This window comes from Diadema setosum, chromosome 2 (assembly GCF_964275005.1).
Source record: "Diadema setosum chromosome 2, eeDiaSeto1, whole genome shotgun sequence".
Lineage (NCBI taxonomy): Eukaryota > Metazoa > Echinodermata > Echinoidea > Diadematoida > Diadematidae > Diadema > Diadema setosum.
Window position 1 is genome coordinate 2,991,436 of NC_092686.1, and position 72,089 is coordinate 3,063,524.

Below are 72,089 nucleotides of genomic sequence, written 5' to 3' on the forward strand. Positions count from 1 at the left end.
GATATCTTGAAATGTGAGCGCGGTAAGGTTATGTTTTTCCGCTGAAGACCTTTTTTTTTTTTTTTTTTTTTTTTTCTTGTCAGCAACAGAAACCCGGAAATGGAAGGGGAGAGATGAGCTGAGGACTTTTTTTTTTTTGCTTGTTAGCTCATGAAATCCGGAAGAGGAACGGGAAGGATGAGCTGAGGACCCCCCCCCCCTTTTTTTGCTTGTTAGCTCATGTAACCCGGAAGTGCCCGCCCCCCCCCCCCCCACACACACACACACACTTTTGAAATCGCTCCGCCGGCCCTGTGATATAACAGCCAGCTTTCATCTAATAAATCACTCATCAAATATGAAAGAGCGTACACTTGTGAGAAGACTTCAAAGTTCATTTGAGGAAATTCGCTTTTGAAATGGCTAAGATATACAAAAACAAAACAAGTCCTAATCAAAAGGTAGGACCACGTTGTTTTTGTATATCATAGCCATTTCAAAACCAAATTTTCATCAAATAAACTTACAAATAAACTTTGAATTCCTCCTAGAGTTGTGCTTTTTAGTATTTCATAAATAGTTTCTCATTATCTTACAAAAAAGTTACAAACCTGAAGTTCCATCTAAACCAAGACTATACCATCTCTTTAAACTTTAAAGGTTCCGCAAATACTGACTACAGAAACTCTACAGACTTAATGTTCCAGTAGTGGCAAACTTTCTACAAACAGTTTTTTTTTTTTTGATATCACGGTAATGTTTCGAGATCAATTCTGTGTTCATCTGAATGCCAAACGTAAACGTGACCAGTGATAGATTCAAAAAAAGAAAGAAAGAAAAAGGAAAAAAAAAGCACACCAACAATTAGCCATATAATTATCTATGAATATTTCCGTTCAAAAGAGTTTGAAGTTTCTTACTATCAATGTAATGATAATTCTTATATCGCATTCAACGAGTTTAATACTTTCTCGTTGAGTTGATCAGCTGCTTCTGAGCATCCATAACATTAAGATTTAACGAATTTTAAAGCACTGTTCCATTTAGAAACCCCGTTTCTGTTTCCATACCGATGGTATACCATTGCAATTCTTTCATTTCACGAATCAAATCCTTTGTTTTGGTAGGGCGCCCTCGGCACTCTTTCTGGGGGAGTCCTCTCCACGCTTTCGGGGAGGAATCCCTGCGAACTCAAATTGTTACTTTGATTTGCTTTTCTCTTTCTACCTGACGGAAGGAACCTTCCAGAACTATTCTTGACAGTTGAACTGTTAGAAGTAAATCTGAAGCTAGAAGCCCGCATAAACTCGGGCAAACAGCACTGGAACTGGCTCCGCCAAATTCTACGCACTTGCGGTTGTCGCACGCAGTATAGCATGAATATGAAATATCCCTGTAGTGAGTTAAGCACGGTGAACACGGCGAGAACAGCCTCGCTCGCCGGTCTGATGATGCTCAGGTACCCGAGGGCCCAGGTGAGGCCCATCAACAGCAGAATGCAGATGGCGTTTTGGAAGCGACGGAGGCGCCGTCGCTTTTCTGTCTCGTCAATCATTCGACCTTTGACCGTTTTGTTGAGTCGTCTAATCACGCGGGCAAAGACTGCGATGTTGAAAATCATGATTAGGCCCACAGGAACGAGCACGCCGCCAACCAACGGCCAAAGGGTCAAGAAACAACTGCAGGTCCAAAATGGAGGAAAATAAAACATACCCATTTTAATCTTTCAAATTGTTGTTGTTGTTTAGCTTCGCATATCACCTTATGCAGAGTCAGCATTGTAGCCATATCGGCAACATATTAGGCCAACCTGATTCAAATTAATGACTGTTGCGTTGAATTGTTTTATTGTAACTGATTAACAACATCAGTTGCAATATCCAACCTCAGCAAAGAGTATACCTTGATCGACGGGGACAAATTCAACTTTTGCTGCAAATGTCAATTACTTTATTTCGGTGATTTACAATTGATAGGCGAGAATGAAATGGAACAAAGGCTATATGCTTGGTCGTAAGATATTCATTTTTTCCGTAGAAGCTCCATGAGGATGAGTTTAAGGCTTCGGATGTCCTAGCAGGTCCGAAAGTTACGTTCTTACCCTTCTCCACCCATATTTTCAAATGGGTGTAAAATATGTTCAATTCTGGGGTAATCGTAATGGCAGGGTATCTTGGAAAGAAAATTGTTCACACAATTTAAGAGGCTACCCTCGGTAATGTTAACAAGACTACTCATAGTTGGTAATAATATTAGTATCATTCCCGAATTAGGCAACCAATTTCTACACTGGTACAAAGCGCCAAATACCACCTATAGGCATGAACTTACTAGTCAGTTTCAGCGTACATTTGACGTGTCGCTCCAGCAGTTATGGCCACGATCAGGACAGGACATCCTATATTGAATGATCAAGACATTCTTAGTGTGAGTTATTCTTAATAGATCAGTGTTTTCGCTACCTACGTACACTGTATTTTTAAGTGATCATTTTATCCATTTCTCCAGCGACGTATAAGGGAAGGAATCTTCGAGAAATTGAAATTGAACTTTTTTTATTTTTTTTTCAGAAAATTATGTATGTATGTATATGTATGCATGTATGTTTTTACAAGAGGCTACAGAACCAAAACAAAGTCACCTGCACTAGAAACGCAGATTAGCAAAAAGATTCATTAAAATTCTGCTACAAATCATTACAAATTAAATTCCATCTAGGACAAGCATAGATATGATATCACGACTTGATTTATCATAGGCTCCAGGGGCTGAAGCAACATTTATGTGTATATTGTCTAATATGCATTTTCATTAGTCTGCTGACTGTAGACAGAATTTAAAATTGGTATTACAAGAGTGCAGACGTGTACGTCATAACCTTACCCCATGCAACCAGCGACGCCTTACGTAGGAAGTAAGGCAGGTAAGTGTTGAGCACGCGCACAAACATGACGTACATGTTGTAACCTTCGACCCCCATCCAGAAGAGGGACGCTAACATGAAGTAGTGGAGAAAGCCCGCCAGAATGCAGCATGGGATAGGATCAATCTCTTCCACCCCTCGCTCCGTGTCAAGGGTGATCATCAGCACAAAGGTCAAATACAGACCAAGGAGTGCGCAGCACAACGAAATCAAAATTTGATTTGGTTTGCGATCTCGTAATTTCCTGCAAGAAATTAAGAATCCCCAAGCAAATACCGTTAACTCCTTAGGTACATTTACAATGATAATAATAATAATAACGATGATGATGATAATAATGATAATAACAATAAAAGTAACAACAATGTATTATCGATGACTTGTATAGGCCTGTTGTTTATATTTTTCCGAATAAATGAAATGAACGAATGGGCATTTAAGGAGCTCTCTCTCTCTCTCTCTCTCTCTCTCTATATATATATATATATATGTATATATGATTCAAAATGGTTTCGATTTCATTTCGATGTAATAATTCTGTCAAAGTTAGATGTATTCAACAATCATTTTCTATAATTCTGACTGTTATGTGGCAGGGTATCATTCACACAAAGTACAAGCTCACCAGGTCGTTCTGACGTCATACTGTATGTTTACCAGTATATGACATTAAAACACTCACTTCTTCTAAATCAGTGGCTGATCTGGGGGGGGGGGGGGGGGGGCTGCCAAGTGAAAATGGGATCAAGAGAAATTGGCGATTCTTCTTCTTATCTGCTTAGAAGAGGCATCATAGCACCGAGTCTGCCCTGATTAAAGTCCATAATGATATACATCAAGCATTTGACAAGAGGCAAGCTGTTTTCTTGGTGCTCCTTGATTTGTCAGCAGCTTTCGACACCATTGACAAGGATATTCTTATCATAAGGTTTCGTTCAATAGGTGTGAAAGGATCTGCTCTTGCACGGATATCTTCCTATTTGTGTAACCGTTCGCAGGCAGTCAGGATCAATGAGTGCATGTCATCTTCCGCTGAACTTTTGTATGGTGTCCCCCAAGGATCTGTTTTGGGTCCGTCAGTCTTCAGCATTTATGCAAGTCCTCTCGCAGAGATCGCAAGGACCCATGGCATCCATATACATCTTTACGCTGATGACACCCAGCTGTACACCTCGTTCGATCCATCTGATCCTTTAAGTGAGACCTCTACCAGACATAGACTTGAAGCATGTATTGGTGTTATGAGAGCTTGGATGTTACGGAACAAACTCAAACTGAATGATAACAAAAGTGAATTTATGATAATTGCCTCAAAACATCTGGCAGCTAAGGTCCGTCGTCAATCATTACGAATTGGATGTGTCAATGTACAAGCTGTATCAAATTGTAGGAATCTGGGAGTTTACTTTGACCCTGAAATGTCAATGGCGACACACATTACAAACACATGTCGATCTGTATATTTGCAACTACGCAATATTCACAGTATCAGGAAATCATTATCACACAAAGTTGCAGCCTCTGTTATTCATTCGTATGTTTTGTCTCGTATTGATTATGGAAATGCATTGTTGTTCAAGGCTTCATCTACCATCTTGCCAAACTACAGCGTGCTCAGAACTCTGCTGCTCGGGTCCTCAGTGGAACATCTCGCTTCTCCAGCAGCATTACCCCAGTTATTAAAAATCTTCATTGGCTACCAGTTTGAAAGAGAATAGAGTTTAGAATTCTTCTTCATACAAGGAAAGCAGTACATTCTTCAGTTCCAAAATATTTGCAAAACCTTGTTTCAGAATACGTCCCTGGCAGACAATTAACAGTTAAAAGAACAATCTCGACTCTCGGAGAAAAAGCCTTTGTTTCTGCAGCCCCATCTCTCTGGAACGCTCTTCCACTGAGGATCCGATCAGCAGAAACCATTGAAACATTTAAAAAGCTTCTGAAGTCATATATGTTTGTTTTGTTTTATTTATTTTCCGTATAAAAACAACGACAAAACAGTAATCGTACAGTCAACAGAATGATATTTAAAATACGGCTGGATTGCCCTACTCAGCTGTGCCTACACGACACAGCTGTTCTACCGAGGGGTCCAGGAACAGATTAAATTATAAATGCAATAGAAAACATCAAATGCGAAAAACAAAAAACAAACATTACTATAACTTTTAAACAATATCTTAAAAGAAAGTGAGCAAGAATTAAATAACACCCCACCCACCCATCCTATTTTATAAACTTGATATTTATCTTGATATGAACATTATGAAAAAAAAATACATATAACAAATACAGTTTATTTTATGCCATACAAAAATCAAAAATATTTCGGAATAACATCATTAATCATTTTATTAAAACTGGTTACACTTGAACAGCACTTGGGCTCTGAAGGTAATTCATTATAACTGGACGCTCCTCTGTACAAAAACATTCTTCGACAATATTCGGTCTTGGGTTTTGGCAGTGAAAGGGTACCATTTGAGCGGAGAGAGTAATTTCGGGACATGAAATTAAATAATTCTTTAAGATATGGGGCACTGTAGTCATGGAGACATTTGAAAACCATGGAATTTAAATGCTTTTTGCGCCTTACGTTTTTAAGAATCCCAGTTTAGAATTTGATGAATTTCATGATTTGATACATGCTTATATGGATTTATCCCAAGAATTATCCTACCCGCCCTATTTTGTAACTTTTGTAATTGCGAAGTATATTTCTGCGAGGCCGAGTCATAAATCAAATCGGCATAGTCAAACAGAGGGAGTATAAGAGAATTATATAATAGTTTTAAGCATGTTTCATTAAGAATATGACGAAGTCGACCAAAATATTTTACAAGTTTACCAGCTTTACCAAATAATGCATTGATGTGAACATCCCACTTTAATTGCTGGTCAAGTGTAACTCCAAGGTACTTAACTGTTTCTTTGTGTTTGATCGCCTGCCCACATAACTTTATGCGAAGGGCATTGCGGCGTGATAATAAAGAGCGAGAACCAATCAAAAAACTCTCAGTCTTTTGGAGATTTAGACTAAGTTTGTTAACACACATCCAATCGTACACTCTTTTAAGATCGTTGTTTAGAACGTTTTCAATATGAATAGGGTCATTATGTGAAAAATATAACACTGTATCGTCTGCATACAAGTGAATGTGACATTTCTTTACTTGCCTGACAATGTCATTAACTCTTTATGTGCCACGTTCGCACGTCCGACTCAGTCGACGGCGCGCCAACTTCGCATATTCTGCTCAACAAACAAAGCCGCCAAAACCGATCGATAAATCGCTAATCACTGCTAATCCCGCGGCAAAATGAAAGCGTTTCTCGTGCTTTTGTTCCTCTTATATACGGCTTGCATTCTATGAGGTGATTGACTATCGAGCGGTGTTCCCAACTAGATTTGCTGGTACATCGTAAGTTTCTGTCACGGTTTTATTAGCAAAAGTCATGCCTTTACAGTAATGTACCAACTGGTCATTTAAAAGAAAAATTGAAAATAGATTCGTCATACAATTTATATATCGAAACAAAGCTTCGCGTTCCTCATTAATTTTGCCTGCTTTCATGCCCATCTTGACAGAAATTTGTAGAAGTTATACAAATTGGAAAACATAATTTTTTCTCAAAGCATGACTACCTTCCTGTCTCAGAATAACGTGGCACACAGGGTATTTTCACCATGGCACATAAAGAGTTAATATAAATCACAAACAGAACTGGCCCAAGGATAGAACCCTGTGGGACACCATGATGTATATCTAAAAAATTTGACATAGAAGAATTTAAAAGTGTTCCGACTTTTCGATTTGTTAAATAGCTTCTAAACCAAGCAAGACAAGCGTCAGAAAACCCCATTCGCTTTAGCTTTTGCAACATAATGAAAGGATCCACCGTGTCGAACGCTTTCTTCAAATCAATGAAGATTGCCCCTGTGTAAAGACCTCTGTCGATGGCGAGCAACCAGTCATCCGTAACTTTTAGCAAAGCAGTGGTGGTAGAATGTTTATCTCGAAAGCCTGACTGTGCTGTGGATAGCAAATCGTTTGTTTTTAAATAACTTGTAAGCTGCTTTTGTATTATTTTTTCAAGAACTTTTGAAACACAGGGTAAAATCGCAATGGGACGATAATTTGTAGGACAAGATTTATCACCGGACTTGAATAAAGGAATGAGTTTGGTCATTTTCCACTGAGAGGGAAAAACACCTTCCGCTAAGGATTTAAGGATTTAAGGTTGAAGAGATGTGTAAGTGAAGGAATTATGACAGGGGTGGACATTTTCAATATGTGCATAGAGATACCATCTAGGCCCACAGATTTCTTATTCTTCATGCCCATTAATGTTTTAAGCACTTCATCCTCGGTTACAGGTACAAAGTCAAAAATAAATTCAGTACTTTTACTTTGATTGGCATCACGTGATACTTGGGGCATTTTTGACGCTAACTCTGACCCAACATTTGCGAAATAATCATTAAATTGATTTACATGAGATATAGTATTCAAATTGGAACGGCCAGTTTGTGATAAAGTTTTGTTTGGCATAACATCTTTTAGAATATTCCAAATTTGGTTGGAATTTTCAGCGGCAGATAATTTGTTACTGTAAAAGCTTCGCCTTGCCTTCCTGATTTTGGTTGTTACACTGTTTCTCATTGTTCTGTATTCCTTTCATAAATTATCATAACAAATTTGTTTATCATTTTTTATTGTTGAATTATTTTCATTCACAAAATTCCATTTGGCTTTATGCGCTTTTGCTTTTAATTTATCTCGTTCCTTTATTAATTCTAAAATATCGGAAGTCATCCCAGGGGACGGTTTACTTTTTACACGTTTTTGGCGGCAGGGCATATGCCGATTTACAACCTCTAATAAAAGATTTTGCCAAACTTCAACTGCATCATCTAGGCACGTGCAATCATACACCAATTGCCAATCTTGTGCGGTTAAATCCTCCAAATATGTGTCTATAGAAAGATTATTTAGTTTCCTGTAAGTGACTATACGAGGAGTTTTATGCTCATGGTTAGATTTCCAGATCACATAACACAAATAATGGTCACTAATCCCTGTACAGAGAACACCATGCGACTTGATCATCTCCTTTGAGTTACAAATCATATGATCAATCAGGCTCTTAGAATTTTGACAAACTCTTGTAAACTTAGTTGTATTCAATTGGCTTAAGGAATATGTCTCGTTGATCTGATTAAGACGCTTCGTGTCACTGTTAAGAGAGTGTTTCATTAAATCACAGTTGAGGTCACCCATAACAATAATGTTATGATTAAAGCCATCTAAGAAGGAAATCAGTTCTTCATAATGATCAAGAATATCAGATTTACTATTTGGAGGCCTATACCATGATAAAAATATGAACGGTTTCACACATTTACTTGGATATATTAAAATTGGTAGGGCTTCCAAGTAGTTTAATGAATCGTGATCTAGCAATTCAAATTGTAAGTTGTTTCTGATATATATAGCAGTTCCACCTCCGTTCCTGTTCCTGTCTTTCCGAACTATTTGAAAACCATCTATATCAATTTCATTGGTCAAAATAGAATTATCTAGCCAGGTTTCATTTACAAAAAGTATATGAATATCATTCTCCCTAAGTAGTTGTCTGATTTCGCAAATATTTCGGAGTAAACTTCGTACATTCAGATGTAATAATTTAAGGCCTTTTTGTTTAAATTCATCAAATTCCAAACTTTCTGAAAAAATTGAAATTCCAGTAGTAGTGGACAAATTCGTATGTAATGGTGAGTTATTTCTGATTATTTGTTCCTCTTCTTGTTTTTCAATCACATTTACAGGAAGGAAGGAGAAAATAAATTTTGAGCACATCCAATCAATTAATTTGTGGTTAGGATTATCGTATTCCCTTATGCTAATACCAGCACATGAGGCATGAACCCAATGACTACAAAGCGTACATTGTAGACCTCTTTGGGTACTTTTAACAGGCTTAGTACAACCTACACAAGGATAAGCTATTCCCATTACAAAAGAAAAAAAAAGAAAAGAAAAAGAAAAGAAAAGAAAAAGAAAACTATGAACAGTAAAATCCACGGGAAACTAGTGAAAATTCACATGAAACATGAAACATGTTAATAATCAGTAATGCCACAGGGAAAAATCATGTAAGTGAGCATATTTGGAAACAATTCGTTATAGGAAGTAGCTCGAATGTCACATACAATCTAAGTCACTCTCTCTAGTGATTAAACGTTTCACTGTTCTTCCCCCACTGGCTGGGACTAGAGCAAGGATTCTGCCGTCAGAAGGCCACGCTGCAAGAACCTTCGAACACTCTTTCGTTTTTTTGAGCAGTTCGGCGTTGGTCTTCGTGAGGTCCTCTTCGATCCCCATCTTCGTCCCTTTGAGAACGCGACGCCTAGAGAGGACCAATTTGCGTACGCGATAGGAGACGAACTTAACGATGATGACACGCGGACGTTTCTCACGAGGCTTGTTGTTCCTGGTAACTCTTGCGTTTCCTGACTGGGGCTGATCGAGATCTTTTTTCGAAGACAGTCTGTGCGATCGCTCGATGTCATCTTTCGAGAGGGGTATGTTAAGCTTTTCTTTCGCGATTTGGCAGATCAGCGCATCTGTATCCTCCCCTTCAGATTCCTTGACACCATGGAACCGCAGACAATTGCGCCGGGAGTATTGCTCTTAGGTGTTGATTGCCCGCTGAACCGTGTCCAATGTGTTTTGCTGTTTGTCGATGACTGACTTCAACTTGGCGATCTCCTTGTCCCGTGCATCAACTCGACATTCCAGATCGCATCTTGTTTTGGTTGAATATTCATTGAATTGCTCATCGGGTATATATTTCTATCTCTTTCGTCTTCTCCAACCTTCTTATGTACAACTATGATTATAATGTATGTTATTCTCTTTATAATTATGTCCCTCGGCGGTTCAGAATAGGCCACTAGATCGATGGCGCATCACAAATGCTGTACTTATCATTATTATTATTATTTTGTCGTATGATGCAATACAACGGGATGGGTGAAGGGGTATAGACAAAATAGGTTGATATCTAAGCTGCGGATCCAGTTCAGGGCAGCATCACAAGTTCTTCAAGCCCGCCTGTATGGGAACTTCCGCAGGTAGCAGTCTTCCACAATATGACGCAGGGTTGGTCAGGATTGCCGCAGTCACACGCCGGGCTAGCCGAGAACCCCCATTTGTGTAGACGGTGGCCTGTCCTTGCATGAGGGTTCGGATGCGATTTAGGGTAAGCCACTCTTTCTGAGGGAGGTTGAAGCCCTCTGGCTTTGCTGTCGGGTCAGTGAGGGTGCTGCACGTGACTTGAGTTGTGATGGAGACAGCATTACACCAGCATCTTCGCCATTCACTTTGAAGTCAAAATGTTCCAGTGATCACGATGGAAGCTTGGGGACATCCAGACTGGCCTGCGGGATTTCAGGAGCATTGAAGGTAGGCTGTTCATGTCATCGTGGATTGGAAGGTCAGGGTCTGGATTGATTGCATTGGCTATCCTTGCCATCCTTTCCTTCCTGAGTAGGGAGGAGGGGGGAGGGTTATGTGTACCAGAAGATATAGCCAGTGACGAGGGGTGGACTTGAGTGTGCCTGAGATTACTCGCATTGCCGAGTTCAGGTATTCTGCAGACGAGTAGACGAGGGCCAGTGTTGCAGTACGGAGAATACTGGCTTTTGAACCCCAATTGTTGCTTGCCAGTTTCCTGATGACGTTGACCCGTGATTTCAACTTGTCTACAACTCTCTTCGCAGGTGTTCTCGGTATGTGACAGTGCGGTCTAACGTAACTCCTATACATGTGGGAAACTCCACGCTTGACCTAGGCTCGCCACAGAAGGCAACCTTCGGCTTAGCATTGGCAAGATGATCACTAAGATGGAAGGCAGTAACGGTAGTCTTTGAAGGGTCGGCGCGAAGTCTGCAGAAGGTGAAGTACTTCTCCATTGTATCCAGATCTTGGTTTAGGACTCGGCTAATGTCATCCAAGGACCAACCCTGAGACGTAAGGGCGAGGTCATCTGCATAAGCAAATTTTCTGGATGACGTGGCGGGAATGTCACTCACATGTATGTTGAAAAGGACTGGATGAGCCAACACAGAACCCCAGGGGAGACCATCATTGAGAGTCCTAACAGAGCTGGTCTGGTATACCCAGAGTGACTCTGAATTTTCGATTGCTGAGGACCGAAGAAAAGCAGCGCAGAGTAGTCTGGCAATTCAGGATCTTGGACATGACTTTCAAAAGGAGATCACGTTTCCACACTGTGTCCTATGCCGATGAAAGGTCTATGAGCGGCCAGTTTTCAAGCCTCGTTTGAAGTCAGCCTCGATCTTAGTGGTCAGGGCTAGAACTTGGTCAGCACAGCTCCTGGCTGACCTTTAACCTGCTTGCTCGCTCGGCAGGATAGGCTCCACCAAAGGAGAGAGCCTGTGAGGAGTCGTTCAAACAGCTTGAAAGTTGTACACAACAGCGAGATAGGTCTATATAGCTGGCAGGGTCTGTAGCAGGTTGTGAAGACCTTTTGTTACCTCCGCCAAGGAAGGAGGTTATGTTTTCGTTACTGTTTGTTTGTCCGTGTGCAAAATAACTGAAAAAATAGTCATCGGATTTTGATGAAACTTACAGGAAAGGTTGAGAATGACACAAGTAACAGATGATAAAATTTTGGTAGTGATCCGAGATTTTTTTTTTTTTTCTGGAATTTATGAAGGATTTTTGATATTTTGGCAGGTAGGGTCAATGAACTTGGGAGTTTAAGCGGCGCATTTTTTAGGTTTTCATACGCGCACTAACGTGCGTGCTCTAGTTTCTGCCAAATTAGGGGGGTTCACACGTACACCAATTAGCGGGATACAAATCTCGAGATTTGCATCGCGATCGGTATCTCGAGTTTTTTGCACGTGTGGACAGAAAAAACCCGAAAATTAGCGAGATAAGCATTGCGATGCTTATCCCAAGAAATTTTGCGCTAATTCTTCAATTAGCGGGATAACTGGCCCCGCGCCGGTACGTGTGAACGGTCGGGTTTAGAATCTCGTGTTTTTATATCCCATCATACAATGCGCACATCACAACAGCGAGGCCTCTGCGAAGAGGTCCTTACCCTCTTTCAGCGTGTTTCTACCATGGGCGTAAATCCCGGGGGGATGGGGGGATATATCCCCCCTGAAATGGAGGAGGGGGGATGGCCTGTACAATCATCCCCCCCCCTCCCCCTGAAATTTGAGAAAAAAATGGAGGAAGCAGAAATGTGATTGTATGAATTTTGGCATATTGCATGACGTTCGTACGCCCGCCTTCAGACAGGTTACAGAGCTGAACAGTATTTTATCTTGTAGGATAATGTATACATAATTTTCTCAAGCGCTCGCTCGCTTCGCTCGCTCGCGAAGAAAGTAATATCGACATAAGGTATGGTCCAGACGTTGACAACGTCAAATAGCATAGGCTTACATGTAAACATGCTATGAAGCGAGCAACTCGGGACCATCTGCAAATTATGTACGAAAACAAACAAACAATAACAAAAACTATACCGCCATAATTGACCCCCCCTCCATTTCCTGAATCATTCCTGAAACGATGATGACTCTGATACATCTATGGGCATACCCAGGGATGATGTGGGGCGTCGAATCTATCTCGGGGGGGGGGGGGGGAGGGGCATTTGCCCCGCCCCTACGGAAATGTTGGGGGCAGACAAATCTTTTGTCCCCCAAGCAATTCCCGAGATGAGGACAAATCTCGAACTTTCGTTATGGAAAATTGAACAACTACCGCCAGAATTATGCACCGGATCGCTGAATTGCAATCATAAATATGCAAAAGCTCCGCTACTGGGTCCCTTTCGATAGACTTTGTACACTTTTGAGATTGACGTTTTATTTCCTTATATTTATCAAAGAGTGTGCAGCAGATCTTTCACTTACAAAAGCTCCCTCATATGCAGAGGCGTCGATGGAGGGGGAGGGGGATGGTTCCCCCGTAGAAGTATTGGGGACAAACAGATCATTTTGCTCCTCCTCGTAACTCCCGAGATGTGGAAATGTTCTTACTTTTTTGATAGAAAACTGTCTAAATATTTCACCCAAAGATGGCTGAATTTCAATTCTGAAAATACAAAATCTCCCTCGCGTAAGAGGGGGATAGGCCTAACCCCTCCCATACCCTCCTCGTTCAGTCATTTCTACTTAATACACTTTAGATTGACAGATTTCAAATTGTTTCATCTAAAGTGTGCACCAGGTCTGTTACTTCAGTTTAAAGAAATGCAAATGTTCCTTGGATGGGAGGAGATATACTTTCAATTAACGGAGGGTCCCCCCTCCCTAAAAAAAAAATAGTATACACTTCTGTGATTGAAATTTCCCCAGATTACATCATAAATGTGTTTACGAGATATTTGTTGCTGCCAGTAATTGCCAGCAGTTGCGCCCGGTACGCCCCCATCCCTTAATTTCCGAAGCGAAAAAAGTACAGCTACAAACGGCAGTTTTTGAATTGTAAAATGTCAAAATTTTCAAGCTCGCTCGCATTTAATCGTCATGCCATTCTCCTGATGTCGCTGCCGGGTAATTGCCAGCAGTTGCGCCCGGTGCGCCCCCCCCCCTTATTATTCAAAGCGAAAAAAATATAGCTACAAACGGCAGTTTTTAGACTGTAAAATGCCAAAATTTTCAAGCTCGCTCGCTCCGCTCGTTCGCATTTAATTGTTATGTCATTCTCCTGATGTTGCTGCCAGTAATTGCCAGCAGTTGCGCCCGGTGCGCCCCTACCCCCTTAATTTCCTAAGCAAAAAAATATAGCTACAAACGGCCGTTTGTGGACTGTACAATGTCAAAATTTTCAACCTCGCTTGCTTCGCTCGCTCGCATCTAATCGTCATGCCATTCTCCTGATGTTGCTGCCGGGTAATTGCCAGCAGTTTGCGCCCGGTGCCCCGCCCCCATAATTTTCAAAGCGAAAAAAATATAGCTACAAACGGCAGTTTTTGGACTGTAAAATGTCAAAATTTTCAAGCTCGCTCGCTTCGCTCGCTCGCATTTAATCAATATGTCATTCTCCTGATGTTGCTGCCAGTGATTGCCAGCAGTTGCGCCCGGTGCGCCCCACACCCCCTTAATTTCCAAAGCAAAAAAAAAAACTGGCTACAAACAGCCGTTTTGGGACTGTACAATGTCAAAATTTTCAAGCTCGCTCGCATTTAATCGTCATGTCATTCTCCTGATGCTGCTGCCGGGTAATTGCCAGCAGTTGCGCCCGGTGCGCCCCCCCCCCTTTATTTTACAAAGCGGAAAAAATATACCTACAAACGGCACTTTTTGGACTGTAAAATGTCAAAATTTTCAAGCTCGCTCGCTCCGCTCGCTCGCATTTAATCGTTATGTCATTCTCCTGATGTTGCTGCCAGTAATTGCCAGCAGTTGCGCCCGGTGCGCCCCCACCCCCTTAATTTCCAAAGCAAAAAAATTTGGCTACAAACAGCCGTTTTTGGACTGTACAATGTCAAAATTTTCAAGCTCGCTCGCTTCACTCGCTCGCATTTAATCGTCATGCCATTCTCCTGATGTTGCTGCCGGGTAATTGCCAGCAGTTGCTCCCGGTGCGCTCCCCCCACCCCCCTTAATTTCCAAAGCAAAAAAATTTAGCTACAAACAGCCGTTTTGGGACTGTACAATGTCAAATTTTTTTTTTTTCAGCTCGCTTGCATTTAATCGTCATGTCATTCTCCTGATGTTGCTGCCGGGTAATTGCCAGCAGTTGCGCCCGGTGCGCCCCCCTTAATTTCCCAAGCGAAAAAAATATAGCTACAAACGGCCGTTTTTGGACTGCACAATGTCAAAATTCATGATCGCGTTCATGATCTTCAGTGTGAGAATTAATACAAGAAGTTTCTCTAAATGATACCATTTTATAGGTAAAATTGTTCAATAGTAATCTACATAAAATGTACTGCTAACTTAAACATATTGGACTGTTTCAAGTCGATAAAACAAGCAAAAAAAAAAAATGCATCAAATTGCACCATTTACAACATCAATATGCAAAAAGTTCTCACTGTGGCAGGGGGAACCCCCCCTCCCACTTGACCCCCCCCCCCCCCTCGCTCGCATCACTCCCTCGCATCTAACCGCTCCCCCTAAGATCAAATCCTGGCTACGCCGGTGATAGGCTCCACTATTTAGTAGGCCTTCACAGTGATGTCGCACAGGCGGAGCAAGAGCTGAAATACCACGATGTAGTCATTCAATTATCTATGAATATTTCTTTTTCTTACTTGTTTTTTGATAGGAAAAAAACCCCAAATTTCACCAAAAGTGTGCACCAGATCGCTAAATTTCAGGTCTGAAAATGCCAAATTTTCCTCGTGTGGGAGGGGGATACCCCCCTACCACACCCTCCCCCCGCTAGGCCGCTCCGCTCCCTCGCACAGATATTCAAACTCAACGTCCCTCCCCTACCCCCCGTCATTAAAACGGAGCGATGCCCCTGGGATGATTGCTTTACTGACTTAAATCAAGAAAATTGAAGAATACAATAAATAGCTACAGGAAAATATCTTCTACGTTATTACATACAAAGAAATGGATATCCTTATTAGCATTTTATTGAATTTATTTGGGCATTATTCAGGGCTGCGCTACGTTTTTGAAAGGGGGGGGGGGGGTGTCAAAATCGCCTGTCAGTCAACAAGAAAGAACATCAAAACACAAGAGAAACAACAACAAAAAAGTCTTCATACTTTTAAGGTCTATTTTCCGCCGAAAGTAGGCTGACAAGCAAAAAACAAACAAACAAAAAACAAGAAGAAAAAGTCTTCATATTTTTGCTACCACTTCCCTCCCACTTTGCATGGAAAAGAGTGGGACATTTGATCCCTGTAAAATATGTGTATGTGGGAGGTGGGGGGGGGGGCAAGCTTCTCCACCCCCCCCCCCCCCCCCCCCCAGGGGCTGCGCCGGTCCGGTTATGGGCTTGTAATCGTGGTGATGGTGACTATCACCAATCATCCCCCCCCCCCACTCCACAGTACGGATTTACGCCGTTGGTTTCTACAGAACCCAAAATTCCGGGTCTATCGGATTGTATCCGATAGAGGGGCCTGTAGAAACGCACCAGTAACGGTTTCTTTCCGATGCAGATTCCGATACCGATTCCGATTATATTAACCGTCTAATGATGTAGTTCTTTCCGGGGCAGTTTCCAGTGTCAGCGCTGTAGAAACACGCCAGGTTCAATAATCCGATACTGAAGACAATCACCAGTGACATGTAATACGGCCATGACTTTTCATGTTATGCTGTTGCTGTAATTCTAACGTTTAGGTGTCCCCAACACGTCCGACACCCTAACCTATCAATAGTCACAATTTGCCTGAGATTTGACTCACTTGTAAAGAAAATACTCTGAATAAAAAAAAAAAAAACACGAACAGGGGTGTTATTTTTACACAGTTGCGCTGTCTAATTTTAATACCAAGGCAATACATCCGTTACATGAATTATGAGATGCACATGAATGATGCTTTTACTTAATTCGGAAAATTACAAATAGATTTCTAACAGTTAACGTTAGGTGTCCCCAACACGTTAGAGCTGACGTTAGTCTATTCGCCTTATTAGGCCTAACGGTTAGGTCTAGCACAGCTTAATCACTGACACTGTCATCAGGTCTAACTCGTTAGACCTAAAAAAATGTTAGGCCCTAGTTCTCTAACACTAACGTTAGAATTTCTAACGTTAGCTTACGTTATATGTAACGTTAAGGGAACCTTCCAAATCGTTAACCTTTCTCATTTTATTCTTTAAGATTTTAATTTTAACAAACCTTCGGAAAAACGAACCCTACCGTTAGGCCTAACTAACACTTAACAGTTAGACTCTAGAATCTGTCTGCCTAATTTTTAGACACCTCTTTAGTATTACTCTAGTAACGTTAGACAAGAATAGGTCTAACAGTTAGAATATCTAACACAGTGGACCGTTAACGTAACGTTTACCCTCTAATGTAAACTTAATTCTCAAGGTGTTAGACCGTCTACTGTTACTGACGTTAGAACTTTAACTGTTAGAAGTGTTTACTGTTAGATCTAACGACACGTTAGCCCTACCTGACGTTGACCACGTTGTTAACGTTAACGTCGTTAATTAATGGTAGAAATCACTAGTCTAACATTAGATAGTATCCAGCAGGCCTACAACATAGGCCTTAGATCTAGTTAGGCCTAATAGGCCCTAGGCCTAATCATTTTTAGCTTAACTTCATTTACTTGTTAATTGTTAGACTAACGCGTTAGGCCTAACGTTAACGTGAGATAGAACTTACAGAAGCTGTGTCTCTGTGAACTGATGTTGTCTTGTCACATGTGATAATCCAGTAATAAAAATCCAACCTTTCCTAGTTTAAGATCCGTGAAATATTGACGAACGAAAGAACTGGTAGAAAACTAGTTTCTAACGTTGGAGCTAACGTTAGGGTAGGAGCCCTATTAACGTTAGATGAAAACAAAATCGTCCAACAGCCGGTTGTAACTTGTAGTAAGAGTTGTACCGGCGGTACCACACTAGGCCCAGGCCCTAACGTTACCGGTACTCAATTTCACTAGAACGGTCTAGTTCAATCGGTGATCGCATCACAAAGAGATTTTCCCCACAGTGACTGGTGGGGAGGAGAAAAATCTCTTTGTCGCATCATCAGTAGATGCTCTACCCAGGCCCACAATGCACCAGCCAACTTTCCAGACATCCGGTCACAACTGCATTCAGGTGGAGAATCGGATTCTTTCCGATTATGCGTTTTCTGTAGAAACAACCCGGGTCTGCGTTAGCGCAGTGCTTGCAAATTCTAGGTCTATCGGATTCTCTGTAGAAACCAAAGAGGTTCTATATGAGGAGCTTGTTCGCAAAAACCGATAAGTCCATATTTGCCAAATGGAGATATTTGCGATTAAAGGTCAAGAAAAATAAAGAGAATAATAAGAAATATTTTGCTTCTTTTGACCATAACTTCAGAAATGTACCTATATAATTATGTGGTGACCGATATATCATTTGAAAGGTATTATTCTGTACTTTATGACAGAGACCGTACTTCAAAATCTTCAAAAATGGACTTATCAGTTTTTGCAAACAAACTCTTCATATGTAATAGAGTAAGCGCTCACCATTCAGTGCGTACAAATGAAAACGGGGCCAATTGAACAGTGGCGCGCGCGCACGAAAGAGGTCGACTACCAGAAGCCCGAACCCGGAAGTTGCTATAGTAATACACGTAAAGTACAGTTTCGAAGATAAGGTTGGGTTGGAAAAATCATTCTAATTTTAAGGAAAATCAATATTTGTCCATATGCCTCCGGATTTTATAAGTGAGATACATTCTCAACACAATATACGTGTTTTGATGAAAAAGGACTTGCTCTAAAGTGTCAAATATGTGCCTTAACATGAAGCCAAAATTGCCAAACAGGCATTCATGCATATTTGATTTGATTTGATTTGATTTTATTGGTTCCTGCATTATATCATTGCTCATACAGATACATAAACATATATCATATACATTAATGGTACCATACATATAAATGGATATACATGAACATTAGTTGCTAACAAAATGAGTTTTTTCATTACCTTTAGAATATACAGCAATACATTTCTTCATTGCCTGTACATAAATGTCCAACAGAACAGTGATGCAATGAATAACGCAGAAGGGCTACAGCTTAAGCATTGCTTGATTTGCATGCAGCCCTCGTACATAATACATAACATATAGGAAAATAGGGAAGGGATGACTTGCATAGAGATAGGGATAGGAGAAAGGAGAGAGGAGAGGTCTGTCTGCTTTCACTATTACACAAAGTTAGAACACCTGGATCTCTGAATAGCAAAGCATGGCAAAGTATTTTCTCACCGAAGTACAGGTGAACAGTTACAGGTCATGCATGGTCGGTTACATAACATTACGCAATAAATTCAGAACAACGATAATTCCACGAGGGAATTTCATATACAATACAATTGCAATGACATTATAAGATCACTGATATCCAGAGAGCAGCATTGTCTTTACAGCTTTCTTGAAAGAATACATAGACTTTAAAGTTCGAATTTCTGAAGGAAGAGAGTTCCAAATATCAGGTCCAGTGTGTCTGATAGATTTCAGAGCCATCACCGTTTTAGGATTTTGTAGATGAAATTTATCAGATTGCCTTGTGGGATAAGAATGTATATCCTTGTTTAAATGAAATAATGAGAAAAAAGAAGATGGCAACTGACCGTTATACAAACGAAACATAAAAAGTGAATTTTGCAAAAAATTAATATCATTTACCTTTAGTGTTTTTAATTCTACGAACAAAGGATCTGAATGGTCCCGATAACCTGAATTGGTGCATATACGTATAGCTTTCTTTTGCAGAAGCAATATACTGTCAATGTGACTTTTCGCAGTTGCCCAAACAATGTTACAATATGAGATGTTCGATAATATCAAGGAATTATAAAGCATAAATAAAATATTCTTTGGGACATAATACTTAAGCTTACAGATTATACCAACGTTACGAGACACTTTGTCTGAGATATATTGCACATGAGCATTCCATTTCAAATTTTCATTGATATATATTCCAAGGAATTTGACACTTTCTTTTTGTTCCAATAATATACCATCCACCATAATGTTCAAATGGTGCATTTCATTTTTATGCTTCTTATTGTGAAAATGAATAAAATTTGTCTTTTTTAAGTTGAGTGACAATCTATTGCTCTTAAACCATGTAGATAATTTCGGCAATTCAGTATTAAGAGTTCTTAAAAGCGACTGAAAATCAGAATTGGAACAAAATACATTGGTGTCATCGGCGAAGAGAATATATTGCAGTAACTTAGAAGAATTTGTGATATCATTTATATACACTAGAAATAGTAGTGGTCCCAATATGGATCCTTGTGGGACGCCACAATGTATAGGTAAAACTTCAGAATTTACCGATTCATAGTATACATATTGCTGTCTATTCGATAAGTAATCATCAAACCATTCCAGTGGAATGCCACGAACTCCATAACAATGTAATTTGCGTAAAAGGATAGTGTGGTCAAGAGTGTCGAATGCCTTGCTTAGGTCCATGAACACACCAATAACATGTTTTTGTTCAGCTAAGGCAGTCGACACTCTGTCATACAACTGGGCTAGTGCCATATCAGTAGAATGAAATTTCCTGAAACCATATTGGTCTTGGTTCAGTACATCATTTTGTAACAAAAAATCACACAGTCTGTTATAAACGAGTCTTTCTATGACTTTAGAAAGACTAGGAAGAATAGAGATAGGTCGGTAATTCGAAACAAAAGAAGAGTCATCTTTTTTGTATATTGGAATAACTTTTGCAATTTTACATGCGTTCGGAAATACACCAGTTGACAACGACAAATTACAAATATGTACTAAAGGTGTCAATATACTCCCTACAATTTGTTTTAAAAGAGACGTGCTCATTTCATCATGACCACATGTATGACTTGATTTTAAGGAATGCACAATATCAAGGATCTCACTAAAATCTGTTGGTTTGAAAAATAATGAATTATCGTTTGACGTGCCCAAGTACTGCGAGAAATCTGTCTGTGTATGATCAATCTTAGAAGCTTGACTAGGACCTACATTAACAAAGTACTCATTAAAACAACATGCTACATCTTTAGGATTACAAAACGTTTGTCCATTATTCGTAATTTGAGATGTTGACACCTTCTTTTGCTTACCAATGACGTCATTAATAACCTTCCAGGTGGCTGACATATTTCCAGTAGCATTTACAAAAGCTTCCGTATAATACATTCTGCGGGAGAGCCTAATAATCTATGTAAGTTTATTTCTATATAATTTATATCGATTAACATTATCTTTATGAGGATACCGTAAACTACTTTTATATAAAACATTTCTTTTCTTAATGGAACGAAAAATTCCCTTTGTTATCCACGGATTTTTGATTTTTTTTATTGTTTTTCTTTTCAATTGTGGGGATATGTTTGTCAAAATAAGAAAGGAATATATTCCAGAAGGTGTCATAAGCACTGTTTGGGTCTGCAGAAAGCAATACATCATCCCACGTTTCCGTAATTAAATCATCGTTCAGTAATGATATATTTTCTAGTGTAATTTCCGCTTTTTCTTACGTTGTTTTTGCTTAACATAAGAATTCTGTGTGTCGCCACAAATGAAAAATATAGGTAAATGGTCAGAAATATCACTATACAAAAGACCAGATTTCGAATAATCTGTGTCAATATTCGTAAAAATATTATCGATCAACGTTGATGAGTTGACTGTAATTCTCGAGGGCTTATCAATTGTAATATTACAAAAATTTGCTTGCAAAATATTGCAAAATTTATTTCTAAGAATATGCTCTTCTCTCGAGAGATCAATGTTAAAATCACCCATAATATATACATCTTTGTTTTCTTGATTAATCAGCTCTAATAAGACATCAAAATTATCCAAAAATGAATTACTATCTGTATGAGGGGGCCTGTATATTACACAAAGTATTATGTTTTTTCTATTATACATATTAATTTCAACACATGTGCAATCAAATTCATTTCCATTGTACATCAAATCAGGCCGTTCTTTACACGATAACGTGTGTGATAGGAACAGGGCGACTCCGCCTCCTCGTCCGCATTTTCTATCAGAACGGACAACAGAATATCCATCAATGTTATATAAAGGGGGAGATTTGTCGTTAAGCCATGTTTCTGTGATACCAATAGCGGAAAATTTCATATTTATCATAGACAATAATAATTGCATATTTTCATAATTTCTTAACAGGCTGCGGGCATTGACATGTAGTAAACTGAAAGAATGCTCATTATTGATAAATTCTGAATTGAACTCGTCAGGTAAATAATACCGACATTGGACATTTTTATGTGAATATGAATTAATTTCATCCATATTTAAAACAAGAACAACACATGGACCATGACATGGTCGTGAACATTTGCATAAGAATTGATGAAAGCAGACAAGAAGAGAGGGAAAGAATATAGCAAGTCATATAGAGAATAGATTATTTACAAATTACTCTCGTGAGTAGTAGCCGCATCGGACAATTGAGATCTCACAACATAGATCGTTGCTACATCAACTCTCCCTGCAGACAATATACATCAGAAGTCAGATTGTATCTTTGGAAATATTCTATATACACAATATTCATCATACACAATGTGATATTTGATATAAATTTAACTATAAACTCATAATATTTACATAATCGCGGTATAGACTTAGAGACTGACAGAGAAAGGAAGGCAGAGAGGTGGATAATCGGGGAAAGATAGAAGTAGACATAAAGAACATGATTATGACATAATGAATGAGTTATTGAGAAGGAATACAGAAGTCATACCGAAGTGATCTAACAGGAGGAGAGGAAGTTGTGCGGGACTCCTCTTTGGTTCCTCCATTTCCCAGCAAAGAAGCGAAGCTTCACGCCGTTCTTGTACAGCTCCTGAACGGCTGCGAACCACTTCCTCTTCTCAGTCAGATCGTCAGCAGTGAGGTCATCTGTCATGAAGTACGCTTCCTTTGCGAGCTTCAGGCGCTGATTCTTCATGATGTCGACTTTCTCACGGTACGACAGGGTTTTGAAGAGGATGTGCCTGGGCCGATCCTTGGTTGCTTTTCCATCGCGGTGCGCTCGTTCTACCTTGATGTTAATCCCAAACTTCTCCTTCGCGATTTTCTCGCGATTAGACTGCAGAAAGGTACAGTGTATACTCCATGGTATGAGAGTACTGATTTCACATAATATATGTCACTTAGAAACATCAGACACACTCCGACACACACCCACACACCCACAGCAAACAAACACTCACACACCAACACACATACACACACACATGTACACACCAAACCACATTTTTTTTTCAAATTCCTACACACACACACACACACAAAACACACTGTGTGTTGTGCGTGTGTGTATGTGTGTTGGAATTTGAAAAAAAAAGTGGTTTGGTGTGTACGTGTGTGTGCGTATGTGTGTGTTTGTTGTGAGTGTGTGTGTTTGTTGTGGGTGTGTGTGTGTGTGGGAGTGTGTGCTGTATGCGTGTGGGAGTGTGTGTTGTATGTGTGTCTGATGTTTCTAAGTGACGTATATTATGTGAAATCAGTACTCCCATACCAAAGAGCATACACTGTACCTTTCTGCAATCTTTTATGTAGTATGAATGCATGAATACCTGTTTGGCAATTTGGCTTCATGTTTAAGGCCATATTTGACACATTAGAGCAAGTCCTTTTTTCATCAAAACACGTATAGTGTTGAGAATATATCTCTCTTATAAAATCCGGAGGCATACGGACAAATATTGATTTTCCTTAAAATTAGAATGATTTTTCCAACCCAACCCCATCTTCGAAACTGTACTTCACGTGTATTACCATAGGCACTTCCGGGTTCAGTCTTCTGGTAGTCGACCTCTTTGAAAATGGCGGCGGGTCGTTCAATTGGCCCCGCTTCTGTATGCGAGCGCGCGCTCTATTACATATATAGAACCTCTTTGGTAGAAACAGGCTGTTTGGCGCACCACAACAACAGTGCGCGAACAACACCACAGACGCGCAAACAAAAAACAAAATTGGCAAAGAGAAGTGCGCGCAGGCAGTGATAGAGAAGGGCCCTGTGTGACCCAGTTTGCAGGCTTTGCTGTTATTTCTTCTTCTTCTTCTTCTTCTTCTTCTTCTTCTTCTTCTTCTTCTTCTTCTGGTTAAGTCTGCCTCCTTCAATAGCCTGAAGATTCTTGCAGACTGGTGCTATTTACATTATAATACAATTTATTTACAGATATTTACAAGCACATAGAAAATTTGACGAAAACAACTAGCCACTGTGATTGACCGTTAGACGGTTTCGAAATGATCCCACAGATGGCGCAGAAACAATGTCTGACGACAGGGAATTCCAGTTCCTTACAGTTCTTGGGAAGAACGAATGGCGATGCGATTCAGTTCTCGAATATGGTACCTGATAGGAGTGTGGTTGCGAGGCTCTCGTTAACTGAGTAGCCTGTTTGATAATATAGTCCTGTGCTGAAAGAGGAGTAAGATTATTGTGTATTTTGTACATCATAATTAGCCTGTCATTTTCTCTGCGCTGTTCCAGAGTGGTCCAATCAAGCTCTTGTAGCATTTTGGTGACACTTGAGGTGTTATGGTAGCGATTTAAAGTGAATCGCGCAGCTCTTCTCTGGACCATTTCCACTTGGTGGATTAGGTTCTTGGTGAATGGGTCCCAAACTGTAGAAGCATACTCAACAATTGGTCGAACCAACGTTTTGTAAGCTGTGGCTTTAACATCAGAAGATTTTATGCGAAGATTGCGTTTTAGAAAAGCAAGCACGTTATTGGCTTTATTGACAGCATTATTGATGTGTTGGGTCCACTTCAAATCAGAAGTAATGGTTACACCTAAGTACTTCACGGATTCAACAGATTCAAGAGGGGCGTTATTTAGATGATACACGTGTTGCACCTTACTTCTTTTCCTGGATATTGTCAAAACCTTGCACTTATCTGTGTTCAAATCCATCATCCATTTTTTCGCCCAGTCACCAATTTTGTTTAGGTCCTCTTGAAGATTTTGCGTATGATGTTGATTGTCGATGGTCATGTAAGAAATTGCATCATCGGCAAAAAGGCGAACCTTTGACGCGAGACCATCAGGTAAGTCATTGATGTAAAGCAGAAAGAGGCAAGGCCCAAGAACCGATCCCTGAGGCACTCCAGATCCTACCGCTACTGAAGAAGATTTAATACCATCCAAAACAACCCTCTGACTTCTTCCATTGAGAAAACTTTGAATCCATTTCAGATTTTTCCCCCTGATACCATAGTAGTCCAGTTTACGTAAAAGCCGCTCATGTCCAACCTTGTCAAATGCTTTTGAAAAATCAATGACTATAACATCCGTTTGACGACCTGCATCCAAGTTCCTTTGTAAATCGCTTGTGAAACCAAGTAATTGTTGTTCACATGACATGTTCTTACGGAAGCCATATTGTAGGGGAAAAATGATGTTATTTTCGTCCCCGTGCTTCATAATTTTGCTGGCTAAAACGTGTTCCATTAGTTTACAGCAAATACATGTCAGCGAAATTGGGCGGTAGTTTACAGAAGTAGATCGATTACCTTTCTTGTAGACTGGTACAACATTTGCTTCACGCCAATCATTTGGTATTTCACTTAATTCATATGACAACCGGAATATATTGCAAAGAATTGGAGCCAAAATTTTTGCCAGCTGCTTCAAGACTCGTGGAGTTATACCATCCGGTCCAGGGGCCTTGTATGTCTTCAAACCACAAAGCAACTTCTCTACACCCTTTGATGTAAACAAAATATCCTCCATTTCTTCAAAGTCTGAGGTTTCCGGTAGTAAGTCATTCGGTATGGGAGTTTCCTTGGTGAAAACACTTTTAAACTGTTGGTTCAATGCTTCAGCTTTTGCAATTGGATCAGTGATCGTAATACCATCACTTTTCAGTTCCCTTATTCCTGTATTATCAGTCCTGTTGTGTTTGATGAAGCCCCAAAATCTCTTCATACTCTCAAACTCTGTGGTATCTTCATCGATAGAAAAAAGAGATTCCACATAATTCCAATAAGCCCTCCTTAGCTCCTGTTGTATTTCGATCGGCAATTAGCATTATAATTCTGTACGTGTGAACGGTTGCAAAAAACTCGAGATTCCGAGCGCGATCGCTATCCCGCTAATTTGGAGCGTGTGAACGGTTGCAAAAAATCTCGAGATTCCGAGCGCGATCGTCATCCTGCTATTTTGTATGAATGAACCCGGCTATAATTGTTTCTGCTAGGGCGAGGCGCGCCGCGCAGCTGAGGGTTTATCTTTATGACGTAACAAAGGCTTCTATATTGAAAAAAAGAAGAAATTTTCCCCAGTGGTGGAGAGGAGAAAAATCTCTTTGGGAAGAGCAAGATCATCCGTGGAAAGTAGATGCTTGGCGGAGGTTTGCGCTCTGAGAGTGTTTTTCTAGTTTTTATAAATGATACTTGTTTGAGATGTTGCGGCTTCATTTCATGGCAACTGAGTATAATTTTGGCCGCCTGTAGCACAACCCCGTTTTTCACGCTGGCCACACTGGTCAACCCTCTCCTCTTCCCTTGCAAAAAGCTAGATCCACCCCTGTAAATGAATTATGATTTACACATACGTGTACAAGCACAGACAATAATGCACACACATACTGCTTTTATCACGTCATTATTATGCGTGAAAGAACTTTGCAAGAGTGGCGATCGAGTTATTATCATTATCATGCAATGTATTATCATTAATTTTCACCTGTTAAAAGCATAAGTTAGAATGGTGACTAGCAGTCCCCAGATCGACATACAACATCCCACGTAACTGATGATTTCTAGGATGAAGTCGACTTGGTCTGAGATCGCAGAACCTCCGTATATGTCCTGTACGAGAGAAAGAGAGAGTACAGTAAAAATGAAATTGAAGAATTCATCCTAAAGACACATTTTCATTTATACATGGACACGTAAAATACAAGTGATTTCTGTTTAAGCCGTAGTCAGTAAACGTTGTTTATTCACTCATGATATCAAAATGAATGTCTTCATAATCTGCATCATCTTGGTATGACAACATATATCTTGGACTTAATTTAATTATTTCAATTCATCTGTTCTAATTCAACTCTTCAACTGTACACATAATTCTTGGTATCATTCTAATTCACTCTAAATACGATATAGATGTGTCTTGAAAAGGTGGTAACATGATATAAAGTGATTAAAATGTTTTATGCTTACCGTGCTACTGTATTAATTATTCATATCATCGCAGTTGTGTCGATAATTATGAAAAGAAGTGTGTATTGGTACATCCTTTGCCTTAAATCATTTCTCATACACGTTCATTTTACGTCGTCAGAGCTGAATGGAATGATTAGTCTGGACGTGTAGGTCTCACAAGCACGTACTAAGTCTCTTTTCCTCTGCGGGTTCGTGATCATTATCATTATTGCCACCACTGAAATATTCAGAAAAAAAACAAAACAAAACAAAACGAAACATTTGACTCACCATGAGAATACCGAAATTTGTGAGATGGTCACATTCACACTCCGGTCGTTCATCGGTGCTTGAATTACTTAGCGAGCAGCCACTGGTGGACCAGTTACCCGTGCCGTTGTTAGCGTCAAAGTCCCAAAACACGCATATCGGATTCGTGGCATTCTGCGTGATTTCAAATTAAATTGCATTTGAAGATGATCTACGGCTTAATTTAGCTCACCAAGGAAAACTGATTCACTTGGTGGTAATGTCATTACTAACCACCGGACAATGGATGTGACAAGCTGGGATGTGCAACGGAAGATCTGATGCAACATTCCTCCAGTCATTTGCAAGTGACTATTTTCTCTTGATTAGTGACGACGAGCCATTATTCTTCATTTTGAAGCAACTTAGTGTTTTGACACTGTAACTACAATGAAAAATAGCAAAACGCCGAGAATTTGACGGTTTCCCGGCGGAGTTCCATAAACTATTTTTTAGAATTTAACAGAATTTTTCATACAGATATATAATCATCCGTTTCAATGTGGCCAGTTATGCGCTGATCTAAGGAGAGTTACTGAGTATAGAATACCATCATTCTTAAGAAAGATCAAGATCTCTTATGTCAAAGAATTGGAGACCGATTTCTGTTTTGAATAAAATCGAAAATAACATAAGTTGTTAACGAAATCTTGGGATTAGGTTAAGGACGGTTCTTTCTCAATTTATTTAGTAATGACTAAACTGGGCAAAGAGGGAGAGGTTTATAGCGGAAGATATTCGATTTAATAGAGTTAGACATGACAAATTACGCAAACCGTTAAAAGATTTCTTTTTGTTTGCTTTTAGCAGATGCTGAAAGAGCTTTTATCGATCCCAAAAGAGTAGAGAACGAACGATATTATCACAAAAAGGATTACATCCCGAATACAACTTTTTAAGATGTATCTCCGTTTAGGGGGAAATCTAAAGGTTTAAAAACAGATGCTTTAAAGCAGCCACCTTCAAAGAGTAAATGACATTTCATTCTCTTAGAACATATTTCTGATTGGAGAAGTAAAATTCGTATTCCTTCGTTTTAACGTTCTCTGCCGATTCAATTAACATAATTATTCTTAATATAAAATATAACATAATCTTCTCGGTATAAACGAGTACCCCATCTTGCCTTGCACAAGTAATAATGTACTGGTCCATGTCCATTTTACTCAAACGCTTTCAAAGAAATTTCGCATTCATTATGGGAATGTTCAGTAAGAGATACATTTTTTGCTTGAATTTAAACATCATATTCTTGTTACTCGCATCCAATTAACTCCAAACAATGTTATTTTGTCTCATTTGCAGATAATTTCTGCCTACTTATTTCCGGTGCTTTATAGATTCAAACTATGAGAACTTTCGTTGCAAACTTAATAGAAAAGAGTAAGTTGTATTGGATTTCCATTCAGAAAATGTAAAAATGATATTTCGAATTTTGATAATTATTCAAAACCGAATAGAATTGCCTGTTCTTTCCATAAACTGCAAGTTGGTTCAATTACAATGAATGTATATTTCCGCTGAAACTCCTACAAAAATTAATGTGCTTAATATTGAATGTTAAATTTTAACTGCGCATACTTTAGCCACCATTGTATTGTATTACATTATATCTCTGTGCTCATTTTAAGAAATGATAAATTTTCCCTTCAGGACACAACAACAAATATCCAGCTTATTACAAATGTAATGTTTATTCATCTTTGATAGGGCTTTGGTAGACAGACGCAAGTTTTAATTTCTTGGATCGCACTTCTCTTTATAGCTTTTTATCTATTCAGAGTCAATTTACATCAAAACTAAGATGATTGCATGAGAAATGCAATGCACTGCCAAATATTAAGGCAAACCAGACGTGAAAAAGAAGCTATAAAAATCGCAACAGCTTACCTCTATGAGAGGCGTGAATGAAGCTCGGACTGGTTGTACCAAGTTTTCTATCACCTGATCCCCGATAGACGCCGCTATGATGCGAGAATTGATGGTCCTGTTAAAATCGCCATTATTTACATTCTGGAATGAGGACGGAAAGAGCGATGGGTCACGGAAACCGGTAGCAAACACGCGGGTTGTATCCGCACTCGCAACAACCTCAGCCGGAACGAAAATGCTCGCTTCCGGCGGAACAATTTGGTTCTCTGTGGTATCTCCCTGCTCAAGACGAAGATCATCCTTTGTAATGATATCATTGTCACCTGTCACCGTCAGGAGAACTGAAAAACCATCCTGACTTTCTTCCGGCTCAACGTCATCAACCTTGTAAGTAAGTTGTTGAGGAGAGAAAGAAAGAGAAAGATAGGCATTAACGCAAAGGCATGAGGCTCCACCTGAAGTTGTGGATTCATCGTCAGTAACTGGGATATCATTAACTTGGTTATAAAAACGTTTTCTCATTGTTTTTTTTTTATATAGCTATAAATTGTCAGTACTTCTCACTTACATACACTAGACAATCTTTTTTTTTTCAGAAAAATTGAAACATATTTTGTAACATGAACAACATCGCAAACACCATACAGGTCACTCGGTATAATGCTCCACAAAAGGGGAGTACAATTTTTTTTTTTTTTTTTTTTTTGCAAACATAATGATCCGAGGGTTCAACCCTTTAGTTTATATAATTTGAACGTACACACGGCATGCGCAAAACCAGTACCGAAATGAAACTTTGACTTATGAATAGCATCGAGAATACACGAGTATTTAGTGAGTAGCACTATGGCATATAGTGGATAAGACCTAGGGGCCTGTATCACGGTTTTTCAATTGGAGAACCCGAGTTCGAATCTCATCAAGTACCTACGTGCTTGGTAAGATGTCATCACCCACCATGTCCATCTCGTCCCATTGTAATGCATAATTTGGGTACCTGGCAACTCTACAACGTAATAAGAATTGCAAAGCTTTCTGGTAAAGCAGTGAAAACAATGAAGAGGCTACCCTGGATAAAGAAGTCCGTAACATATTTCATGATTTTGACTTTCTCTCTGTCTATGACAACTTGTATTTTCGAGGTCTTCATTATTTGAAATATATTTCACCAATTACTAGTACGTAAATACATGCTATATTGAAAAAAAAAAAAAACTACAAAGACGTAAGGCTCTCGCTATCATAGCACTGAATCACCAATATCTTCACATTGATGACTTACCACTGCGGCGACGTTGGGCTCCGTCACTGTTAGCGGTTCGTCTTCTGGGAGCTCGACATTAACGAACTGTTCCTCCATGGATCGTACTGCTCTGCTAACAGCACCGCTCATCTCCTGTGCCATTTGTAGTTGATCATCCGATGTGTCTGCCATGTTGCTGACAACATCCACGACCGAAACCGTCACCTGTTGAAATGAAAAACTTTCTTGATGCTATGCACGTTGACGATGGGATCAATTCTAATTACATTGTACCCAATTACAACTAGACATGCGATTTTGGTTTTAAAGGTTAGATCAGAGATTATTAATAGGGATGTCGACACGCATGCAATGAGCATGGCCGCACATATCTTCTTACCAAATACGCGATGCAAAATGTCATTTTACCTCTGGTGCCACTTGATACTAAATATACTTAACTTCATCTATGTTATGGTATCGCAACATTTTTTTTTTTTACGCTGTATTTCTTTCGGAGAATTTCTCACAGAATAGCACTGCAGAAGTTATCATTTTTGTTTTATATCCTTAATTTAATTCAAAATGTTTTCTTTTGTCATGCCCTTGTGGTGTATGCTTTGTTTGAAGGAAATTGCCCACAACATGCTTGAGAAACATCCCATCAACCTTACTATACCTAAGAAAACTCTCTGCAGAATACGAAGTCGCCAGAAAAAGAGTTTGCAGTGTTGTTGGGAGACCTGTGAGATTTGTTTGTTTGTTTGTTTGTCTTTTTTTTTGGGGGGGGGGGGAGAGGGTGGTCAGGGAAAGTAGAGAGAAACATCTTCAACCTCTTCCGCTGGAATAGGGGTATTCACATTGACAAATGTCCACTGACGGAGTGTTCTTAACTTTTTTTTTATTTATTTGTCATTTTAAGCCTGAATGATAAGATATATCAAAACGAGACAGACGGGTAATGATATAAAACACTCTCTCCTCTTGAAATGAAAAACAATACAGCAAACGTCAGAGGAAGGGAAAGAGAATATCTGTTTTCTCGCAATAATCTTTGCACCTTTATATAAATACGTGACGTTCTATAGTTCTTCAAAAGTCAAGTTATCAATTCCTCTGTATAGGTTTTATCAGAAGAATAGCTAGCCTCGGTCAATCTCTTTCTTGGTATCATATAATCGTTTGAGGTACTTAAGAAATTAATTGGTCACTTAGGAATCGGAAGAGATTGTCATGCGGGAAAGTGGGATGGGGTTTTGGGCTACCGGACTGGAGGGAGGGGGTTATAATCCGTCTAACTGCCCCTGGTGTATTTAAGGGGCACCAGGCCCCTAAAAGCTATGGGTGGAACCCGGAAAATTCGCTGGTTATGTGGCTTTGATATAATGTTTCATATATAATGTACTTTTATTCCCCCCCCCCCCCCGGTAAGGTGGTCCAAAATATGTTTCACGACATGCGCGCATTTCTGATAAACACATGGCGTGAAATATTAAAGAATGTCCATGAGAGTCAAGATTTTCTTTCAGGAGATGAAGCAAAACAGATTTGTTGTTGTGCAATATGTAAGACATATGATATCATACTTTATACCAGGCACAAAAAGGCTGGAGGAAAAGCAAACAGCAAAACTGCAAACATTACCTCGACGTCGACAGAATCTACACTAGCAATATCCTGGAGAATTTCAGAAACGGTTTCGAGCCCTGTTGCGGTGAGAGTATCCGTGTTTTCCGTTATTTCAGCAGCTTGAGTTGCAACCATCTCAGCATTTTGATTGGTCACTTCTTCCTACAGCAATAAGAAATAAGCAATACAGTTATTGATTTATATAGATTAATAGAATGCCTCAATACTACGTACAACGATGATACTAACAAGGCAAGTTCAGAAATGTGTCTCGCCCATTCGCATGTCATAAAATCTTGTTCGAGGTTTATATAAATCCATTTCTTTGACACTTCCGTTAACTTGAAATATTGATTTTCAAGAGTATTTCAAAAGAGGCCAGAGGTGAGTGTAAAGTCATGACTGGATTTGGCATTGAATTAATTGTTAATTGTTAATTTCTACACGGTAGGCAGAGAGAAAATAAGATATCATCTCTAGAAAGACTTCAATTCAAGTAAGAAGAAGATACTGTTGATTTTTAAGAGTATTGCAACAGAAGCCAGAGGTGCTTTACCTGCTGCAAGATTTCCAGGAGTTCATCGGCAGTGAGGTCTCGCCCGCAGTTATCCTCCTCGACCCAATTACACGGTGAGATCGTATCTCCCACGCACGTTGCTACAAGGGCAGGCCGACCACCTAGGATCAACAGATATTCGTAATCTTGAAGCTAAAAATGTCTTAAATCGCATACGCTCCCAAAGCTTTGAACATAAAGAGTGAAAGTAGTAGATAATAGAGACATATATGCGTTATATATCTCCACATAAATGCTTTCATCAAGGACAAAGATAGAGTGACTGACATATATAGTGTGACGTTAGCTACATATTTTTTTATTTTTTTTAACACGTATACATTTATGAGAAAATTCATTGAAGATATGCTTCTGCAGACTATAGTAGCTGGATATCAAATCCATCTTGCAACTCACCTGATGTGTTTGTGTGATTGCAACCACCATCACTATTTTTCTTATTCTTTTCGTTACTGTTATTTTGGTCTTGCATTGTCCTTATTTTATTGTGTTTTTCCGTTTTTTTTTGTATAAATAGCACCAGTGCGCTTAGAAACACGCGTATAAAGCGACATAGAAATGCAATTATTATATCATTTTTTTATTGTCATTATCACTATTATCATTATTATCGTTATTATTATTATTATTGCTATTATTATTATTATTGTTATTATTGTTATTATTATTATGATTATCATTACTATTATTGTTATTATTATTATCACTGTTTCGGGAGGACTGACGAGTCATGAAATGCCATAAGTCTATCACGGTATTTAAGCCTGTGTGTACAAGAAGATGGCAGATGACAATACTTACGATTGATTTTTGTGTCTGGACAGACTGGCCCAACTGTCGCATTGATTCTACTGCCAAGGTCATCCGACGGAAATGATGCATTTCCGTATGGAGTTACAAAAGTCTTCGGAGGGCATGTGACTGGTTTACACGGTGATGGAATACAACGTTAAACATGGGATAATTACTATGCTGAAGGACTATAGCATTTCATATTCCTGAAACTTGTTTATAAGTATTACGAAATCGTTACTCCTGGAAGTTTTATTTTTGACAGCTAAATTAAACTAGGAACCAAACCTAACAATCTCTCTCTGTAACTGAACTCAGGGTAAATGAATTAATCTCATGGCGTAAAAATTAATCACTGGGAGTACAAATAGCTGTGTTTCAATCGTGTGCTTTCTATTGCGTCCTAGTCTATTTTTCCGCAATATTGTAAGATTGAAATGTCAAACGGTGATTGAATGGAATGCACATTCACTAGATTTCCTTTTATTCAGTCCAGATAAGCATGATTGCCGAAATCGTACTTTAATCATAAATCTTTCTTTTTTAAATTTTTTCTCTTCAACAGAATGTTTTATTTACACATATTCAGAAAGTAAGATTTACAAATAATTATTTAATACAAAACAGAATGAGAATCATGTAATAATTCAATCATCGACAAAAATCATAGTCATATATCTTATTAAAGGTCCAGTTTACCTTTTTGGAGCAGTGATTTCAAAAATGTTCAAGATATCACATTTGATGCATATGTGTAGGTCTGTTGTATCAAAAACATCCTACCATATGAAATATTTGCAATAAAACCTAAAATATAAGGAGATAGGGTTTTTCTCAGTAAACCGTAACTGTATACGGTTTAGTCTGGAAACATTTTTATTATAACTATTGTTCACATTTTGTGTATTTAACAACACTTAACATCGATTATACGGATTCAAATTTTGACAGTGGTTGTTTCTATCCCTAACTCACATTTTAGAACTATTTTAAAGCACTAATGCTTTCATCTGCAAATGGTAAATTATGCCTTTAAGTATAATGCTGTTTAGAATCTCGATGGGTTTCAACTGATACTTCATGTCACATGAGGAGTGAAAGGAAATCAAAGTGTAATTTTCTCTTTTCAATGCAGAACCTGTACCCTAAACAATGATTTGACTGGGTTTTAGCCTCATTCTGAGTAATTTTTTCCAATTAATTTGTAAGAAACGAAGAATGCACACACACACACAAACACACACACATACACACACAGTGACACACACACATATATATTTATATATGTATATATATATATATATGTTACATATATGTAATATATATTATGACATGATCATAACAAAAAACAAGGAAAAGTAGAAATTACGCGGTGCGTAATATATGTCCCCGCCGGAAGTAGCATTCAGTAGCAAAATGTACAATATAGGTAAAAAGATGAAGGTCAAAGGTCAAAGAGGTCAAAGGTCAAAATTCTATGTAGAAGTTTTGAAGCCCTCACCTAGTGCCATCACATAAAGCAAACGGAATCGAAATCGGGTTAGAAATGGCGAAGGAGTAGCATTTTGTAGCCAATGTACAATATAGGTAAAAAAATCAAGGTCAAAGGTCAAAGAAGTCAAAGGTCAAAATTCTGTGTAGAAGTTTTGAAGCCCTCACCTAGTGCCATCACATAAAGCAAACGGAATCGAAATCGGGTTAGAAATGGCGAGGGAGTAGCATTTGGTAGGAAAATGTACAATACAGGTCAAAAATCAAGGTCAAAGGTCAAAGAAGTCAAAGGTCAAAATTCTGTGTAGAAGTTTTGAAGCCCTCACCTAGTGCCATCACATAAAGCAAACGGAATCAAAATCGGGTTACAAATGGCGAAGGAGTAGCATTTTGTAGGCAATGTACAATATAGGTCAAAAATCAAGGTCAAAGGTCAAAGAAGTCAAAGGTCAAAATTCTGTGTAGAAGTTTTGAAGCCCTCACCTAGTGCCATCATATAAGGCAAACGGAATCAAAATCGGGTTAGAAATGGCGAAGGAGTAGCATTTTGAAGCAAAATGTACAATATAGGTCAAAGGTCAAGGTCAAAGGTCACAACTGAAATTCTGTATAGAAGTTTCAAAGCTCCCATGTAGTGCTATCATATAAAGCAAACAGAATCAAAATCGGGTTAGAAATGGCGAAGGAGTAGCATTTTGAACATTTTGATCACACACGGACGCACACACGGACACACGGACGGACACACGGACGGACACACGGACGGACGGACGGACGGACGGACACACGGACACACACACGTACGGAGCCCGTTTCATAGTCCCCTGCTCGAACTCATTCGGCGGGGACAAAAAGTGTAAACATTGCGACAAATAAAAGGAATATATTAGTAATCAATCTAATTTCTCACCCGTGCTTAACACTCCAATCGAGTCGGGATTAATCAAACCACCGGAGTTTTCGGCATAATTGGTCAGTATGGAGCCAATCTCTGCGAGCTGATCACCGTCTGAAGTTGTCCCATTATAGAGATAGATCTGGTAGTCTACCACCACGCTTCCTGCTGATAACCCGTTGATCGCCACTGATACTTGTTGGGGAAGCCCGTTCTGAATGGCCGTCTCGAGCTACTCAAAACAGAATTTGTGATAACAATGTGTGAGCGTATTAAAAAGAATGTCAATGTATCTCTTAAGATAGTTCTACCCCACAAAATTGTAGCTTTAGTATTTTATTACACAATCAACAGATACTATTAATTTGATTCTTTCGCAGAGCAACAAACTTTGCCAAGTTTTTGTCTCGCCGACCCATACGGAGTAGGAATTTATCCAAATAAGATTGAATGAATGACCGTAGTTTGAGTGCGAATTTCTTGAAAACAATTTAAAAGACAATTCCGGATCACGGCTAATCTAATTTCAAAACAGATGTAATTTAAAAGTACAACAATGAAAATGTCGGATTCAAAACAAGGAATTTATAAAATGTTTAACATAAACATTTTATTCAAAAAATTTTTCAACACTTGATATGAACAAGCGAGAGAGTGATGTAAAGATGTCATTACGAAAAATGATGGAAATTGATTTGTATTTCCCGCTTCAAATGTGTCTAACATAATGTAATTCCCTGATGACTAACTTGCAGATAATGAAGAATCAGAAATCAAATTTTAGACTGGTACAAACATTCGGTTTTCATTAACAAATAAAAAAATAAACTGGAAACTTTGAACATTTTGCGTACAAGACTACAAACTATGGTAAAGTCATGAGGCAATGACATCAATTCAGTCTGACTGTTCAAGAATTGCTTCGTGAAAATTAGTGCAACTCAATTTCTGTAACTTTCTTAATTTTGATTTATCATCTAACTTTCACTGTTTTGCTGACATAATTTCACTCTTTCTTTTCTCACAAACTTTTTCACTGGTCCCTTATGTTTATTCTTTTTTTAAAGAGAACTGAACCCAACCCCGGTCTTTCGATTTGGAGGCAGACGCGCTACCGACTGACAGTGCCGCATATGTCGACTCAACAAAATCACCGCCCTTCTATACCGTGATGATAATACACTCTGCAAAAAAGGTAAACTCTTCTTTTGTTAAGCTCATATTTCTTCGCAATATCAGGCTATATTGATGGTTAATAATTCACTAAAGCCATTTTCTTTGTTGGCTATCACCAAGGTAGATCAATAAAAAGAGAAACTCTACGCATAAGTGAACACGTTATTTTTTCTCTTCCAAGGTACAAAAGTAACAACACAAAAAAATAATGCCTCCCGCGACACTTCGTGGCGGAGGCATAAAAATTGCAATAATGGACAAATTATCATTTATGCGTATGTGCTCTTCCATATAACAATCAGAACAAAATACAAATCCAATACAATAAGAAACACAAACTAAATTGGAAAAAAAACAACAACTATCCGTTGATCTTTGCAATGTCTTTGCAGCCCCAAAGATAAAGAAATGCAAACAAAAATGGAGAAAATGAAGAATCTTCTGTCAAATCCACATTCAAATGACATTACAGAAGAGGCAATATTAACAAAAAAATTGAAATGTTATTTGAAATTAAGCACATTGCAAATGATAACTGTTTCTTTATTTTGTCTCATGAATTCATAGATTCCTAAATTAAAAGAATGAAATTAAAAATTCGGTCCATTTCACCATCTTTGCGGCTTACTCCCTATGTTATTTGAATTTGAGTTGAGAGAAAACTCTTATTTCCCCCTTTAGCTTCCAACTTTTTTTTCTTGAGGATATGAAGAGATACAAGGGAAGTAAAACTAATTTTTGCTTTCATTCATGTCTGTTGCGACACGGATTGTCGCCCCTACACGGACTGTCGCCTCCTGCTCGGGGCGACAATCCGTGACGGGCGCTGGCGGCACGGATTGTCGCCCCCTACAAGGATTGTCGCCTGGCGACAATCCGTGACGCTTGTGCAGTTCCCAGTTTTTGACCTCGAAGGCGACAATCCGTGTTGGCAAAAAAAATTGTCGCCCCGTCACAGATTGTCGCCCCGGGCTCGGGGTGGTTCCTCCGGTGTTAAGCTTTGGTGGGATGGGTATCACTGGTAAGTTATGCGTATGTGTGTGTGTGTGTGTGTGTGTGCGTGTGGGTGTGTGTGCGTGTGTGTGTGTGTGTGTGTGTGTATTGTGAGCTGCATGGTATGTGATGTGTATGATTTGTTGTGTGTGTGTGTGTATGTGTGTGTATGTGTGTGTGTTTGGAGTATAATAATACAATATGTAGAAACTGTGCATGCGTGGTGGTCATAGTGGTAGTGGTTTGTTTGTCTGTGTGTATACGTGTGCCTGTATGCTTACGTGTGTATGTGGAATATAGCGGCGCTACTCTGGCAATACAAACGCCTTCAGAGTGTATGAGCACGTGTTTAAAAAAATTCACACCAGCGTTGATCTAAAAATAGTAAGTAACCAATATCAGCGGTGAGGCAGGCTAGGCGAGAGAGAGACCGAGGGAAAATACATACGAGGGAGGTACCCTCCCCAAATGTTATTGTCTTTGTTCAGTTTTCACTGCAGTCATTTTCTTCCATCAGTCTTATAAACTAGAACGTCCATACCACTATTCTTTGTCCCAGAATAGGTTTGGAATGCTTTATGCATGAGCGAATAATTTCCACACGCCGTAAAAAAATTGTCAATTGTTAGTTGATTTTAGCACAAACGAACTGCCATTGCACACCGCTAATACATACGTAATACAAACAAACACCAACAAACACTCAAACAAATCCTCATAATGCAAATAAACCAACTCAACACTTTTTTCCTTGATATTCATTGATTTCATTCAAATCATTCATAAATCGACTCACTCTGGGTGTAACATGAAAAAAAAAAAGTTACAAATGGCAATTCGAAACAGAAACAAATCCATTTATCAATTTATACCACAAATAATCTCACTTCAACATAGATAACTCGATTATAGACCAACCCTACTAACAATTTCTTCACGAGAAAGTTTTGACATGTAGGGCCCTACCAAACCTATATTCCTTGAATACATTGGTTTGGATCATGTAACACCTTCTTACTTACAAGGGCTTTTATACATAAAAAAAAAAAAAACACAAATACGTTACACGAATCTAGAATGAAATCAGTCATAAAAAACCCGACTACCCCCTCCCCTCCCCATCCGAAACAAATCTAGGGCCTACATCTATCCTAAATATTAAATCCTACCAATATCTGTCATACCATTTATAACTATCCTTCTTCAAATCCAATCCCCAACCCACCAACCCCTGATTAAACAAAACCTACATCATCCCACACCCACATTCACCAACCCAAATACATACACACACACACACACACACACACACGCACAAACGGACACTAAATTATCATGTGCACGCGCACATACACACTTCCTTGAAACCTCACCATGACTTTTTACATGGCATGTTTGCATGGATGTATCCATGTAAGTTATGTGTTAGTATTTCAATGATTATGTCCAAAACGATATTACCCAGTAAAATGTGCTTCGAGGGCGGGCGACAATCCGTGCCGCCAGCCCCCTACACGGATTGTCGCCAGGCGACAATCCGTGTAGGGGGCGACAATCCGTGCCGCCAACGCCCGTCACGGATTGTCGCCCCGAGCAGGAGGCGACAATCCGTGTAGGGGCGACAATCCGTGTCGCAACAATGTCTCTCATTGCCTTAAATTTGTCTTTTGTTATCATTGCTCTCTTGAAGGGGTGTTTTCAATGGAATGCGCAAATATCAAATTCTGTAATTTGTAGTTTTGTGCCTTGGAAGACAAAAACAAATGTGTTCAATTTCCCTTTGTATTAGCCTACCAGGCCTTTAGCCGATTAAATAACCTTTAATATAATATATGGCACAATGATTATATCAAAGTCTCCTATGATCAATAAGTATAGGGAAAAAATGTTTACTTCTCTTTTTGTTTTGTTTTGTTGTTGTTGTTGTTGGGTTTTTGTTTTTGTTTTTTTTTTGCTGAATGTATAATCAAAACTTAGCCAAAAGCGCAACAGGACGGTGAAAGGTAGTCTTCTCTCTTAGAACTTTAAAACTCTTCCCAATTAGTCCGGCAGCCAAACCCTGATTTTGGGGCTAAGGTTGCATTGGAATGTTATAGTTTTTTTTTTTTAAGTGATATTGAATGTTTAGACCATCTATTTTATCAATCCACATGCTGGAGCTCTGTCAGCATTGAGCAATTTGAGATATACGCGGAAATCCAAGATGGCCGCCGGCGGCCATCTTGAAAATGCTATTTACTTACTTTTAACCCCCCTAGCACATCCAAAATGGGCATTAAAGGTGTTGTTGGCATATCTGAAAATTTGTCAAATAGAGAAGTGCAAGTCCGCAGAAGGAGACATAGCAGGATGATGTGGGAGGGGATAAGCCCTATTCTCCCTCCTACATGAGGGAGAATCTGTATTTTCTGATTGCAGTTAAACGTGTTTGTGTACACATTTTGTGGTACACTTATATGTTCGGAAAACTCGAAGTGTAGCCATAGTCTACTTGTTTGCACGGGAGGGGGGGGGGGGGAGATGGGGAGAAAGCGTGGGAGAGTGCTATCCTCACCCTCCCCGTACAGGGAGCTTTTGCCTTTTTAAAATTGAAATTGAGATCTATATTTCGTGTACGCATATTTGATGGAATATTTGGGAAAGTATTTTTTAAAAAATGATCGGGGGAACCGAGAGAGGAAAGGGTTGATTAAAAGGGGATATGTTCTGCGTATATCTCAAATTGCTCAATGCTGACAGAGCTCCAGCATGTGGATTGTTAAAAGAGAAGGTCTTAACAGTCAATATCAATTAAAAAAAAAACTATAACATTCCAATGCAACCTTACCCCCCTTGGCTGCCGGACTAAATTTTTAATGCCTGCGTTAGGAGGATAATGTGAAACAACCAGGAACAAGAGATTACTGCAGTAGACGAAAGTTTAGATGACACACTCACCGTATTTTGAATAAACGTAGAAGTTTGTTGGTACTCTTGTGACAGCGGGTTTAAGAGTTCACTGCTGAAGTTCAAATTGAAAGACGTAGAAGCGACATAGGTGACAACTCCTGCAATCATAAGCGATGTTGAAAGACATTGCATCGGTATCGAAAAAGAATGCACACTGAGGTACAAACTAACACAACATTCATGAACCAGAGCATTTATATTCATGCGCTCATCTTTCTCTGTCTCAGAAATATTAGAAAGTCAAAATTTTCCAGAGGACGTTAATGAATATCAGGAATATCTGTGCAACGTGTCTCCCCAAGTGACAGAGAAAAAGAAAGGTGGCTGAATAGTGGTGGGCGGGCACATCACTTGAACATGTGAATGTACATGTGGGACTATTATCACAGTCGAATCATCGCCCGGCAAGTGTCCAAACCTCCTCAAAAACTGCGGCAGAAAATCCAAAATCGAGCACTTCGAACAGCTGTAGATAGCACCCACAAACAGGCAGCAGATGAATGACGTAAAAAATACGAACAATCAGATTTAATTTACCTTGGTATAGTTTTTCCTTCTGTAAATTCCAAATGAATACCAAACTCGGCTCGTGAATTCTGGCTGTCCACAACAAATGCAGCTAATCCTAGTCAGTGCAGGTTCGTCGATATCGGAGTCGGAGAATGAGATCGAAAACACTGAGAATGCCACAAAATTCAGCAAATCAACACGTCCAAGGAATGAAATGTCACCATAAACAATACAATTGCTGGCGTGTGGCAAATTGTTTTTAGAAATAATTAATAAAATCAAATGTTAATGCAAACACTGTGCAAGCTGACATTGACTTGATTTACGAAAAACAATGCACTTGCATGAGGAAAACAAATGAGATTGAGCAGGCTGTGAATGGCTGGGCGCGCAGCGGTCGTCCTCTCGCCGTCGTCAGCTAAGGCAATTTAGGTCATTTTAAGTTAATATTTTGGATAGTTTAGAGGGCATGGAGGGAAGGAAACGAGGAAATATCCAAGGTACACTTCAATCGAAATATGATAATCGACCAGTAACTATTTTTTCTGGAGACGGAGGTTCAAAAAGCTGATCTTTGAAGGTAGGGATTTTGATGGATTTACTGTGAACAGCATGTAGTGTAATGACGTCGTGTTCTGCACAGTTCCCTTCAGTGACGTCATCAAAAAAATCTACCGGAATGTTCCGAAACCGATATAACCGTGCAATACAGAAACGAGTCCTAAAATCAGGTTTTGTGTTTTACATGATTGAATTTGATGTAAAAGCGTTATTTAAACATAATATTCATTAAATTACCTTTCCATAGCGGTATAATATGTTGGGATTCGTGCTTTTTTCAAGATTTCATCTTTAAGAAGTATCGGATCTCTGATAAATCGTTATTAGAACGATGAATTGTCTAAAATCATCCATTGTTTTGAGCAGTCACGTAGAGATATCTATAGAAGCTTTGGATAAGTCTCGTAGAGATAACTCTACGAGCTTTGGATAGACTTGTCTAATGTCTAATAACTCGACCCACCTTTCACAGTCAATAATGCTTCACTCGTTCTCACTGTTTCTTGATTAGTCCCTATTCCTTGACAGAAATAGTAGCCCTGATCCTCGGCGAGAACTGGATTGATGACGAGAGGGGATATGTTGGTGTTCCCACTAATCACTGTGGTTCTCTTGTACCAGTCGAAGCTATCCACATTCCTAAAGGAGCAGTGCAACTCAACTCGACTCAATGCGTCCACTTCTTTTGATAAAGGATTAGTGACAACAGTGGGTGGCTCTGAAACAAACATTATGAAATAAATATTATGAACAGACATATTTCTGAATACCAACAGAAGACGGGAAATAGTAAATGTAAATGTGTCTTTGCGATCTTGTCAGGGTATAACATACACATAATCAGAAAAAGTAGAAAATTTTCCCAGTTCATGTTTTTCACAGAATATATATATATATATATATATATATATATATATATTCATTATATTCCACTATAGGTAGTTCATTAGTCCAACCTGGCAGGCTCACAAAGAGAACCTTTAGGCATGAGTCAACACATTCGTTTTTTTCTTCCAAACTGGGTTCAAGAATTACCAAAAATAAACAAACAAACAAACAAACAAACAAACAAACAAGCAAACAAACCGTCAGGAATGATTTCTGTATTGCAGTTGATTCCAATAAAAGACGCCGGACAAGTGCAGGAGTAGCTGGTATCATCGGCGGACGGGTTGCAGTCACCACCATTCTGACAGGGCTCCGATAGGCAAGGGTTCACGGCTGGTAGAAAACAAGAGACATTGTAAACTTAGAGACAAGACAGGAATGGGACATACTGATCCCACTGAATGGCTTTAGGTTGTACAAATAACACGATCAATCATCACCTGTAGATGGGTTAGTTTAATTCTCATAGTGCGTACCTATACGCTGATACCATTTTGACTATCACAATTTAATTACCCGTAGCAAATTATCTGAAGTTCAGCTTTTTATATACAATTTAGTGTATAAAAAGTAAAGAAAGAATAATCATTTGAACTGATAATGTAAGCATTTCATCATTCTGTGTAGTTTGCCTGTGTTGACATGAAAGTGTTCCTCAATTAAATGGCCCGTTCATAAAAATACCCCAACAAACAATAAACCTGGCCAACTATTATGAGAACACCGCCATTAACTCACTGACTTGCATTTAGGTATAAACCCAAACTATATTACAATTGTATACCAGGAAGAGTATGTGTCATCATATCTTTGCATTTACTTTTTCTAATAAATAATGATTATAATATAATCATTTACTTATTAGAAAAGGTAAATGTAAAGGTATGATGATATATGTATATATATATATATATATATATATATATATATATATATAATATATATATATACATTATGATATCATCACTTATTTATTAGAAATGAAACTGTAAGGTATGACGATATATGTATATATATATGTATATGTATGTATATGTTTATATATATATATATATATACATATAGTTTTAATTTGTACATAAATGATTACTAGTGTTCTGAAAGGCAAAAGGTGATATCCACTGCATAATAGGAGATACGCAATTACCCTCGCAAAAAGATCCGTTGCCTTGGAAACCGTCGGAACAGGTGCACACAAAACTTCCAGGAAAGTTGTTGCAGACGGCATTAACGTCGCATGGACTAGGATTTGCGTTGCACTCCTGTATGTCGACGCAGGAGTAAGTCACCGTCCCTTCGCTCTCTATCTGTTGTGTGGTAAAACCCGCGTTGCAGTGGCAGGAGAATGAATTGAACGCACTGGTGCAGGTCGCAACGGTCGGGCAGGGAGAGAAAGTCTTACAGAAATCGATTTCTGAGGAAAATTTGGGGAAAGGAATATATCTTGTTAACATGCATTATAACTTTTTAATACGATAATATGCACTTACGAGTTCTCAAAGGGCATTGTGTACAAGCAAAGTTAAGTTTTATTATTGAAACTTGGCATAAGACATGTAAGAACTTTGGTATCTGCATTTCGCAAACGTATGTGCCTTTTAATATGTTTCATGGAGTCATCACGCATTATATTTCTCTGTCGTAACCTAATGCAATGATACATCTCAGGTTTCTGCACTTCATTTTCATGACAAGCAGTATTTGTCTTTGCACTACAAACATTTCCCCGTGGTGTTAGAAATGGCTAAGATCAATGCAGACTGAATTCACTACTGAAGAAAAGAAGCAAAACTATTACTGAGCTTACCTTCACAAACAGGCAGCTCTGCAGACAGCATAGAATCTTCTTGACATCGTAGTGTTGGAATGCCAACAAGTGCATACCCGTCTTGACAGGAATATTCACACAAGGTGTCGTAGTCTATTTCAGAATATTCCTCGCAACCAGACATCGCAGTGGTAAGATTTGCAGGGAATGATGGAATCGAACACGTCACGACTGTGTGAAAGGTAATTCGGAACACATTGCTCAATGGATATGTTTACAAGGAGTATTATACAGGTCGTGATATTTAACAACAAGAAATGAGGTTTTTGGTGTAAGCAATTTGATATTTTTTAACCATTTCCTTTCCTATTCTCCCCTCCAACAATAATACAAATAAAAACTGTCCTGTAAAATCAATGTACGAGTCAAATAGACCATCAAGGAACGTAGTATTTTGGAGTATGAAACTATTTAGATTTATTGTATTGTAAGTAATTCAATTGAAGTAGCAGTTACCCTACCCGATGTAATCGCAGTTGTTTCAGCTGTGGTAGTCGATTCCGTTGGTGTTGACTGCGTGGTTACAACTGGAGTAGTGCCGTCTGATGGATATCAGAGGGATTTACAATACCTTGCTATTGTAATACTGCGTGAAGCTTTAACTCAGTGAATGCTTAATCACACGCATTTGTTCTTGTAGGAATTCGTTTTGTTAATGATTTGTTAGACGAAGAAGGAAATTACTGCTTTTAAGAGGCAATATGATGTTGACGTTAATTTTTTAGATTATTTTGGAATGTGTCATGCGGTTAAAAAAGCAGGTTGTGATGGAGGTATGAATAATATGGAAAAGTTTTGTCAACCAATTATACCTGATATTTTAAAATTGGTTATAAAACATCGTAAAGGATGTTCACATGTTAATGCTGTTTTGTTATAGAATAGAAATTATAAATATCAATGTAAAGGATTTTTAAAATGGCGACAACTGATACAACTTGAAGAAAAGAAATGGCTATCTTTTTCGTTGGCCCCGGTCAAGAGCACGGAGGATGTTAATTTAGGATGGTTTCAGTTTGAAATAGTTAATAGAATTTTATATACAAATAAGATTTTGAATAGAATTGGATTGGTTGAAAGAAAAGAATATTCATTTTGTAATGTGTATGTTGAGACTTTAATACATTTTTTTGAGTAAGTGTCAATATGTTGATAGATTGTGGGTTGAAGTAAGAGAATGGATTAATGTCAACACGGGGTTAGAAATAACATTTAAGACGGAAAATAAATTATTTGGTTTTGGGGGTATTTACAATTCGGCATTGAATTGTATTACCATGCTTGTGAGATATGAAACTTATGTTTGTAAAATAAGAAAAATAACACCTCGTTTTGATTTATGTAAATATAGTATAAGGGAATATTATGATAAAGAGAAATTCATTGCAAGAAATAATCATAAGTTGCAAGTGTTTCAGAAAAAATGGTGTCTCTTTAGACACCTTTTTTCTTGATGTATATTATATTGTACTGTATTTGAAAAAAAAGTATGATGCTATTTGAAATGTGATGTATTACGTGTACAGATGAAAGAGAATAATAAATATCCCAGTGAGGGGAAAAAAATTCTTGTATTCACACAATTCCGTTCTGCTCCATACAATCTATAAATCTTGAGTGATTGTCATCAGAAATTTGATATTATCAACATTTTCCTTTCCCTTTTTCTATTCTCACTTCCAACAAAGATACAATGAACCCATTTTGTAACATTGATGTATGAGTCAAAGGGACCATTAAGGAGTATACGTTGAATAGGATTTTGGAGTACTAATACTTTGTTTAATATCATTCTGGGGCTATACAACATTTGTCAGTATGTCAAGCGAAGTAGCAGTATAGCCCTACCTGTTGTAATTGCAGATGTTTCAGCGGCGGTAGTTGATTCCGTTGGTGTTGACAGCGTGGTTGCATCTGGAGTTGTGCCGTCTGATGGTTAAAAATGAGTAACAAACCGGACCTATTGTAATGCTTTGTGAATCTCAGCTCAGTGAATGCTCACATCACACGCATTCTTTGTTGTTGTTTTTGCTCTATACAGTTTTGTTCTTACGAACAACCTATAAACTTTAATACTGATTGTCTTCAGCAATCCGATATTTTTCATCTTTTTCCTTTTCTAATCATACAAATTAACACATTTGGTAGAATCAATGTACGAGTCAAATAGACCATCAAGAAAAGTACGTTAAATAGATTTGTGGAGTGCTACAGCCCTGTTTAATGTCATTCTTTGGTTATACTGCATTTGTAAGTATTCTAAATGAAGTCGCAGTATAACCCTACCTGTTGTAATCGCTTTTGTTTTAGTTTTGATTCCGTATGTGTGACTGTTTGCTTTCAACGTGAGTAGTACTATCTGATGTTTGAAAAAAGATTTCACCTCACGGAACTGCTATGATACTGAGTAAAAACTCGACTTCTAGTTGTGGGTGCTCGATCACAACCAGTTTCAGTAGTATGTGGAGATTTGAGTTTTGATGTTACAAGTAATCATGGAATCCTGGACTGATTATCTATAATGGGATATGTTTACAGGGAGGATTAAACGAGTCGTGATATTTTAAATGCAAGAAATGAGGCAGTTGGTGCAAGCAATCTGATGATTTTTCAACCCTTTCTTATCCTTTTCTCACCTCCAACAATAATACAAATACAAACATTCCGTAAATAAATGTACTAGTCAAATAAACGATCACGGAAAGCAGTATTTTGGAGTGTTAAAATTTGGGTAAATGTAGGAAACCGGACCTATTCTAATGCTTGTTAATCTTAGCTTAGTGAATGTTCACATCACACGCATTCATTGTTGTTGTTTTTTTTTGTATCAATACAGTTCTGTTGTTAAAAACAACCTATAAATCCGGAGTGATTGTCTTTAGCAATTTAGTATTTCTATTTTTTCTTTTCTATTCCCACCTCCCACAATGACACAAATAAACACATTTGGTAGAATCAATGTACGAGTCAAATAGACCATCAAGGAAAATACGTTAAACATAGTGTTTTGTAGTAGTAAACCTTTGTTTAAAATCATTTTTTTTTTTGGTTATACTCTATTTGCAAAATATTTCAAGTGAAGTAGCAGGTATAGCCCTACCTGTTGTAATCGCAGTTGTTCCAGCTGTGGTTGTTATGGATTCCGTAGGTGTTGACTGTGTGCTTGCAACTGGAGTAGTGCCATCTGATGTTTGAAAAGGATTTTACATCACGGAAATGTTAAAAATGTTGAGTTAAATTTCGACTTTTAGTTTTGAGTGATCGATCACAACCAGTTTCAGTAGCATTTGTAGATTTCACTTTTGTTTTTACAAATACTCATGAAATCGTGGAGTGATGATCTATAATGTGATGTCTTTAAAAGGAGGATTATACGGATCATGATATTTTAAACACAACAAATGAGGCAATTGGTGCAAGCAATCTGATAATTTTTCAACCCTTTCTTTTACTATTCTCACCTCCAGCAATAACACAAATAAAATCATTCTGTAAAATCAATGTACGAGTCAAACAGACCATCGAGGGAAGTAGTATTTTTTAGTATTAACATGTTGCTAAAAGTCATTCTTTACCTCTACTGTGTTTGTAAGCATTTCAAATGAAGTAGCAGGAGCCCTACCTGATGTAATTGCAGTTCTTTCAGCTGTGGTAGTTGATTTCGTTGGTGTTGGCTGCGTGGTTGCAACTAGAGTAGTGCCGTCTGATGGTTAAAAGGGATTTAAAATATGGAGCTATTGTAATGGTGCGTGAAGCTTAAACTTAGTGAATGCTCAATCACATGCATTTTTTTTTATTCATATAATTCCGTTTTGCTCTATACAACAATTTATAAATCCTGAGTGATTGTCATCATAAATTTGATATGATCAACATTTTCTTTTTCCTTTTTCTATTATCACCTCCAAAGAAGAAACAATTGAACCCATTTTGAAAAATCAATGTATACGATTCAAATGGACCATTAAGGAGTATAAATTATGTAAATATAAGTATTTTTCAGTAATAAGATTTTGTTAGATATAATTGTTGGGCTACAACATATTTGTAAGTATTACAAGCGAAGTGGCTGTAAAGCTCTACCTGTTGTGAATGCAGTTGTTTCAGCGGCGGTAGTTGATACCGTTGGTGTTGAGTGTGCGGTTGCGACTGGAGTTGTGCCGTCTGATGGTTGAAAAGAAGTAACAAACCGGACTTATTGTAATGCTTGTGAATCTGAGCTTAGTGAATGCTCACACCGCAGGCAGTCTTTGTTGTCGTTGTTACCGTTGTTGTTGTTGTTGTTGTCGTAATGTTGTTGTTATTGTTGTATTCATTCAGTTATGTTGTTACGAACAACCTATAAATCCGTAGTGATTGTCTTTGGCAATGTGACATTTTTTCAACTTTTTCCGTTTCTATTCTCACCTCCAACAATGATAAAAATTACCATATTTGGTAGAATCAATGAACGAGTCAAATATACCATCAAGGAAAGTACTTTAAATAGTGTTGTGGAGTACTAAAGCTTTGTGCAATATTGTTCTTTGGTTATACTGTACTTATGAATATTTCAAGTGAAGTAGCAGTATAGCCCTACCTGTTGTAATCGCAGATGTTTCAGCTGTGATTATGGATTCCGTAGGTGTTGACTGCGTGCTTGACTCTTGAGTAGTGCTATCTGATGTTTGAAAAGAGTTTTACAACACGGACCTGTTAAAATGCTGAGAAAAATTTCCACTTCTACTTGTGAGTGATCGATCACAACCAGTTTCAGCAGTATTTGTAGATTTCAGTTTTTTTTTATTTATTTTGTTTTTACAAATAATCATGAAATCGTGGAGTGATGATCTACAATGGGATATGTTTACAAAGAGAATTGCACGAGTCATGATATTTTATACACAATTTTATACACAATACACATTCTGACATTCATCAGTGATACAAATGAACACATTTTCTAAAAGGAATGCACGAGTTGAAGACCATCAAGGAAAGTAGTATTTTTGAGTATTAACATTTTCACTACATTCTCACATCCAACAATGATAGAAATAAAAATATTTTGTAAAACCAAAGTACTACGAGTCAAATAGACCATCAAGGAAAGTAGTAATATCGAGTATTAACATTTTGTTTAATGTCAGACTTTGGCTGTACTGTATTTGTAAGTATTTCAAATTAAGTATAACAGTAGATCTACCTTTTGTTATCGCAGTTGTTTCAGCGGTGGTAGGTGATTCCGTTGGTGTTGACTGCGTGGTGGCAACTGGTGTAGTGCCGAGTCATGGTCAGGGAATTAAAATACGGAGCTTTGCAACTGATTGACAAATTGCCCTACATCGACGTAAATAAGCACTGAATTGATCAGTGTTTTAGTAGTAGCCATGATAAAAAATCATGGGCGTACATACTCGACTAGGATTCGAACCTACGACCTCCTGATCACCGGACAGGCGTCATCTCCACTAGACCACCGAGCTTTTGAATAAAATACGGAGCTATTGTAATGCTGCGTGAAGCTTTAATAGTAAATGCTCAATCACATGCATTTTTTCTTGTCTTCGTGCAATTCTCTTGTGCTCTATACAACAATCTATAAATGTTGAGTGACTGTCAACAGCAATTTCATATTATGAACATTTTCCTTTTTTTTTATTCTCACCTCCAATAAAGAAACAATTGAACCCATTTTGTTAAATTAATGTATGTGTCAAATTGACCATTACGGAATATACGTTAAATAATATTCTGGAGTTGGAACATTTTTATAATATCATTCTTGGGCTATACTATATTTGTGAGTATCTCAAGGGAAGTAGCCGTATAGCCCTACCTGTTGTAATCGCAGTTGTTTCAGCTATGGTTATGGATTCCGTAGGTGTTGACTGGGTGTTTGCAACTTGAGTAGTGCTATCTGATGTTTGAAAAGAGTTTTACAACACGGAACTGTTAAAATGCTGAGATTTAAATTTCACTCAAATAAAAACATTCTGTTAAATCAATTTCCCGGTCAAATAGACCATCACGCAAGATAGTATTTTAGAGTATTAAAATTTTGGTAAATGTCATTCGCTTTATTTGTAAGTATTTTAATTGAATTAGCTGTAGCCCTACCTGATGCAATGACAATTGTTTCAAATGGGGTAGTTGATTCCGTTGGTGTTGACTGCGTGTTTGCAACTGGAGAAGTGACGCCTGATGGTTAAAAAAGAGTAAAAAACGGATCAAATGTAATTTTTCGTGATTCTTAGCCTAGTGAATGCTCACGTCACATGTATTCTTTGTTGTGTTGTTGTTTTTGTTGTTGTTTTATTCAGACAGTTCTGTTGTTACAAACAACCTATACATCCGGACTGACTGTCTTTTAGAATCTGATATTTTTTGCAACTTTTTCCTTTTCTTTTCTTACTTCCAACATCGATATCAAAATAGATATATTTGGTAGAAATAATGTACGGGTAAAAAGACAATGAAGGGAAGTACGTTAGATAGTGTTGTGGGTTACTTAGGCTTTGTTTAACATCACTCTTTGATTATATTGTATTAACTATTTTGTGAGCATATTTAAACTGAAGAAGAAGTATAGCCCTACCTGTTGTAAACGCAGTTGTTCCAGCTGTGATTGTGGATTCCATAGGTGTTGACTGCGTGCTTGCAACTGGAGTAGTGCCATCTGATGTTTGAAAAGGATTATACATCACAGAAATGTTAAAATGTTGAGTTAAATTTCGACGTCTAGTTTTGAGTGATGGATCACAATCAGTTTCAGTAGCATTTGTAGATTTACATTTTATTCAAATAAAAAAAAATTCTGTTAAGTCAATTTACGAGTCAAATAGACTATCACGGAAAATAGTATTTTAGAGTATTAACAGTTTGGTAAATGTCATTCTCTTTATTTGTAAGTATTTCAATTGAATTATTGTAGCCCTACCTGATGTAATGACAATTGTTTCAACTGGGGTAGTTGATTCCGTTGGTATTGACTGCGTGGTTGCAACTGGAGAAGTGACGCCTGATGGTTATAAAGGAGTAAAAGACGGATCAAATGTACTTCTTCGTGATTCTTAGCCTAGTGAATGCTCACGTCACATGTATTCTTTGTTGTGTTGTTGTTTTTGTTGTTGTTTTATTCAGACAGTCCTGTTGTTACAAACAACCTATACATCGGGACTGACTGTCTTTTAGAATCTGATATTTTTTGCAACTTTTTCCTTTTTTATTCTTACTTCCAACATCGATACAAATAGATACATTTGGTAGAAATAATGTACGAGTAAAAATACACTGAAGGAAAGTACGTTAGATAGTGTTGTGGGTTACTTAGGCTTTGTTTAACATCACTCTTTGATTATATTGTACTTGTGAGCATATTTAAACTGAAGTAGTAGTATAGCCCTACCTGTTGTAAACGCAGTTGTTCCAGCTGTGATTGTGGATTCCATAGGTGTTGACTTAGCTGTAGCCCTACCTGATGTAATGACAATTGTTTCAACTGGGGTAGTTGATTCCGTTGGTGTTGAATGCGTGGTTGCAACTGGAGAGGTGACGCCTGATGGTTAAAAAAGAGTAAAAAAGGGATCAAATGTAATTCTTCGTGATTCTTAGCCTAGTGAATGCTCACGTCACATGTATTCTTTGTTGTGTTGTTGTTTTTGTTGTTGTTTTATTCAGACAGTTCTGTTGTTACAAACAACCTGTACAACCTGTACATCCTTTTAGAATCTGATATTTTTTGCAAATTTTTCCTTTTCTATTCTCACTTCCAACATGGATATAAAATAGATACATTTGGTAGAAATAATGTACGAGTAAAAAGACAATGATGGGAAGTAGGTTAGATAGTGTTGTAGGTTACTTAGGCTTTGTTTAACATCACTCTTTGATTATATTGTATTTGTGAACATATTTAAACTCAAGTAGTAGTATAGCCCTACCTGTTGTAAACGCATTTGTTCCAGCTGTGATTGTGGATTCCATAGGTGTTGACTGCGTGCTTACAACTGGAGTAGTGCCATCTGATGTTTGAAAAGGATTATACATCACAGAAATGTTAAAATGTTGAGTTAAATTTCGACGTCTAGTTTTGAGTGATGGATCACAATCAGTCTCAGTAGCATTTGTAGATTCAAATTTTATTCAAATGAAACAAAAATTATGTTAAGTCAATTTACGAGTCAAATAGACTATCACGGAAAATAGTATTTTAGAGTATTAACAGTTTGGTCAATGTCATTCTCTTTATTTGTAAGTATTTCAATTGAATTATTGTAGCCCTACCTGATGTAATGACAATTGTTTCAACTGGGGTAGTTGATTCCGTTGGTGTTGACTCCGTGGTTGCAACTGGAGAAGTGACGCCTGATGGTTACAAAGGAGTAAAAAACGGATCAAATGTAATTCTTCGTGATTCTTAGCCTAGTAAATGCTTACGTCACATGTATTCTTTGTTGTGTTGTTGTTTTTGTTGTTGTTTTATTCAGACAGTTCTGTTGTTACAAACAACCTATACATCCGGACTGACTGTCTTTTAGAATCTAATATTTTTTGCAACTTTTTCCTTTTCTATTCTCACTTTCAACATCGATATAAAATAGAAAAATTTGGTAGAAATAATGTACGAGCAAAAATACAATAATGGGAAGTAGGTTAGATAGTGTTGTACGTTACTTAGGCTTTGTTTAACATCACTCTTTGATTATATTGTATTTGTGAGCATATTTAAACTGAAGTAGTAGTATAGCCCTACCCGTTGTAAACGCAGTTGTTCCAGCTGTGATTGTGGATTCCATAGGTGTTGACTGCGTGCTTACAACTGGAGTAGTGCCATCTGATGTTTGAAAAGGATAATACATCACAGAAATGTTGAAATGTTAAGTTAAATATCGACGTCTAGTTTTGAGTGATGGATCACAATCAGTTTCAGTAGCATTTGTAGATTTAAATTTCATTCAAATAAAAAAATTCTGTTCAATTTACGAGTCAAATAGACTATCACGGAAAATGGTATTTTAGAGTATCAACATTTTGGTAAATGTCATTCTCTTTATTTGTAAGTATTTCAATTGAATTATTGTAGCCCTACCTGATGTAATGACAACTGTTTCAACTGGGGTAGTTGATTCCGTTGGTGTTGTTGTGTTGTTGTTTTTGTTGTTGTTTTATTCAGACAGTTCTGTTGTTACAAACAACCTATACATCCGGACTGACTGTCTTTTAGAATCTAATATTTTTTGCAACTTTTTCCTTTTCTATTCTCACTTTCAACATCGATTTTTACTTAGGCTGTGTTTAACATCACTCTTTGATTATATTGTATTTGTGAGCATATTTAAACTGAAGTAGTAGTATAGCCCTACTCGTTGTAAACGCATCAACATTTCGGTAAATGTCATTCTCTTTATTTGTAAGTATTTCAATTGAATTATTGTAGCCCTACCTGATGTAATGACAACTGTTTCAACTGGGGTAGTTGATTCCGTTGGTGTTGACTGCGTGGTTGCAACTGGAGAAGTGACGCCTGATGGTTATAAAGGAGTAATAGACGGATCAAATGTAATTCTTCGTGATTCTTAGCCTAGTGAATGCTCACGTCACATGTATTCTTTGTTTTGTTGTTGTTTTATTCAGACAGTTCTGTTGTTACAAACAACCTGTACATCCGGACTGACTGTCTTTTAGAATCTGATATTTTTTGCAACCTTTTCCTTTTCTATTCTCACTTCCAACATCGATATAAAATAGATAAATTTGGTAGAAATAATATACGAGTAAAAATACAATAATGGGAAGTAGGTTAGATAGTGTTGTACGTTACTTAGGCTGTGTTTAACATCACTCTTTGATTATATTGTATTTGTGAGCATATTTAAACTGAAGTAGTAGTATAGCCCTACCTGTTGTAAACGCAGTTGTTCCAGCTGTGATTGTGGATTCCATAGGTGTTGACTGCGTGCTTACAACTGGAGTAGTGCCATCTGATGTTTGAAAAGGATTATACATCAGAGAAATGTTGAAATGTTAAGTTAAATATCGACGTCTAGTTTTGAGTGATGGATCACAATCAGTTTCAGTAGCATTTGTAGATTTAAATTTTATTCAAATAAAAAAAAAATTCTGTTAAGTCAATTTACGAGTCAAATAGACTATCACGGAAAATAGTATTTGAGAGTATCAACATTTTGGTAAATGTCATTCTCTTTATTTGTAAGTATTTCAATTGAATTATTGTAGCCCTACCTGATGTAATGACAATTGTTTCAACTGGGGTAGTTGATTCCGTTGGTGTTGACTGCGTGGTTGCAACTGGAGAAGTGACGCCTGATGGTTACAAAGGAGTAAAAAACGGATCAAATGTAATTCTTCGTGATTCTTAGCCTAGTAAATGCTTACGTCACATGTATTCTTTGTCGTGTTGTTGTTTTGTTGTTGTTTTATTCAGACAGTTTTGTTGTTACAAACAACCTATACATCCGGACTGACTGTCTTTTAGAATCTGATATTTTTTGCAACTTTTTCCTTTTCTATTCTCACTTTCACCATCGATTTTTACTTAGGCTGTGTTTAACATCACTCTTTGATTATATTGTATTTGTGACCATATTCAAACTGAAGTAGTAGTATAGCCCTACCCGTTGTAAACGCAGTTGTTCCAGCTGTGATTGTGGATTCCATAGGTGTTGACTGCGTGCTTACAACTGGAGTAGTGCCATCTGATGTTTGAAAAGGATAATACATCACAGAAATGTTGAAATGTTAAGTTAAATATCGACGTCTAGTTTTGAGTGATGGATCACAATCAGTTTCAGTAGCATTTGTAGATTTAAATTTCATTCAAATAAAAAAATTCTGTTAAGTCAATTTACGAGTCCGGACTGACTGTCTTTTAGAATCTAATATTTTTTGCAACTTTTTCCTTTTCTATTCTCACTTTCAACATCGATATAAAATAGATAAATTTGGTAGAAATAATGTACGAGTAAAAATACAATAATGGGAATTAGGTTAGATAGTGTTGTACGTTACTTAGGCTGTGTTTAACATCACTCTTTGATTATATTGTATTTGTGAGCATATTTAAACTGAAGTAGTAGTATAGCCCTACCTGTTGTAAACGCAGTTGTTCCAGCTGTGATTGTGGATTCCATAGGTGTTGACTGCGTGCTTACAACTGGAGTAGTGCCATCTGATGTTTGAAAAGGATAATACATCACAGAAATGTTGAAATGTTAAGTTAAATATCGACGTCTAGTTTTGAGTGATGGATCACAATCAGTTTCAGTAGCATTTGTAGATTTAAATTTCATTCAAATAAAAAAATTCTGTTCAGTCAATTTACGAGTCAAATAGACTATCAAGGAAAATGGTATTTTAGAGTATCAACATTTCGGTAAATGTCATTCTCTTTATTTGTAAGTATTTCAATTGAATTATTGTAGCCCTACCTGATGTAATGACAACTGTTTCAACTGGGGTAGTTGATTCCGTTGGTGTTGACTGCGTGGTTGCAACTGGAGAAGTGACGCCTGATGGTTATAAAGGAGTAATAGACGGATCAAATGTAATTCTTCGTGATTCTTAGCCTAGTGAATGCTCCCGTCACATGTATTCTTTGTTGTGTTGTTGTTTTTGTTGTTGTTTTATTCAGACAGTTCTGTTGTTACAAACAACCTGTACATCCGGACTGACTGTCTTTTAGAATCTGATAGTTTTTGCAACCTTTTCCTTTTCTATTCTCACTTCCAACATCGATATAAAATAGATAAATTTGGTAGAAATAATGTACGAGTAAAAATACAATAATGGGAAGTAGGTTAGATAGTGTTGTACGTTACTTAGGCTGTGTTTAACATCACTCTTTGATTATATTGTATTTGTGAGCATATTTAAACTGAAGTAGTAGTATAGCCCTACCTGTTGTAAACGCAGTTGTTCCAGCTGTGATTGTGGATTCCATAGGTGTTGACTGCGTGCTTACAACTGGAGTAGTGCCATCTGATGTTTGAAAAGGATTATACATCACAGAAATGTTGAAATGTTAAGTTAAATATCGACGTCTAGTTTTGAGTGATGGATCACAATCAGTTTCAGTAGCATTTGTAGATTTAAATTTTATTCAAATAAAAAAAAAAATTCTGTTAAGTCAATTTACGAGTCAAATAGACTATCACGGAAAATAGTATTTGAGAGTATCAACATTTTGGTAAATGTCATTCTCTTTATTTGTAAGTATTTCAATTGAATTATTGTAGCCCTACCTGATGTAATGACAATTGTTTCAACTGGGGTAGTTGATTCCGTTGGTGTTGACTGCGTGGTTGCAACTGGAGAAGTGACGCCTGATGGTTACAAAGGAATAAAAAACGGATCAAATGTAATTCTTCGTGATTCTTAGTCTAGTAAATGCTTACGTCACATGTATTCTTTGTTGTGTTGTTGTTTTGTTGTTGTTTTATTCAGACAGTTCTGTTGTTACAAACAACCTATACATCCGGACTGACTGTCGTTTAGAATCTGATATTTTTTGCAACCTTTTCCTTTTCTATTCTCACTTCCAACATCGATATAAAATAGATAAATTTGGTAGAAATAATATACGAGTAAAAATACAATAATGGGAAGTAGGTTAGATAGTGTTGTACGTTACTTAGGCTGTGTTTAACATCACTCTTTGATTATATTGTATTTGTGAGCATATTTAAACTGAAGTAGTAGTATAGCCCTACCTGTTGTAAACGCAGTTGTTCCAGCTGTGATTGTGGATTCCATAGGTGTTGACTGCGTGCTTACAACTGGAGTAGTGCCATCTGATGTTTGAAAAGGATTATACATCACAGAAATGTTGAAATGTTAAGTTAAATATCGACGTCTAGTTTTGAGTGATGGATCACAATCAGTTTCAGTAGCATTTGTAGATTTAAATTTTATTCAAATAAAAAAAAAAATTCTGTTAAGTCAATTTACGAGTCAAATAGACTATCACGGAAAATAGTATTTTAGAGTATCAAAATTTTGGTAAATGTCATTCTCTTTATTTGTAAGTATTTCAATTGAATTATTGTAGCCCTACCTGATGTAATGACAATTGTTTCAACTGGGGTAGTTGATTCCGTTGGTGTTGACTGCGTGGTTGCAACTGGAGAAGTGACGGTTGATGGTTATAAAGGAGTAAAAGACGGATCAAATGTAATTCTTCGTGATTTTTAGCCTAGTGAATGCTCACGTCACATGTATTCTTTGTTGTGTTGTTGTTTTTGTTGTTGTTTTATTCAGACAGTTCTGTTGTTACAAACAACCTATAGGCCTACATTCGGACTGACTGTCTTTTAGAATCTGATATTTTTTGCAACTTTTTCCTTTTCTATTCTCACTTCCAACATCGATATAAAATAGATACATTTGGTAGAAATAATGTACGAGTAAAAATACAATGAAGGGAAGTACGTTAGATAGTGTTGTGGGTTACTTAGGCTTTGTTTAACACCACTCTTTGATTATATTGTATTTGTGAGCATATTTAAACTGAAGTAGTAGTATAGCCCTACCTGTTGTAAACGAAGTTGTTCCAGCTGTGATTGTGGATTCCATAGGTGTTGACTGCGTGCTTACAACTGGAGTAGTGCCATCTGATGTTTGAAAAGGATTATACATCACAGAAATATTAAAATGTTGAGTTAAACATCGACGTCTAGTTTTGAATGATGGATCATAATCAGTTTCAGTAGCATTTGTAGATTTAAATTTTATTGAAATAAAAAAAGATTCTGTTAAGTCAATTTACGAGTCAAATAGACTATCACGGAAAATAGTATTTGAGAGTATCAACATTTTGGTAAATGTCATTCTCTTTATTTGTAAGTATTTCAATTGAATTATTGTAGCCCTACCTGATTTAATGACAATTGTTTCAACTGGGGTAGTTGATTCCGTTGGTGTTGACTGCGTGGTTGCAACTGGAGAAGTGACGCCTGATGGTTATAAAGGAGTAAAAGACGGATCAAATGTACTTCTTCGTGATTCTCAGCCTAGTGAATGCTCACGTCACATGTATTCTTTGTTGTGTTGTTGTTTTTGTTGTTGTTTTATTCAGACAGTTCTGTTGTTACAAACAACCTGTACATCCGGACTGACTGTCTTTTAGAATCTGATAGTTTTTGCAACTTTTTCCTTTTCTATTCTCACTTTCAACATCGATACAAATAGATGCATTTGGTAGAAATAATGTACGAGTAAAAATACAATGAAGGAAAGTACGTTAGATAGTGTTGTGGGTTACTTAGGCTTTGTTTAACATCACTCTTTGATTATATTGTACTTGTGAGCATATTTAAACTGAAGTAGTAGCATAGCCCTACCTGTTGTAAACGCAGTTGTTCCAGCTGTGATTGTGGATTCCATAGGTGTTGACTGCGTGCTTGGAACTGGAGTAGTGCCATCTGATGTTTGAAAACGATTATTCATCACAGAAATGTTAAAATGTTGAGTTAAATTTCGACGTCTAGTTTTGAGTGATGGATCACAACCAGTTTCAGTAGCATTTGTAGATTTAAATTTCATTCAAATAAAAAAATTCTGTTAAGTCAATTCACGAGTCAAATAGACTATCACGGAAAATAGCATTTTAGAGTATTAACATTTTGGTAAATGTCATTCTCTTTATTTGTAAGTATTTCAATTGAATTAGCTGTAGCCCTACCTGATGTAATGACAATTGTTTCAACTGGGGTAGTTGATTCCGTTGGTGTTGACTGCGTGGTTGCAACTGGAGAAGTGACGCCTGATGGTTAAAAAAGAGTAAAAAACGGATCAAATGTAATTCTTCGTGATTCTTAGCCTAGTGAATGCTCCCGTCACATGTATTCTTTGTGTTGTTGTTTTTGTTGTTGTTTTATTCAGACAGTTCTGTTGTTACAAACAACCTGTACATCCGGACTGACTGTCTTTTAGAATCTGATAGTTTTTGCAACCTTTTCCTTTTCTATTCTCACTTCCAACATCGATATAAAATAGATAAATTTGGTAGAAATAATGTACGAGTAAAAATACAATGATGGGAAGTAGGTTAGATAGTGTTGGACGTTACTTATGCTTTGTTTAACATCACTCTTTGATTATATTGTATTTGTGAGCATATTTAAACTGAAGTAGTAGTATAGCCCTACCTGTTGTAAACGCAGTTGTTCCAGCTGTGATTGTGGATTCCATAGGTGTTGACTGCGTGCTTACAACTGGAGTAGTGTCATCTGATGTTTGAAAAGGATTATACATCACAGAAATGTTGAAATGTTAAGTTAAATATCGACGTCTAGTTTTGAGTGGTGGATCACAATCAGTTTCAGTAGCATTTGTAGATTTCGATTTTATTCAAATAAAAAAAAATTCTGTTAAGTCAATTTACGACTCAAATAGACTATCACGGAAAATAGTATTTTAGAGTATCAACATTTTGGTAAATGTCATTCTCTTTATTTGTAAGTATTTCAATTGAATTATTGTAGCCCTACCTGATGTAATGACAATTGTTTCAACTGGGGTAGTTGATTCCGTTGGTGTTGACTGCGTGGTTGCAACTGGAGAAGTGACGGTTGATGGTTATAAAGGAGTAAAAGACGGATCAAATGTAATTCTTCGTGATTTTTAGCCTAGTGAATGCTCACGCCATATGTATTCTTTGTTGTGTTGTTGTTTTTGTTGTTGTTTTATTCAGACAGTTCTGTTGTTACAAACAACCTATAGGCCTACATTCGGACTGACTGTCTTTTAGAATCTGATATTTTTTGCAACTTTTTCCTTTTCTATTCTCACTTCCAACATCGATATAAAATAGATACATTTGGTAGAAATAATGTACGAGTAAAAAGACAATGAAGGGAAGTACATTAGATAGTGTTGTGGGTTACTTAGGCTTTGTTTAAGACCACTCTTTGATTATATTGCATTTGTGAGCATATTTAAACTGAAGTAGTAGTATAGCCCTACCTGTTGTAAACGCAGTTGTTCCAGCTGTGATTGTGGATTCCATAGGTGTTGACTGCGTGCTTACAACTGGAGTAGTGCCATCTAATGTTTGAAAAGGATTATACATCACAGAAATGTTAAAATGTTGAGTTAAACATCGACGTCTAGTTTTGAGTGATGGATCATAATCAGTTTCAGTAGCATTTGTAGATTTAAATTTTATTCAAATAAAAAAAGATTCTGTTAAGTCAATTTACGAGTCAAATAGACTATCACGGAAAATAGTATTTTAGAGTATCAAAATTTTGGTAAATGTCATTCTCTTTATTTGTAAGTATTTCAATTGAATTATTGTAGCCCTACCTGATGTAATGACAATTGTTTCAACGGGGGTAGTTGATTCCGTTGGTGTTGACTGCGTGGTTGCAACTGGAGAAGTGACGCCTGATGGTTATAAAGGAGTAAAAAACGGATCAAATGTAATTCTTCGTGATTCTTAGCCTAGTAAATGCTTACATCACATGTATTCTTTGTTGTGTTGTTGTTTTTGTTGTTGTTTCATTCAGACAGTTCTGTTGTTACAAACAACCTGTAGGCCTACATTCGGACTGACCGTCTTTTAGAATCTGATATTTTTTGCAACTTTTTTCTTTTCTATTCTCACTTTCAACATCGATACAAATAGATGCATTTGGTAGAAATAATGTACGAGTAAAAATACAATGAAGGAAAGTACGTTAGATAGTGTTGTGGGTTACTTAGGCTTTGTTTAACATCACTCTTTGATTATATTGTACTTGTGAGCATATTCAAACTGAAGTAGTAGTATAGCCCTACCTGTTGTAAACGCAGTTGTTCCAGCTGTGATTGTGGATTCCATAGGTGTTGACTGCGTGCTTGGAACTGGAGTAGTGCCATCTGATGTTTGAAAACGATTATTCATCACAGAAATGTTAAAATGTTGAGTTAAATTTCGACGTCTAGTTTTGAGTAATGGATCACAACCAGTTTCAGTAGCATTTGTAGATTTAAATTTCATTCAAATAAAAAAATTCTGTTAAGTCAATTTACGAGTCAAATAGACTATCACGGAAAATAGCATTTTAGAGTATTGTCACGCATTTTGGTTCAGATGTTCGATGTAATATTGTGTACATAGCATTACTTGTTTTTCATTGTTTTCATGATTATTGTACAAGTCTATGTAAAGGATGTCTCGCTAGCGCTATCACAAATTACTAGGTTAGCAAGCCCAATCCCAATTGCTTTGCATACAGCGGAGTACTCTCTTTGGCCATCTTCTTTGTTCTTCTGACTTTCACATGTCATTCTGTGCCTCCCTCGCTCTGACTTTGCTTTCACCTTCAGTACTTTCGCTTTGTCCCTTCTCACTTGACTTTGTCTTGTCTTTCAGAACTCTTACCTTGCTCTCCTCAGTTCAACCTTGTCCTGACTTTCATAATCCTTGCCCTTACCCTTCGCCCTTGACTCTCACTGTCCTTCAGCCTTTTCAGCCTGCTCCCTACGTCCTTGACTATCACTGTCCTTCAGCCTTTTCAGCTTGCTTCCTTTCCCCTGACTTTCACTGTCCTTCAGCCCTTTGTGCTTGCTTCCTATCTTGACTTTCTCCTGTCCTTGTATCCTCTCCTTGCCTATGACTTTCAGCTCTTCATCTATGCGCTCAAAGACGTCCTTCTCCTATATTCTCCGCAGCGCGACAAACGTCTTTCTCGTGACTTTCATGACTGGTCCTCTCTATCTCTCTCGAACAAGAGGAGCTTGTTTGACAGCGGTATATAAGACAGACTTTGCGCTTATCTCGAGAGAATTGACCTAGAGGAGAGTGTTACTGTGTCCGCCAAGAGTGAAACCCGTGTTTGAACAGCGAGAGAGTAACCTACCTACGAGAGAGATAAAGAGTCAACCTGTCCAGAAACGGTCTTCAGTCTTGTTAGCTTTCCGTATTAATTAGTCTAAGTCTTTCACCGCATCGCATCCCTCATGCCTGGCGAGACATCCTCAAAATCCACCCTTGTAAATGTGTTCGAGTGATTCTCCACAATAAACTTCTTTAACCGTGACTTCTGCCTGACAACTGTAATTTCTATGTGTCCCTCGGCATCCATCGACAAAGAACTTCAACATATAGCGGGACTTTATTTTGGGACATTTACAGAATTGGAATTATATTCTGCCCATCATCGACAAATATAGGTCGCCGTTACACTGGTGTCAGGAGTGGGATCCAGACTTTAACACGTGCTTTGGAAAATAACAAAAACAGCAAAACTGTGCAATGGCTCCGAGAAAGCGAAAGGCAGATTTGGAAAAAGAGATCAGAGAGTTGAAGGCAGCACTCAGCTACGCTAGGAAGCAAATCGAAGAGGCAAACAACGTCGACATCACTGACAATGATGGAAGTGAAACTCGAGAACTGAGTGATGGAGTTTATGTGTCCCACATTGGCGGTGGAGTAAAAGTTCAACTGCCACCTCAAGAGCCATATGATGGAAATACTGGAAGATCGTGGGAGAGTTTCATATCTTCCTTCAGAAATCTCGCTGCAACTTGTGGCTGGGAGGAGTCAGAGCAGCGTGTTCGCCTTCTCGCCTGTCTCCGAGGTGATGCGGCCGATTTTGTTTTCCAACAGCTTCCCCCGGCGGACATCGCCGACCTCGATAAATTAGTATCGGCGCTGGAGCATCGTTTTGCTGCCAGGAAGACACCATCCACATTTGTGTCGCAATTAGAACTACGCCGCCTCGGTCAAAGAGAGACAATTGCTGACTACGCAGCCGATATTCGCCGCCTGACAACATTTGGCTATCCGACAGCGGACGCGGCGACAAAGGAAATGATCGGGATCCGCCATTTTCTCCGAGGGCTCGGCGATAGCTCTATGGCTATGGCTATAGGTATGCAAGAGCCCGCCACTCTGCAAGCAGCTCGGGAGATTGCAGAGCGATTTCATCACCTTCGCGAGGAATCTGGCCGAGGTGCCCGACAAATTCGTTCGGTGTCGGCGATGTCGGATCCCCACGCGGTGAGTGATGAGAAATACGCCGAGTTGAGGCGACACATCACGTCCATTGACGATCGAATTGACCAATTAACTCGATTAGTTCAGCAGCCGTCACAAACTAATTCAGACAGACCTGCGAAACAGCAGCGGGGGCAGCAATCTCGAGATCGACCAGCACCTCGTTGCTATAATTGTCAAAAGCTTGGTCACCTTGCCCGTGACTGTCGCGTAGCGCCCCAACACAATAGCCAGCCTCCGGTGCCCCAGTATTTTATCAGTCGACCAAACTGGGTGCCGCAAAAACCGCTATCACCTCCTCAGTGGCAGCAACCTCGGCCATTTCCACCGCAACAGCAGCAGCAACAATTTCCGCCACCCCATCAATGGCAGCAACCTGTACCATTCATGCCGCAACCACCCCCGCAACAACAGAGATCAGAACCAGCAATGAACAATGCTTCGGGAAACTAAATAGGGCCGACCTCATCGACCAGGTCGAGGCCCATAAAAATGAACCGGGCCCCAGAATAATTCGCATTGATGAATCAAACGGACTTGCAGCGTACGTTACAGCTGATGTGAATGGGGCCTCGTGCAAACTTTTGGTCGATTCTGGGGCTGCGGTGACAGTTATGTCAACAAAACTGTATGAACATATGCCTACGGAAACTCGCCCAAAATTAATCCCTTTATCGGACCAAGTTCAGCTCCAGTCAGCGAATAAAGGAATTCTAACTGTACATGGAATTATTGAAGCAACTGTGAGTGTTGGTTCTCGAGATTTTGTTTGGAATGCATACATTGCGGATATTAGCGATGAAGGCCTGCTTGGCTTTGATTTTATGCATCATTTTAATTGCACACTTGAGGCCAGGCGTGGGCTTCACATTGATAATCTTGTGATTCCAATCGAGCTTCAGGACTGTAATTCTACTTGTGGTGCTGTGTATGTGAAATACGATGTTGTGGTGCCACCCGATTCGGAGTTCATTGTCCCAGGAAAGATAGACAATTGTGATTTTGATCAACAACCGTGCGCAATTATTGAGCCAATCGCTCATAATTGGAGTGTACAGAATCTTCATGTCGCAGCTTGTCTCGTTGATTTAACTCGTAGTGATATCGACATACCTGTGCGAGTTGTTAACACGTCGAGTGAAGAAATTAATCTTCGTGCTGGAATGAGAATCGGTTCAATGGAGTTAATCAGTGATGTATGTGACACGTGTGATAATGATGTTGTCAAGCATTCAAGTCCTAGCGTTCGCACAATTAAGGCTGATAAAGCGGTTCCGCAAAAGAGCTGGTCAGATGATTTACGGTCATTATACCAGAAATCCTGTGAAGGACTAGACCCGCAGATCCAAGATCAGCTTTGGACTTTGCTGGATAAACATTCGTGTACATTTGCATCTTCTTCTAATGATGTCGGACGAACCTCCATTGTTCAGCACAACATTGACACTGGAGATGCAGCTCCTATTAAGCAGCGACCTCGTCGCCCACCTCGAGCATTCATAGATGAGGAGGAGAAAATAATCGAAACACAACTACAAATGGGCATCATTCGGGAATCAACGAGCGCGTGGTCGAGCCCACTTGTGTATGTCAGAAAGCGCGACGGCACGACCCGGCCCTGTGTCGACTATCGAAAATTGAATGACGTCACAAAGAAGGATGCCTATCCACTGCCTCGCATAGAAGACTGTCTAGACTGCCTAGGAGGTGCAAAAATCTTTTCAACCTTAGACTTGCAGTCAGGCTACTGGCAAATCGAAATCAAGGAGGAAGACCGTCACAAAACAGCATTTAGTACACGAACTGGACACTATGAATATGTCACCATGCCGTTTGGACTATGCAACGCTCCTAGCACATTTGAGCGAGCAATGGAACTCATTATGAAAGGTCTTCAATGGCGAACCTTGATTTTGTATTTGGACGATATCATCGTTATGAGTTCTACTGTCGAAGAGCACATCAGCCGTCTTGATGAGGTTCTTGCGCGTCTTGGACAAGCAGGGCTTAAGTTAAAGCCTAGTAAGTGTCATCTGTTTCAAACTGAAGTATCGTACCTTGGACATGTTGTCAGCGCTTCCGGCATCAGGCCTGACCCAGAAAAAGTTGAACAAGTGCAAAGCTGGCCGACACCGTCATCGATAGGCGATGTTCGTTCTTTCCTGGGGCTGTGCTCCTATTATCGCCGGTTTATCCGCGGCTTTTCAACAATAGCAGCTCCTTTGAACAGGCTACTCGAAAAGTCTAGCAAATTCGAGTGGAATGATGCTTGTCAATTAGCTTTTGAACAATTGAAAGACGTACTGGTAAGCGACAACGTCATGGCCTACCCCGATGACCACGGCATGTTCATTCTCGACGCCGACGCATCTTCTTCGGGAATAGGCGCGGTCTTATCTCAACTCCAGTGGGATGACGTCACCCAACGAGAAGTCGAGAGACCAGTCGCTTTTGCTAGCCGGACATTGACTAAAACTCAACGCCGATATTGTACCACACGACGGGAATTGCTGGCAATTGTCTCGTTCGTTCGCCATTTTCGACATTACCTACTTGGGAGAAAGTTTCTTATACGCACAGATCATTCTTCCATCAGATGGATAATGTCATTCCGCGAACCTACAGACCAGCTTGCCCGTTGGTTTCTTTCTCTAATACACGTACTACTGGTACCCAGACTAGCCAGAAGGACACCTTCTCCCCTCGCCGTTCTTCGAGAAAACTGATGGCGCCTGACTGGTTTCGGTACTAGATTAGCATAGATAACCTTCTCCATCATAAACTTGTGGTTTCCGCCCCTGTAGACGGCCCGTGAGATGTTGTGCTGGTCGCTAGTTTGTCATTCCTGCTTCGATTTTTCACTAAAGAGAGACCTGTCCGATCTTGTGGAACTAGCTTCACCTCGGGAGTCAACCACCTGGCTTCATTGCTTGGGAGGCAGAAAAGGAAAATTCACCAGGCGTCGTCTCTCCTCACCGAACTGCTAACTGATGATGGTGAATAACTTTCCCCGGGAATATTTTTTTTTTCTTTCGGACTTTAAATGCCTTATGTTCTATCGGACGACTTGACGTGCGGACTGTCAGTTTTATGGACTGCCTGAAAGCTCCTTGCATAATTTATTATTCATCTTTGTACCACATTTTTCTACATGTATTCATGTTGTCTGTTTTTTTTTTGTTCATAAGTATATTACATTCCTGTTATGCCCTTTTTGTCTGTTTTCTACTGTTCTCTCCCCTTTTCATTTTCTTTTATTACCCTCCTCTTCCCTTTCTCTCTCTTTCTTTCTCTTTCTCTCCATCGGATTGCATTGTGCTTTTCGTCTCCTATCATTTTCTTCACAATTATGTAATTATGTATATAGCCGTTACGTTTTTACTATTTCGGATTCTATGTCTTTCTTCTCCGGCTGATATTTAACTTTTGCAAAATGGTGCAGAGTGTGCACTAACTTTAATAGTTTTTTTTTTTTCCTTGCCATGATGTTCTAATTTCTTTTTTTTTCTTTTCTTTTTAACTATCATCGTATTATCATGTAATTATAATGCTTGGTTGCAAATTCGTTTTTTTTTTCTTTTGTAATTTGTTACATCCTGCCTCAGCTTTTTCTGTGCCCCTCCGCAAGCTGAACTCACTTTCTTTATGCATTTACTATAGTAGGGTTGTATTCTGTATCTCTGCTTATCTTAATTTCGTTATGCCTGCAACAACTATTTTTGATACAATCATGTCCATTTCTTTTTTTTTTTCATTTTGATAAAGGGCTTCTCCCTCTCAGTGTATATATCTTCTATCCTCTATGCGCTTCCTTCGAATTTTGTTTTCCATGCCTTGTTGATCGAGATTAACTGTGCGTATACAATGTTATCATGCTTATCTTCGCCTCGTTTGTCAAACTCGCACTTGCCAGTTTTGTACATACCGTAAAGCCTTTCGTGGCAAACAAGACATCTCTCTCTGTCTCTCTCTGTTTCTCTTTCCCTTTCTCATCTCTTTTCTGCCACCTTGTCCTCTCCTCTCTCTCCTTCAGTATCTCTATCTTTTCTTTTCCTGTTACTGGATTATTATACTGTTGTTTTTTTATCCTTTTGCATCATTGCGCTTGTTGCTATGGAGGTTAACTTTTAGGAACTCTTTCTTTATCCTACTTTTTGGTGTGCGTCGCCTATGTGTTCATAATTTATGTTGTATATTCATTTATAGGTCTCTGTGTTATTTCTCATATTTTTAACTTATTTGCTTTGCTAGATTGCTTTTCCTTTCTACTCTTGTCTCTCCCTTCTCTTCTGGTGTTCTTTCTTTCAATTTTCTCTTCACCCCTGTTTTCATCGCTGGGGACAGCGATATCTTTCCATAGGGGGAGGATAGTGTCACGCATTTTGGTTCAGATGTTCGATGTAATATTGTGTACATAGCATTACTTGTTTTTCATTGTTTTCATGATTATTGTACAAGTCTATGTAAAGGATGTCTCGCTAGCGCTATCACAAATTACTAGGTTAGCAAGCCCAATCCCAATTGCTTTGCATACAGCGGAGTACTCTCTTTGGCCATCTTCTTTGTTCTTCTGACTTTCACATGTCATTCTGTGCCTCCCTCGCTCTGACTTTGCTTTCACCTTCAGTACTTTCGCTTTGTCCCTTCTCACTTGACTTTGTCTTGTCTTTCAGAACTCTTACCTTGCTCTCCTCAGTTCAACCTTGTCCTGACTTTCATAATCCTTGCCCTTACCCTTCGCCCTTGACTCTCACTGTCCTTCAGCCTTTTCAGCCTGCTCCCTACGTCCTTGACTATCACTGTCCTTCAGCCTTTTCAGCTTGCTTCCTTTCCCCTGACTTTCACTGTCCTTCAGCCCTTTGTGCTTGCTTCCTATCTTGACTTTCTCCTGTCCTTGTATCCTCTCCTTGCCTATGACTTTCAGCTCTTCATCTATGCGCTCAAAGACGTCCTTCTCCTATATTCTCCGCAGCGCGACAAACGTCTTTCTCGTGACTTTCATGACTGGTCCTCTCTATCTCTCTCGAACAAGAGGAGCTTGTTTGACAGCGGTATATAAGACAGACTTTGCGCTTATCTCGAGAGAATTGACCTAGAGGAGAGTGTTACTGTGTCCGCCAAGAGTGAAACCCGTGTTTGAACAGCGAGAGAGTAACCTACCTACGAGAGAGATAAAGAGTCAACCTGTCCAGAAACGGTCTTCAGTCTTGTTAGCTTTCCGTATTAATTAGTCTAAGTCTTTCACCGCATCGCATCCCTCATGCCTGGCGAGACATCCTCAAAATCCACCCTTGTAAATGTGTTCGAGTGATTCTCCACAATAAACTTCTTTAACCGTGACTTCTGCCTGACAACTGTAATTTCTATGTGTCCCTCGGCATCCATCGACAAAGAACTTCAACATATAGCGGGACTTTATTTTGGGACATTTACAGAATTGGAATTATATTCTGCCCATCATCGACAAATATAGGTCGCCGTTACAGTATTAACATTTTGGTAAATGTCATTCTCTTTATTTGTACGTATTTCAATTGAATTATTGTAGCCCTACCTGATGTAATGACAACTGTTTCAACTGGGGTAGTTGATTCCGTTGGTGTTGACTGCGTGGTTGCAACTGGAGAAGTGACGCCTGATGGTTGAAAAAGAGTAAAAAACGGATCAAATGTAATTCTTCGTGATTCTTAGCCTAGTGAATGCTCACGTCACATGTATTCTTTGTTGTGTTGTTGTATTTGTTGTTGTTTTACTCAGACACTTCTGTTGTTACAAACAACCTGTACATCCGGACTGACTGTCTTTTAGAATCCGATATTTTTTGCAACTTTTTCCTTTTTTATTCTCACTTCCAACATCGATGTAAAATAGATACATTTGGTAGAAATAATGTACGAGTAAAAAGACAATGATGGGAAGTAGGTTAGATAGTGTTGTAGGTTACTTAGGCTTTGTTTAACATCACTCTTTGATTATATTGTATTTGTGAGCATATTTAAACTGAAGTAGTAGTATAGCCCTACCTGTTGTAAATGCAGTTGTTCCAGCTGTGATTGTGGATTTCATAGGTGTTGACTGCGTGCTTGGAACTGGAGTAGTGCCATCTGATGTTTGAAAACGATTATTCATCACAGAAATGTTAAAATGTTGAGTTAAATTTCGACGTCTAGTTTTGAGTAATGGATCACAACCAGTTTCAGTAGCATTTGTAGATTTAAATTTCATTCAAATAAAAAAATTCTGTTAAGTCAATTTACGAGTCAAATAGACTATGACGGAAAATAGCATTTTAGAGTATTAACATTTTGGTAAATGTCATTCTCTTTATTTGTAAGTATTTCAATTGAATTAGCTGTAGCCCTACCTGATGTAATGACAATTGTTTCAACTGGGGTAGTTGATTCCGTTGGTGTTGACTGCGTGGTTGCAACTGGAGAGGTGACGCCTGATGGTTGAAAAAGAGTAAAAAACGGATCAAATGTAATTCTTCGTGATTCTTAGCCTAGTGAATGCTCACGTCACATGTATTCTTTGTTGTGTTGTTGTATTTGTTGTTGTTTTACTCAGACACTTCTGTTGTTACAAACAACCTGTACATCCGGACTGACTGTCTTTTAGAATCCGATATTTTTTGCAACTTTTTCCTTTTTTATTCTCACTTCCAACATCGATGTAAAATAGATACATTTGGTAGAAATAATGTACGAGTAAAAAGACAATGATGGGAAGTAGGTTAGATAGTGTTGTAGGTTACTTAGGCTTTGTTTAACATCACTCTTTGATTATATTGTATTTGTGAGCATATTTAAGCTGAAGTAGTAGTATAGCCCTACCTGTTGTAAACGCAGTTGTTCCAGCTGTGATTGTGGATTCCATAGGTGTTGACTGCGTGCTTACAACTGGAGTAGTGCCATCTGATGTTTGAAAAGGATTATACATCACAGAAATGTTGAAATGTTAAGTTAAATATCGACGTCTAGTTTTGAGTGATGGATCACAATCAGTTTCAGTAGCATTTGTAGATTTAAATTTTATTCAAATAAAAAAAAAAACTGTTAAGTCAATTTACGAGCCAAATAGACTATCACGGAAAATAGTATTTTAGAGTATCAACATTTTGGTAAATGTCATTCTCTTTATTTGTAAGTATTTCAATTGAATTATTGTAGCCCTACCTGATGTAATGACAATTGTTTCAACTGGGGTAGTTGATTCCGTTGGTGTTGACTGCGTGGTTGCAACTGGAGAAGTGACGCCTGATGGTTCTAAAGGAGTAAAAGACGGATCAAATGTAATTCTTCGTGATTCTCAGCCTAGTGAATGCTCACGTCACATGTATTCTTTGTTGTGTTGTTGTATTTGTTGTTGTTTTACTCAGACACTTCTGTTGTTACAAACAACCTGTACATCCGCACTGACTGTCTTTTAGAATCCGATATTTTTTGCAACTTTTTCCTTTTTTATTCTCACTTCCAACATCGATGTAAAATAGATACATTTGGTAGAAATAATGTACGAGTAAAAAGACAATGATGGGAAGTAGGTTAGATAGTGTTGTAGGTTACTTAGGCTTTGTTTAACATCACTCTTTGATTATATTGTATTTGTGAGCATATTTAAACTGAAGTAGTAGTATAGCCCTACCTGTTGTAAACGCAGTTGTTCCAGCTGTGATTGTGGATTCCATAGGTGTTGACTGCGTGCTTACAACTGGAGTAGTGCCATCTGATGTTTGAAAAGGATTATACATCACAGAAATGTTGAAATGTTAAGTTAAATATCGACGTCTAGTTTTGAGTGATGGATCACAATCAGTTTCAGTAGCATTTGTAGATTTAAATTTTATTCAAATAAAAAAAAATCTGTTAAGTCAATTTACGAGCCAAATAGACTATCACGGAAAATAGTATTTTAGAGTATCAACATTTTGGTAAATGTCATTCTCTTTATTTGTAAGTATTTCAATTGAATTATTGTAGCCCTACCTGATGTAATGACAATTGTTTCAACTGGGGTAGTTGATTCCGTTGGTGTTGACTGCGTGGTTGCAACTGGAGAAGTGACGCCTGATGGTTATAAAGGAGTAAAAGACGGATCAAATGTAATTCTTCGTGATTCTCAGCCTAGTGAATGCTCCCGTCACATGTATTCTTTGTTGTGTTGTTGTTTTTGTTGTTGTTTTATTCAGACAGTTCTGTTGTTACAAACAACCTGTACATCCGGACTGACTGTCTTTTAGAATCTGATAGTTTTTGCAACCGTTTCCTTTTCTATTCTCACTTCCAACATCGATATAAAATAGATAAATTTGGTAGAAATAATGTACGAGTAAAAATACAATGATGGGAAGTAGGTTAGATAGTGTTGTACGTTACTTAGGCTTTGTTTAACATCACTCTTTGATTATATTGTATTTGTGAGCATATTTAAACTGAAGTAGTAGTATAGCCCTACCTGTTGTAAACGCAGTTGTTCCAGCTGTGATTGTGGATTCCATAGGTGTTGACTGCGTGCTTACAACTGGAGTAGTGCCATCTGATGTTTGAAAAGGATTATACATCACAGAAATGTTGAAATGTTAAGTTAAATATCGACGTCTAGTTT

General features: G+C 38.3%; 1 protein-coding gene across 1 annotated transcript; it reads right to left on the bottom strand.

Annotated features, from left to right (window-relative positions):
* Positions 1-882: 882 nt before the first annotated feature.
* LOC140246135 (adhesion G-protein coupled receptor G6-like) lies at positions 883-31,993 on the bottom strand. Its single transcript, XM_072325574.1, has 8 exons — positions 31,859-31,993; positions 30,254-30,439; positions 28,990-29,355; positions 27,082-27,234; positions 26,327-26,451; positions 2,863-3,146; positions 2,311-2,377; positions 883-1,658 (listed from the first exon to the last, which is right to left on the bottom strand). The coding sequence occupies exons 1-8, from the start codon at positions 31,976-31,978 to the stop codon at positions 1,079-1,081; spliced, it is 1,881 nt and encodes a 626-aa protein (XP_072181675.1). The 5' UTR covers positions 31,979-31,993; the 3' UTR covers positions 883-1,078.
* Positions 31,994-72,089: the final 40,096 nt, after the last annotated feature.

Coding starts and splice junctions, on each gene's coding strand:
- LOC140246135 (XM_072325574.1), bottom strand. CDS start 31,978: ATGGTTGCAACTCAAGCTGCTGAAATAACGGAAAACACGGATACTCTC. Junction 27,235..28,989: donor CATTCACGCCTCTCATAGAG/GTAAGCTGTTGC, acceptor GAAATCACGCAG/AATGCCACGAATCCGATATG. Junction 2,378..2,862: donor GGCGTCGCTGGTTGCATGGG/GTAAGGTTATGA, acceptor CATTCAATATAG/GATGTCCTGTCCTGATCGTG.